The sequence below is a fragment of the Haliotis rubra genome, unplaced genomic scaffold (genome assembly GCF_003918875.1).
Source record: "Haliotis rubra isolate DU_JTF1 unplaced genomic scaffold, ASM391887v1 Scf1450, whole genome shotgun sequence".
NCBI lineage: Eukaryota > Metazoa > Mollusca > Gastropoda > Lepetellida > Haliotidae > Haliotis > Haliotis rubra.
Genome location: NW_025765393.1, coordinates 39654 through 100601, shown reverse-complemented (window position 1 = coordinate 100601; position 60948 = coordinate 39654). Strand labels below are relative to the sequence as shown.

At 41.7% G+C, this 60948-nt stretch overlaps 3 protein-coding genes across 3 annotated transcripts; all 3 read right to left on the bottom strand.

Moving 5' to 3' along the window:
- Positions 1-9155: 9155 nt before the first annotated feature.
- On the bottom strand, positions 9156-9759 carry LOC124269518 (the record flags this gene model as incomplete). The annotated part of the gene is made up of 2 exons (XM_046704546.1): positions 9156-9438; positions 9594-9759. Coding segments are annotated over 2 exons (351 nt in total), but the record flags the coding sequence as incomplete, so codon positions are not given.
- On the bottom strand, positions 9612-14320 carry LOC124269519 (amyloid beta A4 precursor protein-binding family B member 1-interacting protein-like). The gene is made up of 6 exons (XM_046704547.1): positions 14053-14320; positions 11138-11333; positions 10864-10960; positions 10315-10646; positions 9936-10145; positions 9612-9753 (listed from the first exon to the last, which is right to left on the bottom strand). Exons 2-5 carry the CDS (start codon positions 11328-11330, stop codon positions 9973-9975), a joined length of 795 nt encoding a protein of 264 aa, XP_046560503.1. The 5' UTR covers positions 11331-11333; positions 14053-14320; the 3' UTR covers positions 9612-9753; positions 9936-9972.
- Positions 14321-51089: 36769 nt separating this feature from the next.
- Positions 51090-52313, bottom strand: LOC124269517 (S-adenosyl-L-methionine:benzoic acid/salicylic acid carboxyl methyltransferase 3-like). Its single transcript, XM_046704545.1, has one exon. The coding sequence runs from the start codon at positions 52311-52313 to the stop codon at positions 51090-51092; it is 1224 nt and encodes a 407-aa protein (XP_046560501.1).
- Positions 52314-60948: the final 8635 nt, after the last annotated feature.

Genomic DNA, 60948 nt, shown 5'->3' with positions numbered 1-60948 from the left:
TATATTATGTTCGATAAACCGTCGTAGCTAGACCGACTTCGAACTCTACGTCCATATTTATGCGTTATTTGCTCATGCTATCAACCACTAGTTTGTCTGGTCAAGAGTTTAGTTTGTAAAGACACCAGTGATATGACTGGTCAGCGGCGGCATATGCAGAATAATGTGATGATCCAGTCAAAGACGATAGTATCATTATGACACCACAGACAAATTATATACATAACCTATTAAGTACAATTACATTCCAGCAAAGGCTTTGACAGCAAAATTTGATTAAAGGGAGACAACTTTCTACCAATTGTCTCAAAGTCGGACCAGAATAGATCAACATCAATAAGACAACGTCATCACACGGGAGTACTCCGCTAGGTTTCCTTCAGAATCTGGGCCGGTGGTGTAGCCCGGTGGTCAACGCGTTCACTTGTCACGTCGAATACCTGGGTTCGATTCTCGATATGGGTACACTGCGTGAAGCCCTTTTCTCATGTCCCCCGACGCCTTACTGCTGGAATATTTCTAAAAGTGGCGTAAAACCCAGCTCACTTACTCACTGACACCTTCAGAATGTCATCAAACACATCGGACCAGAACTGTAAAGCCTGCAGTATGTGTTCTGGCTTTGCTGGGCATGTACAATGTGGTCTTGAATGGCATTTCTTGCAAACTGATAATGACATATACTACCGACAATAAGTATGGGAACACCCAAATATCAAAGTATAACAAAGTAAATGTAAAGTGGCAGTGTCGGTTTATTACAAGGGTAAATAAAACATTATTTGTTCTTACAATGTAATGGAATTATGGGCAGATATCATTGACTGCAATGGCAGTACAAGCAGCGGAAGAGGATAGGGGTCAAAACTGAAAGTCACAGTATCAATAGGGTGTGTGTCCTCCACGTTGATTGATGCATTCTGTACATCTGCGCCTCATGGACCTGACAAGGGTGCGGAGGGTAGCTTGGGGAATCAACTGCCATTCCATCTGGAGCCACTGTACAAGAACCTGAAGAGTCGGTGTCATTCCATGATTGTCTCTAACACGTCGTGCAAGATTGTCCCATAGATGTTCAATTGGAGCCAGATCCGGTGAATAAGCTGGCCACTGCATCACATTCACATTATTTTGCTGCAAGAAGTCTCTAATGACTCGAGCTCGATGTGGTCTGGCATTGCCATCTTGCAGCTGTGCTCCGGCACCAATGGTGTTCAAAGCTGGAAGAACCAGAGGACGCAGAATCTCATCCCGGTACCTCAATCCAGTCAAATTGCCCTGTACATGGTACAGAGGAGTACGGTGATGTAAGCTGAAGCCTCCCCAAACCATCACAGAGCCACCACCAAATCTGTTCCTCTCCCTCACAGTAGCATCATGGTAACGTTCTCCACGCCTCCTGAAAACCCTAATCCTTCCATCGTTGTGCTCAAGACAGAATCGTGACTCGTCAGTGAAGAGTACCCCGGATCACTGTTGCTGATTCCATCTCAAATGTGCTCTGGCCCAGGCCAGTCTTGCAGCTCTATGATGTGGGAGGTGATGAGGACGTACCGCTGGACGACGTGACCGTATATTAGCAGCTCTGAGACGGTTCCTGATGGTTGAGATGCTGACGTTTGTGTTGGTTGCATGTCTGAGCTGCAGCCGTAGAGCACTGGCAGTTGTGAAGCGGTTCCTAAGGGCGTGGAGTACAACATATCGATCGTCTGCCCTTGTCGTTTTTCGTGGCCTTCCTGATCGAGCTCTGTCCGGTGGTTTGGAACCGTTCCCTCAGCCTATGAATGACGGAAGGGGGGCACCTGAAGACGACGACCAACGCTTCTTAAGGATTCACCATTCTCTAGCCATGCAATGGCCCTGCTTCTGCTGTTGTCGTTTAATGGTCTACGCTGAGGCATGTTGGGGTAATTGTGAGGCTTCAGCACTGTCTTCAGCTTCTTTTAAGAAAAAGTTGCCACACCATGCATGGGAAGTCTGTCTTTCACGTGCACTAAGTTGTTGTGTTTGGGCGTTTGAATCAGACACAGTGCAGGTGTGTTTTGATACCTTCGTTTTTTGCTGTTTGGGACACTTTTTAATTTCATCAAAACTTCACGAATATTGAAGCAATTGCTTCAACTGTTGTTTTAACATGTCTTTTAAAGTGTCCACTAAGCACATGCCACAGATACATTTCACTTTTATGAATTAATGAAACCACCACTGTCAGGTTTGTGCATGGCGATCAAATTTGAGGGTGTTCCCATACTTTTTGCTTGTAGTATATATAACATGATATAACATGTAGAGAAGATCCACTGAACGATCGAGCATACTTTCAACCCTGTATCCCACGACCAGTTTGACCAATCCAGACAGGCTTTGATGAATGACATGAGCACTTGCAACACACAAACAAGGATCTAACTGCTGACATTACAACCATTATGATTCACTAACTAGTCCACCCGGCCTCCCTGGTGAAGTAAATGAGAACTATATACATGTACACACGCCGACATGTGGTTTCCTCTTCCTGGTGTTATTTGACCTTGTCTTTCAGCACATGGACGTACACACCTGACAACAGCAAATATTACTTTAGGTAAGTTACCGTGTGTCATGATCATGTAGGATTTGCAAGTAAATAACAAATGGTTTTTCATATAAAAGTATATTCAAGATTAATGTGTACAATATTCCAAAGTATATTCCTCCGCGGATGTTATTTGCACGTATAAAGGAACTATATTGTGTAAAATTATTTCAAACATGTCTCGAAATACATGTCTCAAATTGACACAGGAAAACGGAACACTTTTCGTTTTATGTTTCATGAAAATAATATATTCAATCAAGGTTATGACTTACTTAATTTATTTTGTTATCTGTGGACAAGGTGTTGATCGAGACAAACTATGTACCTTGTGTCACTGGTTCATTGCACTGTTTTTGGTCATCAGCTGGTGGCGTTTCGGATGACACTGTGTGTAGTATGTCATCCCTCGTGGATGAAACATGAACGTCATTGTGATAATGATTAACTTATTTCGAACATTTATTTTTGTTGTGTAACGCCAAATGCAACAATATTCCAGCTATATTACGGTGATCTGTAAAACAATCAAACTTGAATCACTCCAGTGATTAAAATTATGAGCAATGATCTACGCAACTGCGATACGGGGACATCTTACAATAAGCGAACCTTACCACCCGGATGCAGTTAGTCGCCTTTTACCACAAGCGTGGATTGTTGAAGCACAATTCTAAGACAGATCCTCATGGGTAGCGGTAGTAGCAGCTGCAGTGGATGTAGTCAAACTGTTGGTATTAGTACCAATACCATTTCGTTATCAATACCATTTCGTTACCAATACCATTTCGTAAGCCATATCAATATAAATATGCCATTCGTAAATATTTTCTATCAATACAACTTGTAGATAAATACTGTTTATTTATTGTGTCACATGTGCAGTTGAAACACAATGACCCACTCCATGGCTCTACATTATAATGCATTACCTCCAGATGTGTGACGTCTTCTTCTAACAAATACAACGACGACTACAACGATGATGACTACAACTGCACAGGCGGACCCTGCAGCTATGTAAATAACAGTCCTGCTTCCCGAGCCTGAAACAGAAGCAGAATAATCATTCTTTGAGAAAGTCAGTCATGATTATTTCGGTGTCAATATAGGGTGCACAATGAAGGGGTGGACTCCACCCACGTCAAGGCAGCGTTTCCTCAAAGTGATCAGATACGTTCAGATAATATCACACTTCAGAGCAGCCCAAGCTTGCTGGCTTGTGTCAAATAAACCTCTCCAACAGCGACGTCGCCTATTTCACCTGGATTTGGACCATGCTTGTCCTGAACAATCGTCCAATGAGCAATGAGTGCTATATGGTGTGACCCTGCTGATTGTGTCGTGACTTGGATTGTTGATGGTGCAGGAAACCACTGGCCCAGAGTCCATTATTACTGGTCTCTATGACAGGTAGAATATCGCTGATTGTGACAGCGTTTTGCACATATGGGTACAATTATACAGTGGTTTGCAGCTTACAAAATTCGCCATGTATGACTACATATCTTGCACTTTTTCAAAATAGTTATTTCTTACACATAAGTCGACACACCATGATGCGACACCAATTGTGCTCAACACGAGGCAACATCAAGGCATTCACCTATATCCTATGTTAAATGTAATAAACAACACGATAATGTATTCACTAGTTGATTAGAATTGTTCGTTTATGATCGCCACAAGTCAATCACACATTCCATGCTTTTTTGTATGTTACCGTTGTCTTTAGCATCGCTGTCTGTAAGTCTTGATAGATCAACATGTCGTCCAGACTTCGCAGAAACTGAAACCGATAATAAGGTTAATACGGCTAATTGTGAAAGGGTTAAGCAAACTAGAAGCTACAGGAAATAGTCTGCTTACTTTGCAGACATTACACATTACTAGAATATACGCGTAACACTGATTGTAAGCAGAACATTGAATGTATGTCTGCTGTCAGACAGACAGACAGAGGCGTTTATTTCTCAACCAACCAACGGTGGTACATGAGAATATATAAATACATAGGTAAACAAATATATACATGGCACGTGGCTGGACATGATCATTTGAATATTACTTAGTAAGCGATTTATACAATACATTCAGAAATGACTTTCAGTTCTTAAGATGTTTAGTAGTTTTATTAAACAATAATTTCTTTAACATTGAATGTTTTTGGAGATCACACATATGTCGCGAGATAGGTATTTCACTGTTGGAGAAGGGTTTCACATCTAAAGAGATAGTGAAACTCATCCCCATCAACGTTAGCGTTACACAGCTTACATATTCTTTCCTCTTTTTGAATAGAATGCCATCGGCCGGTTTCAATTGGTTGGTTATTGTTACAAGTTCTTAGTTTTAATATAGGAAAATATATATCCCTGGATAAGTATAAGTAGTTTTCAAAACATAGTTTATCTTTAAAACATTTATAAAATTGACCTTTAGAACTAGTTTCTATAGGGCTGCGCCAATGTTGTAAAAACTGATCTTTTAGAGTAGCTTCAACATTTAGGACCAGACATGACGTGTTGACATTGTGGGGGGGTGAGAAAACCTCTGATAAACCGCAGGTATTAAGTATTGTTGTAACAAAAGATATCCATCGGAGTTGACAACCAAAGTTATAAACAGAGATAAAATTATACATCAGTGAGGAGAGATTACAGTATTGGTTATTTGTTGCTACTTTATGCCAAAAAAAATTAACTCGTTTGTATAATTTGATGTAGAGCGGTTCTCGGCCAAACTCGCCATACACAATAAAGTTTGGAGGCCATTTACTAATGACAACTAACAACTAATCTTCGGAGGGGGGCCACTCCTGTCAGACACAAGCTACTCATACCAATCATTCATTTAGCCCGAACGTTCATTTTGTTCATTGGCATGACACATGCTAGGCTACTACATACGTACGTTCTTATTAACCAAGATAACATCAGACTTATTCAGCAGTATCCGATCTGTCTATGCCCATGTAAAATGAGAACAAGTAACAACAGGTTCATAAGCTGATCAACGTTGTATACGTGTTATGGCATATCCTGTCAAGCAACTACACACACACAGTACTCATAACTCATAAAACCTCATATTAATTTCCGAGATATGTTCCCTTCAAACACAAGGACACAAGGCTCAGTCGTATTGGCATACATATCAAATCTGATTCAACTATGAATCCCTTTAATCCGGGCTAACAATGCTGGAATACTAAAAACTTCTACTTTTGTGTCATACATCGTTGTGTGTTGACCTCCCATTTACAAAACAAACTTCCATCTTATGTGAATGCCATTATCTACAGTCAGCACCCTCTCCATAAGCGTAAGAAATAGCACTAACGTTTATATTGTCCCGCTATGCCAAAGGCAGGTGTTACCGAAACACTATAATTTGTGTCACTAGTGTGTCATATACGTGAATACCGCCCACATGCCTACCATAATTTTATCTGAAAGCTTTACTGAGCCCTTGAATGTTGTACTCCTAAACCAGAAAACTTTGTACAGGAGTCATATAAAGTGCATTGAAATGTTCGTACTAGAAAGGACTAAATTTATGAAACGGTCTACAAAGATAGGAGCTGCTGACATATTGGTCGACTTGAAGGGAAACGGTTCTACTGGAATGTCAAAATCAGCCCTCTTGTCATCAAGTATTGTGGGCATTTCCGTTACACTGATTCTTGCAGCACACATCTAACTCACGTAATGTTATATGGTTGCTTGTCTCGCTCTTCACTGTGTCCTTACACCACCACTCTGTCCCCTTGTCAATAGTAGCGTTGATCCTGAGAGTCACATTGTGTTGGAGGACCCCACAGTTCACACTGACACGCCCTGACAGGTACTTGCCGTAGACGTACGGGTTAGATATGGCTGCTTTACTGAGGGTGGACAGTGACTCGGTTGTACGGAAGATGACGTTTTCATCCCTGAACCAGTATCTGTTGGCCCTGCCCCAGCTGCTGCTGCAGATCAGAGTGATGAGGTGGCTGTCTGTTGTTGCTGCTGCTGCCGGAACAGTCGTCAGTACCAGAGAACCTACAAACGATATCGGAAACACTTGGGAAACACATCTAGCATAACATATCCGGGTTAGAATGTGTCTTCATCAGCTCATGTTTGTCGTAAAAGGCGACACACAGGGTGGGAAGGTCAAGCTCGCTGACTTGATCGACGCATCGTCATCATTGACTTGATTAGTTACAGACATTAGCTACAAAGCTGTAACATTGATAAGTACAGCCACCAAACATAGACAAACTATACCTATATACAAGCCTCCATGAGTTTTAATCCACTGACGAGCGGTTTGGTAACCCAGTGGTTAAAGCCGAAGATCCGGGTTCTAGTGCATGCATTGCAACAATATGTGAAGCTCGGATATTCACGAACTATTGATAAAAAGATTCAAGTATAAATAGTTAAATTGCATGATGAAGACACGTGTTCGAGCGGCATAACATATATGAAGCCTGGTGTCACGATCATATGATGTTATGGCCTCCAATGATCTTGAACGACAACAGGACTAGGATGGGAAATTTCGATTTGCCAAACTTTCATTCGCTCGCTGAGGCATACTGCTGACGAGTCTTTCGATGGTTCATGTAGATGTCGCTTGACACGACAGCGCCTTCCACGAAAGGGAAAATTAAATCGGGGTTGAAACTTGACACGGGAACTGCAAAGATTATCTCGGTTACGATGTTGTGTACACTACTGATGAATGTGACGGTTTGTAGAGGCCGGCACAAGACGAGATCGTCAAGCATTGAGGTGAGCTCGTCTTCCTGGTCTTCAGTAACCCATGCTTGTCGTAAGAGGCGACAAACAGGATCGGGTGGTCAGGCTCGCTGACCTGGTTGACACATGTCATCGTATCCCAAATACTGATATCAATGTTTAAACTATTGATCACTGGATTGTCTGGTCCAGATTATTTACAGACCGCAGCCATATAGCTGGAGTATTGTGGAGTGCGGCGTTAAACAACAACCAGACCTAACCAAACCAAACTTTTGAGACGCTCCACGTGTCTTTTCTCCTTGTGAAACATAGGTCAAAACGACCGCCTGTCTTAACGAAAGCAAGTTTTTAACGTTTACTTTGCAGCAAGTGTTAGTCTTGTGCCTCCCGATAAACTGTATGCATTTGGTAAATGCCAATTAAAAACATATTTACTCGTACCACGATTCAGACAAAGTGATTGCGCAAGGATAGATGCAGGCTAATTGCATAATAGCTCAAAGGGTGTGCTTAGACAACACACTATGTCGAAGTGGTTGAAGCAGTTTGAATCGGCGAGGCGGAGAATCTCGACAAGTTGTCAGCTCATGAGGACACATCGGTATTATATATATGCACACATGGAAAAAATATTGCGACACCGAATAGTTTTCAATATGTTCAATAAGTTAACGTTACCCACAACAAAGGAACTTATCCAAACCTCAACTAACCATACTATGTGTACCCTCCTTTATTGACTCCCATTGTACATAAGAAAACTGCCATTACACTCTTCTTCATTGTATGTGTATTGCGTTTCATTCCTGATGGAGGGCTTGTTCTAATAGATCACCACGAGTTGTACTGGATGATCTCTGTGTTGTATTGTGTGACCACTATTGTCCCAAACATGCTTTATGTCAATGGGGCTTGGACTCCTGGCGGGCCACGACAGAGTCGCTACCACCTCTTGATGCTTAGAAATCTCCACCAGCACATGCATGACTTAGCATTGCCGTCCATAAAAACTGGCCTTCAGTTCAAAGGATGGCCATCGAAATGTGGTACAACAACTCTGTCTAGGATGCCAGTGATGTACTGCTGACAATTTAAGATCTTCCTGATCCTCACAGGGTCAGGTTTACAGTCCACGCCAACAATGAACTAAGCCAAACATAACCTGCTCCTAGATATTTCGTTGTACATATGCACTTTTTCGCCGGCGCCTAACACGAGCTCGCCCAGGTAACATGCCAGAATTGGGCCAGCATTGGGCCACTGCTGTAAAAAAAATTGGGCCAATGCTGATTATCAACGTTGGCCCAGCATTGGCCCAATGATGGCAGGCCAATCCGTAGCCAGTACTGGCTCAGCATTGGCCCAATGATGGCGTGCCAGTCTGTAGCCAATACTGTGCCTTTGTTTTGCCAATCATATCCTCCTGGCTTTTTAATCTATATATGTGGTTCTTCATTTATTAAGGCCAAGAAATTGTATCTTGGTTTTCTCTACCACCCAACTCCTGTGATTGTAACAAACAACACTTTTAAAAATACTGTGAAAACATGATGGCACTTTGAAATGAACGTAGGGCTTTGACACTTTATTGCTAAAGTAATTACCAACTGTAAGTTAAATCCTAAGGTTTTTTGAACAAGAATGAAATAAAAACGTTATAACAAACAGGACATATGTTCACATATCATTATATGTCGTACAAAAATATAGAACTTTAACAAATACCTTAGAATTGTGTTGAGATATGAAATTCAATAATGCTGAAATGTGTATATATCTTAAATAGTTGAATATACGCGGTTGAAAACAGAAAACAAAAAATTAAATGCATTTTAACAACTTTAATTATCTCTCTTATAATAGAATGCAATGAAATAAAAATTTGAATGAATGAATACAATAGGATAGCAGATAAGTACACAGTTTATTCTGTGCTTGTCTCAGCTGCTGCAGTAGCAGCAGCAGCAGCGCTCTTCTTCTGCTTGGCAAGCAGGGTCCTCTCCCTCCTCCCACCGTCCCTGTCCGGAGCATATCGGAACCACAATTTAATGTGGCTTTCCAGCTCGCTGTCGGACGCCTTTAAACGTACCGGGTTCTTCCGTGCTGCCTCTGAAATGGAAACTGAAGCTGATAGAACAAAATAAATAAAGCTGCTGTATCAATAATTCTCCAATTTCATTGAACATATTAATGTATATTGTTATTATGTATTGTCCTATATGAAGTCAAACTTACGTAAATGGATCGTATGACTGAGTACTTACTGATAACAACTTCCTTCAGTCTCATCTGTTGGAAGGGTTCTTTTCCTGAAGTCCCCTTCCAATTCACCTGCTTGGCGACCGAGTTTGTCATTAGCATTGTCAAAACTCTGCGTATTGTGTCTCCTGTTGACACGCCTCCTGCCACTCCGAGTTGCCCAACCTGTTGGATTGTAAATTTTTCAATAATTAACTTCCCTAGCGTTTATAACTATATATTATGGCCATGTAAGAGTAATATTCCGTACAACAATCACTATTAATTGGACTTGGATTGTAACAATTGTTTGAATAACTCAAGTAGTGAAAGGAATGAAATTGATCTAAAACAAAATTAATATTTACCGCTGATCTCAATCTGGAGGAATCCTCCAGAGAAGTATTAGTTTCCCTCAGTTCCTCGATGGTTTTGAGGGGGGAGATGCAACTCCTCAGCTGGTGTCAAGTCCGTGGAGCCAGACTGTAGAATCCTCAGGACCTGGTGAAGCAGCTTCTGATTTTCAAGAGCCACTGCTCGAGTTGACTCCACGATCTTTACAAGTTCAACAACTTCCCCTGGTAGTTTTGAAAATAGAAACAAAATAAACAATTAACAATTGTGCAGGTTGTGGAAATAGTTTTTCATCAGTACTGTTGAGCACAAATGTTTACCATTATCAAGTTGATACATTTTTTAAATAAGTAATATAAAGCATAAATGTTTAACCATTATTATCATACACACCTCTAGTTGCCCCCACTGTTGAACTTGGTGAGTGACTGGGCCTCCATACATCCTGTCGGGACAGCAATGGACATGGTTCGGGTAAGATCCGTCGCCTGGGGGATCGCCGTGGGCTGGTCGGGACCGACAGTGTAGGTAGGGGTGGAGACGGTGCCACAGGTAGAGAGACTGGAAGGCGAGGAGGAGAAGGCGGCTGGGGAGAAACTCTAAGGCGAGGTGGAGAAGGTGGCATGGGCACAGAGGACTTTGACGCTCGTGACTCCTTGGTCTTTGCCACTTGTGTCTCCTCATCACTTGAGCTGGAGCTCGAACTCAAGTACCTGCCAGTTGGTCTGAAATCAAAAATAAGTTCGAATTTATAAAATGTATTTAGAAATGCAAACAATTCAAAGAGCTCAAATTGAAGCCTTTACACTAAATCATTATCAATTATTTAGTTTTGTAACAATCATCTTGTAATTTTGTGATGACAAATCATATCTATTTAAAGAAGTGTTAAATGTTTATATTCACGCTTCTAACCATATTCACTCAAATGTATTTTGGTACCTTCTTTTCCTTGACTCTCTATCATCCTCTGCCTCCGTGTCGAGGTTAGACATATCAGTTGCCAGGGGTAGTTTTCTCCTCACCTTGTCATACGATTCTGTAATTATTATAGAACACATTTAATTAACTCATCATTATGCCAGTATGTCATCTTGTTAACAATGACCTATCATTTAATAATAATTATTTTTTAAATGAATGAATTAGTATGAAACGTGTTCAGAATTAAAGATAAACTAAACTACACTGATTAGCTTTAGTCGTTTATACTTACCACTACTGTACATGACTGTGATGGTATACAGTTTCCATGTATCCTTGTCTGGGAGGCAGCAGGTCTTCACTCCCTTGTCCAGTTGGTTACTGTTTTTGAACTTGGGCCAAAAGCAGTACTCTCTTCCGTGGAGCCAAGTGTGTGGCACAATCCCCACTTCATTAGTCTTTTGGAACTTGACTATGTGGTACATTTCCTGTTATAAAGCACTTGTCGCTTGAATTTACAGATTAGAATAGCATCTTTACTGTTAAAAAGGTTGTGTATAGAATTAGCAGTATCATGTCACTGTTTTCTGTACCAATGAAACAACATACACACTTTACTGAATGTTTAGATGTAGCAAAGGAAGTACAATAAATGATTCTTTTTCAGGTAAGATAACATATTTCTTTTGAATTTGTGATACCCCCCCAACGTACAGATGGTCACTTAAATGTGAAACTTTAAAATTCCAATAGAAGACGATTTAAGTGGATAAGTGAAGAAATCTTTTTTGGATAGGAACTTAGCATATATGATTAAAATATCTTTGTTTGCATTCTGTACAATATTTTTTATTATCACAACTTCATTGTTAATACTAACACAGCTATTTCCAATTGATTTTGACAAAAAGAATCGGTCCATGTGGATTTCTTTATATTGTGTCACGTATCCTAAATTAGATAAAATAGGTCCATCTGAATGTTCAAACTTTACACCTTGATTCTCAGAAACATGTTTACCTTTGTGAAGAGGTACCTGACTTTCACCTAAACGTCTTATTATCTGCTGAAGGGGCACTTTGGTGTTCGAAGTAGCTTTTAATTTGCCTAAGAAGCTTTCAAAAGGAAAAGATGAAAAATTGTCCAAGGGACCAAACCTTTTACATCCTGTGATAGATGTACCAAACCATGCAGGTTATAAACAACCATATCATTGCCATAAAGACGCGAAAAATGTTCAACAAAAGACACAAATTGTCTTTGGCATAATCGCAATAATTTGGAACTAGTAGCGGGGTTGCTAAACAGGTAATACCGACAAAAGAAGCAGAAAATTTAAGTACACGGCATTGCACAAAATATCATTTAGGGCAACCGGCCCAGTATATAATAAGAATAATCTATATTCTGTTGCTTTCCATCTGTCTATTTCCCTGAGAGATCTCCCTTTTCTACAGAACTCCCTTGGGATGTATTTTGAATACAGAGTTAGCTTATCTGACAGTTTGTTTATTGCAGTTGCTCCAATTCTACATCCTACAGAAACGGGACCCTTCATCCATAAAAACAACAGTTTTTTCATGACACCTAGGCAGACCAAATGCATATAATCAAGTGGAAACTGGGTAACCATACCTATTGATAATTGATTCAGTGGTGATCTGAATAAATGATGCTCTTCATCAGCCATTTCATCAAATTGAAGATCAGTTCTTAGAGGTGCTTTTGTTTCTGGGAATGTCATCTTGTTCAACCATTTACCATTTTGAAGACACTTATCACAACCAGAGTAACCGTTGTGGCCTTTCACTCCTTTAACAAACGCCCTGGCTGGTGTATCGCATATAAAACATGAAATGGAAACTTCAATTTTGAGGCCATTGTGGTCTAGCCCATCACGCTCAAGACCCTTCATTTCTTCTACAAATTCGTTTAAATATTCACCAAGTTTTGGTGGTTTGGAAGCCCCATAGAAGAGGCCTATGATAAATGGTTGACCAAGAAAGGGATGGATGACTCTACCAAGTATTGGCCAGAACTGCATTGAGGTGCTTTTAAAAACAGGTAAACCATCAATATTCACTTGAAATTTCACTTGCTTACCAGGAATATTGAATTCCATTCTATCAGAAAGCTGATATGATAAAGAACTTGAAATTCCAAAATGAAAGTACTGCCCCCCTGTAATGTTTTTCACAGCGTAACTCTGAGGAGTAAGAAGCAATGTACGTGGATCCTTAGGGAGAGAAGGGTAGTCATTACGTAGAATTTCTAATAGTGACGAAATTGTTCTATGAGGAACCTGGTATTTGACTGCCCATTCGCTAAGTTTTGACATCATTATTTCATCTTTGTCTCTATAATCATTTTCAGAGCTGTCATTTTCAGAACTACTTGTTGCATGGCTAGTTTTTTGATAATCATGACTTGCATTTTGTTCAAATTCATAAATTGTGTCATATTCATCTTCATCATTAACGACATCTTCATCACTACATGAGCCTTCATCAGAAAATGTTGTTGTAGATGCTAAAAATTGACTTGCTTGTGATACAGACGTTGATGTTAGAGTTTCCTCAGCATTATATTGGTTTTCAAATAAATCATATTTGCTGGCTGATGCCAAAGCTTCTAAATGATTTGAAACCCTTTTTCTAACTTTACGACGAGATGTCCAATACGAGTCATTCATTTTGATAAAGTCAATATACCGGTAAATACAACGTACAATTCTATCTAAAAAATCAAATAATATTCTAGTTAGTCTGTCGTCCAGACCCTGGAGCAAGAATTTAAAGGAGCCTTCTTAAGTCTAGAAATTCTGACAATTCTAGATTGCCTTACCTCTGGGGTTCTTTTCAATTTTGATTAATATGTGATGTTAAAATGAAAATTTCACTCTATCAATTTTGTATATTTCAAATACTTTCTTTTCAAAATATAATTTGAGAATTTAACAATCCCAGTCAGTCAGATATGCAATTGTTACCTAATGTGGTACTGAAAAGTATATACATGTATTTCTGATTACAGAAAACAGTGACAAGTATAATACTGAAACAAAATGTTGCAGTAAATGGAGAGGATGGCCACGTTTAACTCAATGGTGCTTACGTATCAAATTACAACCATTTCCAAATAACCCATTTATCTTTTAGTAACATGTTTACATATATTTTAAAACAGTGACTATATGGTGGACTATACCTTTCTTTAAAAGATCCTAGAATATCACGTGGAAAATGGACTTGAAATCTGTAAAACCTCGGACAAGAGCAAGAGTGAACAATGGTGGAAGATACCGCTCAAAGGAGAAATTCCTCAGTTGATAGTCTGCAGCAAATGTATATGTTTCAAAAGTTTCCATTGTTTGTAGTTTCTTATAAATTATAATTAGATTATAATAGCCTAAATAAATGTGCACTGATTGTATGAAACTGGACAAGGGCTTTTGAGATATATTTGTAAGTTAATCTTCAAGTTTCACTACTAAAAGTAGCTTCGGGCAGATGAACTGATAAAGTGTTTAAATTTAGAACACATGGGTCAATGCTGCTACTCTGCTGGGAATCTACTGGTACCAGCTGGCCGCTGAGAGACAGTGGCTCGCCCGCTGTGGCCTACTGCTGTGCCAATGCTGTAAGCCGGTTGCCGGCACAAGCGTAACTCGCGGCACCAGTACCAGCATTGGGCCAATGCTACCATGCTACCTGCCCTTAATGATAGCATTCCGGCTACCAGTAACTTGAGCAGTTGTCACACATTTGCTTATCAACAACGAAATCAATTGATTTTCCAAGTCGATCTGTAACTTTTACTGAAACTAGATATTTGCTTAATGATGGGGACACTATAGCACGTGATACCTGCCATTGGTCATTACAGATGTTTATCTGAAATCAGTGTATGCTTCGCCCGACTGGTCATCATCATCATACAGATCAACATAATGATGATTGTGAATATAAATGTCTGAATGGAGGTAGAAAATCAGATGTGTTGCGATACATTTGTTCATGTGTATATGAAAGAAAAGGGAAATCAATTTCGCTGTTCCATGTTTTACATTTCTCCGCACGAGATCAAAAGGATCCAATATTGCTGTACGTTAGACATTAGGGGTAGCACGTAAATATGGAGATAAAATATTATGATTTGAATGTACATGTGCTGTTTAAGTACTTTGGAACAGCAGATGCTTCTAAGTACTAGTGCATGCTTAACCGTGGTGGGGTTCGACTAAATACGCACAGCGAATAAATTTCAGGGACAGTTAGATAAAATAATTATGTTTTTAGATCAACTTCAAAATTAAAATTGTGTATCATATCAGCGGATACTACTACTGCCCTGCAAACAGTTTATACATTCGTTACAAGTGAATATTAGATGTTGATTTCCTTTCTTTTAAAAGCATAACATGATGTCATTGATACGGAATTTCTTGAATGCAGTTAAGTAGAGAAGCACGTTACGCTGTGTGTCCCTTCCTGATGACGTGTGGCTGTTATGATATGATATGATATGATACGATATGACGCAAATAAGCACGAAGGAAGTATCAATGAAAGAGAAAACAACTTACCCTCAGATTGTATGAATTGAATGATTAACACAAACACCCACAGCGCACACATCAACAGTCTCATCTCCCTCGAATTTACAACCACCATTTGAATGTGTTAAAAATCGTTGGTTCTAAAACATCAATCCTCGTGTCCACATTACGTGTGAAATTCATCTAGCTATCCAGACACAATGAATTCAAACATAATGACAACACGCGTCTCCCACTAGCGTCTCATCACCCAATGAACTGCCAGATGTCTGTACACGTAACAGGGAGATGCGCATATTTTCTTCAAATTCCCGTGTCCCGACATCCAACCAGGACTGTGTAGATCCTGCCTGTGTACACATCTCAGTATTGCTATATATTGACGGGGCACAGCAACTGGCTTGATGAGATTGTTTGTACAGAAAGAAGGTTTTGTGTTTTAATCTAGTCATTTCTTTTTACACTAAAGCAGCTACTCTTATTTTGTAATCTATCAGCTCATTTCAAGCAACGACGTATAACGCTACACTCGTTATACTTTTACAAAGCAGTTCGAATAAAAAAACAATCTACATGTCAAATAACAAAATGAATTCGCACATCACAATGTCATGCCATATCTTTGCACAGGATTAATAAGATCTTATAATTAAGACAAAGCTTACGTTTTCTTGCTCATCTAAATATCGTTCCGTCAAAAAAGTCGTTAATTGAAACTAATTGTAAGCATAATTTTTATTAAATGTAATTGTGATACTATTCTATTCTAAATATTTCAAATGTATTCTGTGAATAATCTGGGCCATCACACATTGCACCCATATAGTGAATCGAACTCGAGTCTTCAGCGTGGAGAGCGAACGCTTTAACCACAAGGCTACCCCACCCCACTTATACAGATGGAACACAAAGAGTCGCTTTCACAACGGCCATAGACTGATTAAATCCCGACATCTATTGCTACAGGTGACCAATATAAAATGTTCATTTCAAGACAAGGCACAATTCCAGCCGTCTATCAGAAGGGTTTACACCTGAAACAACAGCGGGAACGTATTAATTATTAACATATTTCAAGGCTCTTCATTCCTTCCTGTTCTATTTTGTGAACTGAAATTCACTCGAAATGTCCGCATAACCACGTGAAACGTGAAACAAACATTGGCCATAGTTTTTAAGTCTCTGCCTAACCTGACCCAATACGCTCCCCAGCGATTGAAAGACAAAGTATAGTGAAAATATATCCCGCGATATATACGGATTTTCAAATTTTAAATCGAGTCAATAAAGCACAACGGTAATTTATTTAGGGTCTATTGACTCGACACAATAACTACGCTAGCTATTCTTGAACACTTAAAATTATGTTAAACGTTAAGCCATCCAAAGAAAGTCTGTACATTCAAATATTCTAGACGAAAGCAGTTTCACAACGTTTCAGGAATACTGAACACGAACAGCAGTAGATTATAGTACAGAAAATATTCCACGTCACACAGTTATTCAAAGTATATAATGCAATGAGACTTGTATTTTGAAATCCATAATTCATCAGGATGATATTGTGAGCTTTATTGTAACTGGGCAATGTTATGCGTTTAGCTCTCTGGACCACAGAAAAAAAATGTAATTCATCAAAGGTCAACTAATGATTGAACACCAACCAACACTGTTTTCCAAAAGCTTACACCAATGTTGAAGTTGTTCATGACCAAGATTTTTTTATGGATTTTTTAAATTTATCCTGGACAAAGAACATTTGCTGAAAAAAGAGAAAGAAAAAATAAGAAATGCATATAAAAATGATACATACATATATGCATATAGTGTAGCATATTACCAAAGGTTTTCATAAGAAGCCCATTTCCAATAAAATTCAGCATGTTTGGATTTGTTAAAGTGTCTAGTTTTGTATCTATCGGGTAGTAGTATTTAACCTCGTTTTGGAAATGTTTTATGTTTGGTAGGTAGTTTTGCGTTTTGCACCTGTAAATGTGAAATTTGGCTAACAAGAGTATTAAATAAAAAATATCATCAGTTTGGAAATTTTGAGAAGAGCAGAAAAGGATTAAATGTATCATGACCAAAATGTCATCATATAGAATATTTCATGAACAGGGCGACTATAATTGCCAATGGGTGATGAGTAGTATATATAACCACGGTAAATGGGTACGTGTCCTTTAAACGTTAATGTTGTCACTATGGTGACAGTATCGGAGAAGTCAGCCACACTACACAGGACAATGTCATGAGCAATGGTAATGTATTTATCTGCCCCGACAAGGCCATGATCCCTGGTCTCTATTACAGCAACTGATGCCGTGAACCCCGGAACGCATCCCGTTACTATGGGAAATACATTGGTTGCTACCTGAACCAAGTGCTATGTAAGTGTTACTAATGTTGATGTGATCTGGCAATACTCGAACGTCCGTGCATCAGGTATGTTATTGCCAGTGAGTGACGTCGTGTATCTGTCGATGAAACAGTTTACTATCGCTGCAAGTAATTGTGTCGGGGTAACGTAAACTAGTGGTTGATGTCATGAGCGAGGGTAGTGATCGTGAACAGATGGCACTCAATCAACCGGCCACACATAAATACCGGCCTAACCTATGTACGTGTGTCTGTGAATGTTTGTATGATATACCAGGCCGTGGTATAACTGGACCAAGCTCGAGTGATAAGATAAAGTAACTGCTTTGTACCATGCCCACACCCTGCATTCAGATTTCAAAATCTGCGCGGGATTTTTAATTTAAAGTCATTCTGTTTCAGACTGCCGCCATGGGTAGACGCGAGTGGGATAATGCTATAGACGACATTAACTTTGGGATGATACAATCAATGACATCACTCCCCAACAAGCTGCCGTATGATACAAACTAATCCTACAGTGTTAGAGGGACTGGCCCAGTTATAAGTGTCCAAGTCTGGCGAATGTGCAGCATTTACCTGAACTGTATTTTCAATAATCAAGGCTAAACAACACAGTCATCTGCCTTAGGCCACAAGGTTAAACAACCCAGTCATCTGCCTTAGGCCACAAGGTTAAACAACACAGTCATCTGCCTTAGGCCACAAGGTTAAACAACCCAGTCATCTGCCTTAGGCCACAAGGTTAAACAACACAGTCATCTACCTTAGGCCATAAGGCTAAACAACACAGTCATCTACCTTAGGATGTAGCTTTTTGTAACTACGCTGGTTGATTAATTACTTTTATCTTGCACAGATGGCTGTGTTGTTTAACCTTGTGGCCTAAGGCAGATGACTGTGTTGTTTAACCTTGTGGCCTTAGGCAGAAGACTGCGTTGTTTATCCCTATCCAAAATTTTGTTTTCGTTCGTATTCTCCTTTAAACTTATGGCCTAAAGCAGATGACTGTGTCGTTTAGGCTTGTGGCCTAAGGCAGATGACTGTGTTGTTGAACCTTGTCGCCTAAGGCAGATGACTATGCTGTTTAACCTTGTGGCCTAAGGCAGATGACTGTGTCGTTTAACCTTGTTGCCTAAGGCATAAGGCTGTGTTGTTTAACCTTGTTGCCTAAGGCAGATGGATATGTTGATTAACATTATTGCCCGAGGCCGATGAATGTGTTGTTTAATCCTATGGCCTAAGGCAAATGACTGTGTTGTTTAACCTTTTGGCCTAAGGCAGATGACTGTGTTGTTTAGCGTTATGGCCTAAGGCAGGTGACTGTGTTGTTTAACCTTGTAGCTTAATGCAGATGACTGTGTTGTTTAACCTTGCGGCCAAAGGCAGATGACTGTGTTGTTTAGCCTTGTGGCCAAAGGCAGATGACTATGTCGTTTAACCTTGTGGCCTAAGATAGAAGGCTTTGTTATTTGACCTTGTGGCCTAAAGTAGATGACAGTGTTGTTTAACCTTATGGCCTATGGCAGATGACTGTGTCGTTTTGAACTTTTCTTTGTTATAGTATTTATTACTCAAAGACTGTAAATATCTCTTCCAGAAGTAATACATACTGTCATTTATTCAGATCAACGCATTTCATGAGTTTTTTGTTTTCGGAAATTGGTTCATTTCGCGAGAACTGAACACGCTAAGGGTGGACGGAAATTACCTCGATTGTTGTGAAACATTAAACTCCCCAAATGCAGCATTGCACCTCAGTAGACCAGTTATCCAACCAATATCCAACCAAAATGCATCATTGTTTTCGGATCTTGATTCAGTTGCGATATTTCAAATTTAATTTTTTTTAAAACAACAGTGTCTTTTTAATTCTTAGATTTATACAGCTTTCAAATCCAACCACAGTTTTCATTTCAACGTTTAAATTCAATAATCTTCCCTTACAAACTGGTTCGCAGGTTGTTAATAGTCAACAGATCAATGTTTGTATCTTTGTATTCTTGTTAGAATGAATCTTTAGCGCACCATGTTTATTGTAACATATATTGCTGAGTGCGGCGTAAAACTAAACTCACTCACTCACTTATTATACGAGTCGTCTTGTGTTGGTCGTCATTCACGCTGATGTCATCGCAGTAGTTACGTAGATACATGTTCATGGTATTAAGACCCGTGAAGATCTGGGTTAGAATTGATCTTCAGTAACCCGGCTTGTCGTAAGAGGTGACTAACGGGATTGTTTGGTCAGCCTTCTGACATACTTGACACATGTCATCGTATCCCAATTGCGCAGATCGATGCTCATGATCTTGATCACTGGATTGTGTGGTCTAGACTCGATTATTTACAGACCGCTGCCATACAGCTGAAATATGGCTGAATGCGACATCTAAACCACATTGTTTACAATTACTCAGATGTCAAAGTTATTGATACATATCTCTCTCCTTTACGTCATATATGATGGGAACAGTAACCTTCACCTTTAGTTGTGTGGTAGCCTAGTGGTTAAAGTATTCGCTCGTCATGCCAGACGCCCTGGTTCGATTCTCAACAATGTGTAAAGTCGAGAAGCGCCCATTGTAATGGAATAATGCTAAAAGAGGCGTAAAATTGTAAAGGCTCACAGTCAAGGATGGAATTAAAGGCCGGAGTGCCAACTTTAAAACATCCCATGGGTTTCCACGAAAATACATGAACTTTTGTGATTATCTCTATGGTTTCAGTTAAAACCCACACATGCTTTCAGTCGCACTGAAATTTTCCACTGTACTTGACAAAATAACGTATACTCTCCCAAAAAAGAAACGCATATAAGAATTTCAACTGTATTTTTATGTTTATTTTGAAACATCTTGTAGGCTTTATGAGTCAATGAAATATAGCGAAATTGCACTCTGGGAATGCAGACTTATCCGTCTTTGGCACCAACTCGAGGAAAGTCAGTTTGAGTGTCACATGGAGACGTGTGGTGGCGCTGAAGTCAATACCTCGTGTGACCACCGTGGGCATCCAGAACTACACGGCATCGCCTCGGCATCGAACGAATAAGTCTCAGAATCTCGTGTTGCCCAATCGCAGCCCACTCTGCCTGTAGTGCCTGTGCGAGTTGTTGAAGTGTCTGGGGCTGAGGGTTACGGCGTCGCACCCGTCTGTCCAGGGCATCCCACAGATGTTCGATCGGGTTTAAGTCCGGTGATCTTGAGGGCCAGGGGAGCACATTGATGTTGTGGTTCTGGAGGAAGTCTCTAGTGTGACGTGCTGTGTGGGGCCTGGCATTGTCCTGTTGAAACAACTCCCTCTGACGATCAATGAATGGAAGGAGGCGTGGGCGTAGGATTTCGTCACAGTACCGTTGAGCTGTCAGGTTGCCCTGGATCATCACCAAATCACTTCTCCTATGGCAGGTGATCGCTCCCCACATCATAACACTGTCCCGTCCGAATCTGTCCACCTGGGGAACGCAAGCGTCGGCGAAACGTTCACGCCGACGCCTGTACATCCGTATTCTTCCATCGCGTCGTTCTAATAGAAATCGTGATTCATCACTGAACCAGATTCTGCGCCAATTCGGTAGGTTCCAGGCCTGAACGTTGGTGCACCATTGAACTTGATGTCAACAATGTTGTTGTCGAAGCACAGGACCAAAATAAGGTCTTCTGGCACGTAAACCAGCCTCTCTCAACCTGTTCCTGACGGTCTGTGCAGAAAGCCTCCTCAATCCGGGTATCTGTCGAGCGGTACTGGTCGCCGTAGCTGTTCGATGATGCAGGTGATGTACCCGGATGTAGCGATCCTGCGCCGCAGTGGTCGCTCGAGGTCGCCCACTACGAGGGGGCATCTGCTACCGCATTCTGCCAGCGATATCTCTCCCAGAGCCGTGAAATGGTGCTTTCGTGAACATTCATGCGTCGGGCAACTGCACGTTGAGACTGGCCAGCTTCAAGCAAACCAATGGCGATATGACGGTTGGCTTCCCTTAGACGTGACATTTTGCGTACGTCAACAATATTCCAAATACAGTGAATAATCGACAGACAGCGATCAACCTTTTATACCCATCATTGAGACTATCTGATCCCCAACTTTCACGTGCATTGCATGTGAATTGTGTATTCTTTGACACTACACGCCGAAATTGAAAATCATGTCGTTAAATACGGGTATTTTACGGATAGGACTCATAAACAGAGCAAAACCTTTTGTAAAATGAATCACGTTTGAATTCATTGCTACATGAAATTGCTATTTCCATGATGCGTTGGAGAGTATACTTTACTAACAATACATTTTGTAATAGAGAAATACACAATCCCTCAAAATCAAATTGAAATCGAACATTTGTTTTTAGGGCTTTAGTATGTAGAAAGTAGACTCTGAATGTACAATCAGTGTCACTCACTGTCAGACATTGAAGCTCCCAATATATCGCAATATGTATCGGAACGTGGATACCAGAATTGTTATGCATCAGAGAGCATGCATCAGTGGGTGTACACTGGCGCTTTGCAAATATCCACTATTATATCATTAATTGCAATATAGTGCAATACTATTTATTTGCCAAAACACAGCCCAAGTCACATGGCATCATTACTCCTGTGTGACATCCACTGTGCTACCTGATATTCACTGGCCCATTTCATACAGTTTCCAAAGCCTAGTGTCCCTTCCCACCAAATCTCTTGATTTCATTGTTAATATTGAAGTAGTGCTTGGTTTATCAACAAAATACTTCGCACCTAGAATTGAGGAATTTCTTTTTTTTAATTTGGTTTATTCCCAGGAGATACATGTTACATACAACAGGCACTTATCGAATACATACATGTATATATACAACCGGCTTTCAGGTCGCCGTCATCATGAAAGTGTTCAGTAGTCATAATATGTGATTAATAATGGTACATCATCATATAATTATTCCATGTGGGACCACAGTAAGTCTAGGTAGACTTATATATAACTAGTAACTTGTATCATATACATACCTATATACATACAAACAGGTCTCAAGTCACGGTCATCATGGAAGTGTATAGTAATCATTATCTGAGTAGTAATAATATCTGATTATTAATAGTACGTCATCCTATAATTAATCCTTGTGGGACCACATTAGGTCAAGGTCGACTGGCATATAACAGGTACTTTGTATTGAATACATACAGACATACATACAAACAGGTTCAAGTCACAGTCATCATGAAAGTGTACAATAATCATTATCTGAGTAGTAATAATATCTGATTATTAATAGTACGTGGACTTGCATATAACAGGCACTTTGTATTGAATACATACAGGCATACAAGCAAACCAGCTTTCAAGTCACAGTCATCATGGAAGTGTGCAATAATCATTATCTGAGTAGTAATAATATCTGATTAGTAGTAGTACATTTTCATATAATCATTCCATGTGAACCACCGTAGGTCTAAGTAAGCTTACATGTAAACAGTCAGTTTGTGTCGAATGCATAGATACGTACATACATAAGAACCAGCTTTCGAGTCACAGTCATTCTAGAAGTGTACAGTTACCACTATCTGAGTAATGATACTATCCGATTACTGATAATACAACGTCATATAATTATTCCATGTGAAACCACACTGAATCTGGGTAAACTTTGCATATTGCGTATTATTGTGCTTGGAGAATGTGAAGAGATGACCAACATGTAAAAGAAATTAGCTTGGTCAGCGTGTGTAAAGGCAATACGTTTACATGATTTGTAGTATCTTTTGATCTCACTTTTGATCTGGTGAAAGTTTGGTTTAACATATTTCTGCTCATAGTGAACCAAATATTTTGATTTCATTGTAAACATCGAAGCCGTGTTTGGTCTATCACCAAAATACTTCGCACCTAGAATTGGGTTATAAAGAAGTACAATAAATGATAGACATAACTGTATGTTTACATTCTCGAGCATAACACTTTTACAACTGTTATCGATGAGAAATTGTTCTAAAGCATTTATGAATAAACAAAATAAAAGAGGTGAAAGATTTTCCCCTTGGCGGACGCCCGAATAACATTGAAAATAATCTGAGAACTTATCATTTGAACATACACAAGATTTGATATTTGCATACATGTTTTGTATAAGCGTAAAAAAATTACCTGTAATTCCATTGTTAACTATTTTTTCCCAAAGTCCAATCCTCCATACATTATAGAAAGCTCTAGAAAAATCAATGAACGCACAATAAAACTTTCTCTTACAGGTCTTTAAAATCTGAGTAAGCATGTTCAAAACAAATATGTTGTCGTTTGGGGAATGTTCTTTCCTAAAACCTGCCTGCGCTGGGGTTAAAATATTGTTTGTTTCCAAGAAAATAGTTTGATTTTATTGTTAACATTGAAGCCGTGCTTGGTCTATCACCAAAAAACTTCGCACCTAGAATTGGGGAATTAACCGGGGGGATCTCCACACCTTAACACAAACAGAAGGATTCCAGGATCAGACTGATGTATGACTCAGACCCTGGTGCTTATATAGCTGAACCCTCTGCTTGTATGATGTCATCAACTTCCATAAAATGGAGACGACGCTTTACCTATATTTTGAAGAGTTGTGCCTTCGAAATATTATTTCAATTAAGGCAGACAGCTTTAGAGATTATAATTGTTTTGGCCGTGTGTTATCGGAAAAGTTGAGTAATAACCAGTAATGTACGTGGTTAAGCATCCACATCTACGTCTGTCTAATATTACAGCGTGTACAGGCGTGAATATTTGACCATTAAGTTGTGGCCGGAGCGGTCACTGCAAACACTGGAGTGTATACTCAATTAGGCTTTTAGCGGCATGGGGCGATAACGGCAGCATAGACAGCTGTCAGTTATGCAAGTTGCCGGTAACAAGTATGTTACAACATGAATACTTTAACAAAATGTGAGAGATATAAAATCGACTTTGTTGAGAAATATCTGAATAATTTTAGGTAAAAATATATACTTTTCGCAACTGATAATATTCCTGTTTGTATGCTGAGGGAGCTTCTCTTCTTAAATAACTTCTTGGATGATTATTCTTTTCTGATCACGAGATATATAAATCTCAAATCGTCCTTGAATATTTCAGGGTTCATCCTTGAAATACGTTTCTTCATGTCGTCGTACAACCCATCAACTATCTGCTCCTTCTCCTCCAGTGATCGGGAATCTGAGAGACCATTCATTAAAGTACTGTTGCTCCAGTTCCTATGAGCATATGTGTACATCCTGGCAAACTCCTCCCTTTCATCAATTCCTTCTTTGTCCTTCTTCTCTCTCCAAGTGTTGTAAAATACATCAGGGTTCACTACAGCTTCAGCTGACAAGAGGGTTAATCCAGACCTTGAAACGGGTGACGTTTTGTCATCGAATGGTTTTCTGACCTGCTCCATGTTAGGAAAACAGATGGACAAATTTGTATTATGAACTCATCTTTGGTGATTTTACCAGTTATAAAGTACTTTTTCCATACCTCGTTCAATAGACCTATAAACGATTGCACCATGTATCTATTTTCTCTAGTGTTTCTGTCCTCAAACTCAGCGCAGGTACCTACGACAAGTAAGCCTCCCCGTTTCAGTTCTCTACTTCTTCTCAGTAAAAAGGTCTCACTGTCAAACTCGGCTTGCTTGTGTAGTGCACCCGTCTCCTCAGTACTACTCTTGGCGTCTTTGTAAATCGAGTCTTTGAAGGTGGTTGCAGTCCTTGACAGCCAGTGAACAGACGTCACTGACATCATGAAATGGATAGAGTTTAAAGGTACACACTGCTGGTAGAAGTTTGTCCCTGAGGCAAGAACATAGACATTGTCCATTTCCTGGAGGTAGGACGGTGGATCAGGGATGATTCCTGACATACGTTTGAAGAGGGAATTGAAATCGTTCATTTCCAAGTCTTCATAGATCACCTGGAAGTGGGTGTTGGGGCCATGATGATCTTTCAGAGTTGCCAGCAACTCACGGAAAATGGCCATGGCAGTAGAACCATCAGCTGCACCATAGTCGGCAATGTTGAAGACCGAGTCCTTGTCAGAGAAAAGAATGGTTTTGGCCAAACTGAGAATCTGTTCTCATACTGGTTCGACATATCCAACATTTTGTTTTCCGAGTGTTGATCCATAGTTTCCGTAACCTGTTTTTCCATACAGGCGATATATTTTTGAAATATATCCATAGTATCACACTGGTACAGCTGCAAATCCCTTGTTCAACCAGTGACATCTTCTTATCCGTGAAAAGAGTATCCTGGTGGACATTGTTGATGCAGTGCTTTTCTATTTATACAGATTCGCTGCAATCCTGTTGTAGACTTATTGCCTGTAGAAAAAACCCATAACAAATTATATGTTCGCCAACAGGTTTTACTATCATCCCCTTGTCCAGCTCCTGTTATCAACACATTCTGATTATTGATGACAAAATTGAGATTAATCTGAGCAAGAATGATTACATCAATCGATAAGATTTCGGAATGAAATTGCGTTGTGGTGCACTGTGTGATTAAAACATTAATTATCGAAATATTAAGCTGATAAACAGCATCACAGCCAGAATTGTATTTCTATGAGTGCCAGACAGTTTGAACAACAGAGGCATTTGCAACACACGGCTAAGATTTGGTTAACTGTTTACACTTTCTGTCGACTCCAGCAAATATGTATTGTAATCTGATAACACCTAAACAGGGAGCACTCTAAGTCACTTCACCACAGTGCTAACTCCCTTCGTAAGGGACACAACTCATGCTTCTCCCTTGGTGTTCCCAAGTCAACTTCTAAACGGGTGTCAGAGAGGTTGCAATTAAACGGACGAAACTATGCATTTATCTAAACAACATTGTATAAATAGACTGCGCGTGTTTTCGTCTGCGTGTGTGTGTTCGTGTGTGTGTGTGTGTGTGTGTGTGTGTGTGTTCGTGTGTGTGTGTGTGTGTGTGTGTGTGTGTGTGTGTGTGTGTGTGTGTGTGTGTGTGTGTGTGTGTTCGTGTGTGTGTGTGTTCGTGTGTGTGTTCGACTAACCTCAGAAATATAGTGACGTGATTGTCGGCAATGTTTCTATGTCAAAGAAAGTTTCAGATATGCATTCCAATATACAACAAAAATTCAGCTCAAACCTTCGCATGCCGTTACCATTAAACTTTCCATCACCCTTAAGACTGTCGTTTAGAGACATATTCAATAATATACATATAATAAAGCGTACTTACATAAAGTTACATTCACCAGACGATATATCCGTGCAAGTCACCAGGCCAAGGAGTACCAGTTAGGTGATTTGCACGGTTGCAGTCATGTGACATACGTCATGTCATGGATCTAGTTGCAAGTGTAACAGTGAAAATAGGCCAGTGTCTAATCTAATAAGGCCATTTTAGGCCATACTGGGCGTCATCTTCTTTTCATTCTCAGCCACCTTAGCATGGTTAAATATTGATGCAAATTACTAAACATGGAACGGTATCCTTATGAATGCTGTGAAGTTTATTAAAACTCTTGGTGATAATGGCAAGACCAGTTGTACATTGTGTTTCAAATGTTAGATCTTTGCTTTGTGCTTGTTGGTATTCTTTTGTTTGGATTGCACAAGACTTTGGTGATGTAAAGTTATTTCTATTTTCATTAAAACAACGATTACAAGATATGTATTATCAAAACTGGCACAATAGTATTTCATCTTAATCCTTTTTTATGTCATTAAGTCAGCTATAGAAGTGCAGACATATTTAACATCATTAGATAATAATGATTGGATAATGGCCATTGTAAATTTAGACTTTCCCGACACAATTTCCCTGTCAATTTTACTAGAAGATATAAACAAGCGGATACTGATCTGATTAGATGTACAAACTGTAAATTTTGCTTTGCACTTTATTGAAGGTGTCAGCTGATGTCTGAGGCTACTTTCCCAGGATTGGTGACACTAAATAAGACTCACAGACTAATTGTCTTTGTGGAAGGTCTATATGGGTTCTGACCTGATCAACTGTAACGATAAAGTCCCATACTGACAAAGAATTTAAGTTAAGACTCACAGAAAGCGTTTGAGAAATAGGTCAGACAAAGCTTTAAGATACCGAAGAAATGTAATACACATGTTTTTAAGTTTCTAAGAGAGCGTTATAGGATTGTGAGTTGTGGGCTCAGAAGACATACGGTTTTTCAACCAGTCCAGCCACTGTTAAGTCATTGTCTAGTCACTGTCAAGTTACTGTTATTCTTTTATTTTTTGGATTGAATTTAGAAGAAGTGCCATAAGAAAGGCTTGGAACTTAAGATTAAAGAACATTTGGAAACCACTGGATCGAGTTAAAACTTTTAAATCCTCTACCAGCAATAGCTGATTATTGTAAGAACTCACAATGAATTTCATGTATTTTTAGTTTGTGATAAATATAAAGATCTGAGGGAAAAATATCTTCCCCATATTAAACATGTCCATGAAACAATATGTAAATGGTAAATTTATTGAACTCCCAAAATCCCTTGTTATACAGGCAGTTGTAGCATTGTTAAAACAAATATTTGTTGCTAGATAATTACTGCAATTTGTACTCACGTGACATTATATGTACAGTATATATTAACTGTAAAATAGGCCATAAGTCCGTATATTACTGAATAATGTGTCTGTCTCTCTGTGTGCCTTTATCTCAGCAGTATTGTATGAATAAATTGTAAGTCCATAAACATAGCAATTCGACCAACCTCAGAACATTGGAAACATCTGTGTTTGAATTTTAATAAGTGAACTGATTTTAGGCTATGTAACATGAGAAAAGAAAGAAAGTCACGGAATGTTTCAGGTATGCGTTCCTATACAACAGCAGATAAAGCTCAAACCTTCACATACTGTTTCAATGCATTTTCCTATCAGCTGCAATAGTGTATGTTTTGAAACATGACCAATAATATACATTAAAATTGTACTTACATTCACGAGGCGATATTTCTGTAGCAGTTCGTCACCAACTCAAGTCTTAGTTTAGCAACATGATAAAGAAAATATACATTAAAATCGTCCTTACATTCACCGGATGATATTTCTGTAGCAGTTCGTCACCAACTCAAGTCTTGGTTTAGCAACAAGATAAAGAAAATATACATTAAAATCGTACTTACATTCACCAGGCGATATTTCTGTAGCAGTTCGTCACCAGCTCAGGTCATACCAGGCATGTGATATATATTTTTCTTTCGGTTGAATGAAATGAACTAGATAGAAACTATTTTCTCCTTGGTGGTATGCGAATCTACCAAGGGAGGTAATTTTGTCCGACAGGTGGCGCTGTTTAAGGTATAAATGAAGAGGAAATTTCAAATATCGCCTCTCTCGCTCTAGACACGGCAGTGTTCACATCATTTAACTGTTATTTCCTTTAATTTCATGTATATATGTATATATCTATATTTCATATGCATAATATCTCATATTTTGTTCTATTGTTGCAGGTGGTGGTTGTATTTGACCGTGATGGTTGTGAATTAAGCACAGTGTGGTGCTTGTGAGCATTGTTTGCTGTCTGGAGTCATGTGCACTCGGTGAATTTTGTAAACAGGTTTAATTCCTGTTATCTTCATGGATAGTAAACCAAGTTTGGTATGTAGATCTGATTTGCTCATATATTCTACCGTGTATGGTTAGGTTGCAGAGCCTTTATAACACTGATGTGTTGTGACTTTGTTTGATTCACATGCCAGGCTGCGAAGCCTTTATAATATCCTGTTATACATTGAATGTATTATGATTGTTAGTATATTATGAGCAGCAATGTTTTGCAAACTAGGCTGCAGAGCCTTGAGAATACTGTTATGACATAGTTGTCCTGTGGTGAGACAATGTTTGTTTCATTTTGCATCATGTTGTAAATACTATAAACGTCCTAGTAAGAGCTTTAGCATTCTTCGGGAGGGCACAGTTCCAGAGATTTTTCTCATGTATGAGTTGTCATCTCTGGTTTATGTGGCGGGCTAGTTCCACTGAACATGATGTCGTATTGCATGTTGCGTGGTGTACTTATCTTGTTGTAAGTGCTGAATTTTGCTGGAATGTGGTTATATGAGGATTTTGTAAAACGGAAAAAATCTGCCATGTGTCTCCGAGCGGCCGTTCCAATGTTCTGAGTGTGTTGTGTTTCTATTTGGAGTGAGCTCTGTTGGGAAGGAAAAGCGGCAGACGCTATCAGTAGTTACTTGTGCAATGTTGGTTACGTGACACGAATTACTAGCTTTATAGTTGCTGGGTCAGTCTCCGTCCCAGTTGGCTCTTCTCGAATGTATTATCGGTGATTCACCTTCGCTGTTGTGTCCTTGATTCAATCTTACAGCTCGTGAGGAAGCATAATCACGTGGCTATCTTTTAGAGGAGTGCTCAAAGAAAATATTATATTTCGGTGTCACGTGCTCATACGACTACATAGCCGAAATGGCCTGATAAAAAACATATTACAATATACATACACATATAAAACATTGGGTAAAAGGGGTGGACTAAATTAAACCAGATTAAAGTTGAGTTGATTGAGGCGTAACTTCCGTCTATACATGTTATATACTAGGGTGAGTGAGTTTAGTTTTACGCCGCACTCAGCAATATTCTAGCTATATGGCGGCGGTCTGAAAGTGATGGAGTCTGAACCAGACAATCCAGTGATCAACACCATGAGCATTGATGTACGCAATTAGGATACGATGACATGTGTCAACCAATTCAGCGAGCCTGACCACCCGTTAGTCGCCTCTTCCGACAAGCATGGGTTGCTGAAGACCAATTCTAACCTTGATCTTCACGGGTGTTATATATTAGGGCAGCAAGAGGCAATCAATCAATATGCAGATTGGTCAGCCGGACTGAGGTGTAACCAAGAAGGATCAGCAGATGTAACACAGATGTAACACAGATGCAACACAGATGTAACACAGAAGCAACAGAGATGTAACACAGATGCAACACAGATGTAACACAGATGTAACAAATAGACGTAACACAGATGTAACTCAGATGCAACACAGATATAACACAGATGTAACACATAGACGTAACACAGATGTAACACAGATGCAAAACAGATGTAACACAGATGCAACACATAGACGTAACACAGATGTAACACAGATGTAACACATATAGACGTAACACAGATGTAACACATAGACGTAACACAGACGTAACACAGACGTAACACAGATGTAACACATATGTAACACAGATGTAACACATAGACGTAACACAGATATAACACAGATGTAACACAGATGTAACACATATGAACACATAGACGTAACACAGATGTAACACAGATGTAACACAGATGCAACACAGATGTAACACAGATGTAACACAGATGCAACTCAGATGTAACACATAGACGTAACACAGATGTAACACATTTCCCCAAAACTCATACCTCATACTCATACATCATATATTTGTTAAAGTGAGTGAGTGAGTTGGGTTTTACGCCGTTTTTAGCAATATTCCAGCAATATCACGGCGGGGGACACCAGAAATGAGCTTCACATATTGTACCCAATATATTTGTTAAAAATCACATAACACGTTGGCCCTGGTCCAGATAGGTCTTAACCCACTTTCTTAAATCAGCTGGCCAAGTGGCCTCGTTTTGTGGTTGTATAAATCTCTGCCCTTTAATTAACCATGAGTGTCAACTGTGGAAATGTTTATCTTCCAATCAGTTTATGAGTACATGCATGCATGGCAACGTGTCTGATATTTTGGTGATTTGTTACTTCGATCAAAGTCCGAGAGTTCGCTGAGAGAATGTTCTTATTAACTGAAATCATGCTGGGTAAAATTAACATCCGTTCAATTAAGGAAAGGAGAAATAAACAAGCCTTTGACAAAGTTAATGCATGCATAGTGCACCCAGTTTCTGTCTACCCCAACAGATGTGTGTCATGCAGTCCCCTAACCTCAGAAACAAGGAGCTCTCTTAATCGCTTCACGCCCTTGACACTATTTGTGTTCCACCTCTGAGGCACACATTCAGCGTACACTGAACCCTGGCTTATATCAAAGCACATTCGTCACCACTCGCCCCTTTCCGTAACCTCTTGGGCTTGTCCCGGAATAACACGAGTGGGTCACGAATGATCAAACCTCTCTCCACCTCGGCGTGTTCGTTTGCGACAACCCAGCGGCCCCAAGCTACCTTCTAAACGATTTCAACTATATAGACGAAACATAATCTAATGACTTATAAACATTCGTTGATGTAATAGTAATAGTAATAGATCATGAACATGTACGCCTGATCCTTGACATAATATTATGTTACCAAACGCAAAGTTGTTACACATGGGTTAACAACACTTAATTTTGTAACAACACATGACGCAAATAACTTGCTTAGCCCACGATCATTTGAAACCCAAACAGGAATTCCTTCCAATTTAACATGTGAACAATTTGCAAAGGCATAAAGCAATTTTCAATCTTGTGTTTAGAATACCCCTGTGTGTATATTTATAGACGAAGAATAAATTTGTTTATTAAAGTGTAACAAGTTGTACATCATAAAAGGCATCATAAAATATAGACATAAAATTGAGTACAACATCCGGGCAAGTAGTATATACAATGATAGTCCTGGACCAAGTCCAACAAAAGCCTCTGCAAAGCCTTATTTCACAAATAAAGCTTTTGTCGGGCCCTTAGATCTTGCTACCATTGCATCTACTACTTTGGAGCCCCCGTTGATTTCCCGCCCTATGCCACGTTGACATCGATGAAACAGTTTAATGTGAATCGACTATGATCTCTTTGGTGTTCGTAATAAAGGCTTGCTGGGCTTTTCGTACTCCCTGTTCTATGTACTTTTTTTTCTCGTCCTCGCTGATAGCAGACTTACGAGACTTGGATCGAATCTCTTGTTTCATTTTGTTATATTTTGTGAGTTCAGAGAGGATTGAACGAAACTCCTCCTCTGAGATCTTACTGTCAGTGAGTGCTGTGGAAATATGCTCACTTACCGTGTTCAGCTTTCCTTCGGCCAGAACCCTGATCTCGTCGTGTTTCAATGCCTTACTATTCAGTCTGCGTGATGCGAACGTAAGTACCAACCCTAACACCCCTGCCACCCCAGCTGTTATTTCGATACCTAGCACTATGGGTGTAGCCACGATGGTAGTTAACAACCCAACACCTGCCGCCCCTAGCCCCATGCTGGTTGTCATAAGGGCAGTATCAGCCCCATCCACGATATTGAAAGCTCTATGGTACTTCTTACATAGTGCTTTCCGCGTGTCGCGGTCTTGTTCTAGTTGGCGTTTTACATCACATAACTGTCTCAAGCGGAACCCGTCTACGGTTTCCAGGGTCTTCACGACTTCCTCTACGACTGGGTATAGCCCCATCCTATAATATATATTACAAAAGATATTTTAATTGGGCTTCATTTAACCTTCGATTAATGTACTTAAAACTGATAATACTTAGATTAACTTGCACGTAAAAAAGCGGGGTCTTAGCTCTACTTCCATTAAGGAGATGAACCCCATCAAGGCTTGCTAAAGGATCGTTTCCCGATACCTTAGTAATACGACAACGTTGGTTATTACACCTGTCTTCCCAACCTATCACCATATCATCTATAATGTACATATAACCATCAACGATAAAACTCATATCTCCGAGATAGACGTCTATGATAATTGTGTAGTTTTCCGCGACATTTCTAAAGACCTCTTGGTCTTCGAGTAATTTGATCTCTGTCTTCACCTTCCCACTGGAAGCTAACATGTTGCCCGAGTGGTCTGGTATTGGTATGACTTGTACACTAGATTCCGGAACGGACAATCCTAGAATCATGCCATTGTTCCTAATCTCGGAGATAGTATTATTTTGTTTCAAGGAGATATAAGGTGAGGTGAGGGTTAAGTTGATCAACCATTCAGGCTCTTTAAAATCTGATAACGACACCCACCTATACACGTTGTCTTTCAAGTGCAGGATGTATAAGGTGTCTTCCTCACCAGGCTGATCAAACCCCTCAGTGTCCCCTAGGTCGTTTAGCGTAGCATTGGGTCGATGTCGATTGGCCATTGTTATAATACTATTACGATGTAGTTTCCAACTGGTTTTCTGATAATTTCTCAGGGGCGCACTTCAACCCCATGAAGTGTATGTTGTCGGGTAGGAAGATCTTGGTTAGTGATATCGTGTCTTCCACGGTCACGGTGACCCCCTGCAGACTGGTGTTGGAGTCGACATCCACCCGCACGTAAATAGTGCAAACGTGATACTGATGTCGTTTCCCCCCACCGGAGTTTGATCCCCTTCACGATTTCTACTTCATCCCGCGATGGTTCCCCTAGGTAGACTTCGATGACCAGCGTTGAGTTCGCCGGTAGACTCTCCAGGATGTTGACAACGCCTTCGAATTCAGACACCAACTGCAATACCACGTTTTGCATCCCGGGCTTGCTAGATAGCATGTGCGCTGCCATACTGGCGAGTGGACTGATGATTACGCTACGTCTCTGCGTCGGGATGTAAGCCACGAGCAGGGTTCCGTTGTTCACGACTTTGTTTAGGTAGTTGTCTTTGTTCTCCGTGAACACGTAGGGGGAGCTGAGCCTAATGTTGAGAAACCAGTCGACTTTAGCGTGCACCAACACCCACTTGTCTTCGTCGGTTAAGAGGAGGGAATGCTGCTTATTTTTGGTGATGGCCGTCACGTTGCTCTCAACATCGTCTAAGTCGAACAGTTTGCCCCCGAACGATGGGTATATTATCCATTTATCATCACCGGTGTTGACTAGGGTGTGCCGAGTGTTGACGACCGCTCTTGAGGTATCTACTATATCACTTAGATTGCTAGTACCTCCTATGGAGGGGACTTCAACGCGTTTGTAAATGTTGTTTTTCAGTTGCAAGGCGTACAATTTACCATCTACTCCAGGGTCGTCGAATCCGCGTGTGTCCCCGAGGTCGGAGATCCCCACATTGATGCATTTTTTCAACTTCATTCCAGGGCCTTGTGCGCTGGTCATTTTATGTGCAGCATTATGCTGAGGTATCCTATATTCACGGGATTATGATTTATATCTAACACCGATATTATCAGCTCAGGTATGTTGTCCTGGGTTAACCTCTTATACTGCCGCAGTGAAAACGACTCGGATCTACCGTCGTTGTATTTCTCCGTTTTCACCGGTACTGCTCTCAGTATCATGGAAGGGTGCCCACCTTGAATGTTGTCCGTTGTGCTCACCTGACCGAGATGAATGCACAGCTCTCGGTATGGTACTAGGTCGGGTAACTTCGTGCCTGTGACGGTAGTTGTTGGTTTTATCTCGTCAGGCTGCATACCGAGTGTCCTCGCCAATGGTCGACCGAGCCTCAAGGAGTTTCTTCCATTGTTGATTAACACCACTGTGCCGTTTGAGTCGTTCATCTTGAGTTTGGCTCCCAGGGGTTTGAAGACCTAGTCGCTTAGAGAGCACACGCTGTAGTAGCCGTCAGTTATCTGGCCGCGAGCCCCACTGACGAACAGCTTATTGTTGCTGGCGTTGATGTTAGTCCATCGCGGTAGGTAGGTGATATCGCACATTGCGACTTTGAGTTGACCCGACCTATTATCGATCGCGTGCGTCAGCTGAACGGCCTCACCGCTCGTTATTCCTGGAAGTGTTATGTACATGTTAGAGTATATATGCTCATTATATAATTGTTTTAAAATGTACTCCCAAGGAGTGTCTTACTCCCCTGGAGTGTTTTACCCTAAACTGAACATAGATTTCCACCACATGAAGATCGTGGTCGCTGATGGGATGTATTTCGACGCCCAGTTCATAGATGTGTACGACCGGTATAAGTTTTCGGTGACTAACGCCAAGGTAGTTCATGCTTGGTTAAACAACCCGATGCAGTTCTGGCAGAATCAACTCAACTTCGCCGTGTGGTGCGCTACAACGGGGTGTGGTGTGACATTAACCGACACTCGGCGTGGACCGCTGAGTCAGTCTGTGTTCACGTTCCACGTGTACTACAAGAACAGACGTATCCTTAAAGAGATCAGCGCCCCGCTCCCACAGGAAAAGGCGTGGAACCCAGTAAACAACCAGTACGATAGATGGGCCTACGAACGTATTTGCAACGAATTCGAACTAAACCCGAAGACGGATTAGTGTCTGCCGGGACCGAACCATGGGTTGGGTATCCCCATCGCTCACAATATGCCTATCGCGGAAGCCAGCAAACAGCTGGTGAAAGATTGGGGTTACAAGTCGTATCATATCACAACAAACGAGTGGGATGACCGTTACATGGTTTTCGACAACAGCAAGGATTACCGAGTCTGGAGGTTCGAGCAGGGGGTAGCGGATGACTGGAGAAAGTATATGTTGGACACGTCGAGAGGGTTCACTCGTGCCGGTGTAATCAGGTTGAACGACTCGATTCGAACGTACGTGTGGGCGCTGTTGGGTGCGCAGACGCAAACGCGTTCCAACATCCTCGGTAAGGGGACTGCTTACGACGCTCAGAAACAGTTCGTTGTTAACGTTGAGGATGCTATCAATGCTCCAGTTGATCTCCCGAGTGCTATCAAACGCTACCAAGACGTGTTGGAATACGCCAGGTCGAAAGTCGACTACGTATTCGACGTGGGACTGTACATGGCTCCGAGCGATAAGCAACTGAGAGTAAAAAAAAGTGGTGGGCTACAACAACGAAATAGTCATAGCCACGGCGGAACAAAAGTTGAGAGTCAATTTTGATGTCAACGTCCCCCACGTCCCACCATCCACGACCGGGGAAACGGGTATAGTGGCGCCACCCCCGGAGCCTAGGGTTCAACCAACACCCCCTGTGGGGTCACCCCCACAATCCAACCAGCAGCACATCGATCGTAAAACAGCTCTGGTGGTTGGCGGGGTCGCGGTCGGGGTGGGGCTCATTTGGTTAAAAATTCCTTAGCTGCTACGTACACCAAACCCGCCAAACCCGCTACCCAGGGTGCCGGGCAGGGCTTCAGCGGCCTTACCAGCCAGTTTAGCCAGGGCTTCCCCTAGGGATTTCAGGTGTTTTTTTATCCAGTCTTTGACGCCACCTGTGGGTGTGCCGGCAGGCGTGGGGGTACCCCCACTCAGTGACAGCACCAGGGTTGATATGATGAAGCCCAATGCAGTCAGAATGCTGGCGATGGTTATGCCTTGCTCTCGGAAGAGGATTCGGATCCTGTCAGCTAGCGTGGTGTCCTCATTTAGGACTCGATCGATGGTTTCCCGTACACGACTGATCTGGGATCGGAGGGTTTCCCGGTTCGAGGAAGCGGATTCCAACCGAGTCCGTCTCTCATCTTCCAAGTTTTTTTATTCTCTCCTCGATACGACGTTTCATATCATCGTCCTCAGTTTCAGTGAGTTGTATTTTCTCGCGAGCGATGTGCTCGTCGACTTCGTTCAGTTTCCCCATGTTGTTAAGGAGTTCTCCGCGCACATGTTTCAAGGCTTCGTCTAGGCCTCGCAGTTCCCTCAGGGGAAATTCGAGCCCCGGCAAGGGTTTGTCATGGTACGTGGCTAATATTTTTTCGATTACTGTCTGATGTTTCTTTAGCATCCCCAGTATTGGCCCTGGATTCTTGCAGATCTTGGACGACCTTCGGGGGAAACTTAGGTCGTGTGCCACCAGAATCTTTGAAGCCTAGTTCATCACAGATCAGTTGACTCCCACCAGGGCGACTGGTGATTGTTGACAAAGCATATTGCCCTTTCCCGTCTTTTTTCATGATATCGACCCCCGGGTGAGCCTTCAATCGCAGCGTACCCTTCTTATCTACGGTAAACTTGGCATAGTCTCGTACCAACGGCTTGATGTTGTCTCTATTTTCAACTGCGTCGTAATAATCGTCGACGGCCGGCTGTACAAGTTCAGTACTTAAGGGGTTGTTCGTGAATGTGGTGTCATCCTCCCCGAATGCCTGGGCACTATCACCCCACATACCATCCATAGGGATGTACTCAGCCATTATTTAGTATTAAAACTTATATATTTCATTTATATAACAATGTATGGTAGAAAATTAGATCCTTTTCGAAGATCAAGAGAGCCTCTAGGCGTCAGAGCCGTGCGCCAGTTGGTGACCATCACCAACAATCCCAGCAAGATAGACCAGAACCAAACGCTGCTGGTTAGATTCCCAAACCTTGGCGAGAATGACCTCATTGCACCAGGCACGGTTAGACTGGCGTTTAACCTCACGCTGACCTCCAACAATGACAAACGCGAGTTAGTGCGGAATGTAGGTCGAGCCATCATCAAGAAAACCACCATCTGAGCATCTGAGCATCGACTACAGCGACATATTTTATTGCTACGGGGACCTCTGGAAAAGCGAGGGAGAACACGTCAATGACGTGTACCAGAGCATCAACAAATCGACCCGGTTGCGTATGGGGTATGGCTTCACGCAAGACGAGTTAGACAAGATCACGGACGGTGAAAAGGCCATCGCCCAAGCGTACGGGAACAGGTTCTGCGTGCCGCTCGACTTCGAGTTGCTCACGGGACACGCGCCGTTTTACCAGGCCGCGCTGGATGATAGGCTTGAATACGAGCTCACGTTTAATGACTACAGCAAAGTAGTGCGTACACCGAACGGTGATGAGGCCAGTTACACCATAGACAACATCTCTCTGGAGTTCGACATGGTCACTAGCCCGGAGCTGGCCAGGCAGGTTCGAAGCCAGTACTCGGGGAAGGTGGCCATTCTGTACGATAGGGTCCTGAGGCATAGAGTGATCAATGGGGATAAGAGCGACACGCTGTGGAACATAAACCTAAACGTGCCGGCGCGATCGATGAAAGGCATCCTGGTCGTCCCCGTGGAGGATTACGAGCCGTTCCGAAGGGACAGCGAGAAGTTTATCAACCCCGAGATTGAAAAGGTGGAAGTGACCATCGAGGGCATGCCCAATCAGTTGTTCAGCGCCGGTATGAGGGCGCACCAGCAGTGGGATGAGATAATGAAACTACCAACCCGGCACCAACACGTTATCAAGGACCTGGACCTCTCCACCGTGCAGATCGGTGAGTACCTGACCACCAAGTACGCGCTGTGGTTGGACATGCGATCCACGGATGACGATAAACTGCACGGTAGCAGTCGTCGCATCGACAACAGCAGCGAGGGGGATAACAATCCAGATTACTAAGAAGGCTCAATCCACTGGCAAGTTGAAATTATATCTGTACGTGATTATGGACGCGCAACTTAATATAGACAATGGGAGATTCGTGCAAGCCATCTACTGATGCTGGCAGGCCACTGCCTACTGATTTGCCCCGCGACCCACACTGCGCCATAGTGTGCGGGCAGACTGGTTGTGGGAAGACTGTTTTCGTGTTGGATATGTTGGAGGGGTACTACAGGGATGTGTTCGACAACATCGTTATCATGTGCCCTACTCTGAGCATGAATAAAACGTACACGGAAAGACCTTGGGTGATGATGGACCCGGACGTACACAGAGTCGACCTGGGGACACGTCTGCAGGACTGGTTGAAGGCTTACCATATGAAATTTAAAGGGGAGTCGACGCTGTTCATACTGGACGACTGCAGCGCTAATCGTGAGATAACAAAAAAGAGAGACATGCTATCGTACCTGGCCTTCTCCGGCCGACATGCAAATCACAGCGTCTGGGTCCTAACGCAGAAGTTCAACTCGGTGTTGAAAGACCTCAGGGAGCAGACGCGATGGGTGGCCTTATTTCGCTGCAAGGACAGGGATTCGTTCGAGGAGTGTTTGAGAGAGAACGATGTGATGAGCAAATTAGAACAGAAACGGGTGAAGAAACAGCTCGCTGAAACTAATCAAGCTAAGCTAGTGCTCAAGACCGACCAACACGTGGTCTATAGGGTGTTTTAGCTTAGCAATGCTAAGTAAAAGCTAAGCAAAGCTTAGCAAAGCTTAGCAATGCTTAGCAATTAATTGTTACAGTTCTATACGATGGTTGTTTTTGAAGTTCTCGTCGTGTGCAACTTAACCTTTATTTCGCTGTGTTTTGCCTGCATCGGGTATTATATTGTTAAAACTAAAACTTACTTGTTACATTATAAGATGGAGTGTGATGAATTGCTAGAGCAACTGTTGGTGCCACAATCACCACAGGTGAGTGACGACAAGCGAGAGAAACTGGTTGCGTTGGCTGTTGGGGGCAAAGCCAAACATTACTTTGGAGAATACACTCCCGATAAAATTCACAAAATGTCAGCCGAAGAAATCGATAAGCTGTACGCTAGATACGAGGTTAGACTCGGGGCAGAGATGACGAAAACTATAGGATCGGCTATGACCCAGATATACACTGGTATAGCGTCGTACTTTCTTCCAATTCCCCAGGAACGCCGACTTTATTGAACACGCCTTGGGCTCTATCAGCTGCGTGCTGTACCACAAATACGGTATGTTGTTAGCCCCGGTGACGGCGGCGATTATCACGGCAGAGCATTGCCAATTTAAGGAGGGGAAAAATAATAATAATAGTATAGATGGATACTGCACAGGAGGAGCCCCAAACCCCAAGGGAGGAGACCCCAACGTTGGGGGAAACCCCCAGGGAGGAGACCCCACCCCAACTGGAGCTGAAGCCTCCTACAGTCACCAGGCAGAATAACCCTAAGAGAGGCGCCGGTAAAAAAAGGTGGTGTCACCAACATAAAAGTATCACGTTGAACCAGACTCGACTCTTGTTGGTTGCAGGCGTAACTGCTGCCGTGGCTATCTCATGGTTATATACACGACACAGGGATCCCGGGGAGAAACCCCCGCAATTAGAGGTCAACCCAAATATCATGCAATAAAATATGTATTTTTATATCATATACATAATGTCTGAGGGGAAAACGTTCGTCAACGACGCATACCACGCCACCGTGGTCGCCAGTCTAGCCGTAGGGTACGCTCGGTTGACCAAAATGAGAAAGCAAATAATCAATACGTGAAGGGCTACGACCCGAGCAAGCCAACCAATCATATTCTCTACCTCGATGCCAACAACCTGTACGGCTGGGCCATGAGCCAGTATCTACCCACAGGGGGATTCGAATGGGCATCGCACGAGGTCGATGTTATGAGCATCGCACCAGATTCGAACAAAGGTTATATCCTCGAGGTCGACTTGGAATACCCGAAGGCATTACACACATCACACAACAGCTACCCCCTGGCCCCCGAACGTATGAGGGTTAACCCAGACTGGATGTCTGAGTACCAACATAACTTGTTAGGTGGGCGGGTGGCAGACGTTGAAAAACTCGTGCCCAACTTAATGAATAGGACCAAGAACATCGTTCACTATCGCAACCTACAGCTGTACCTGTCGTTGGGTATGAGGCTGACCAAAATAGACAGGGTGCTCGTGTTCAACCAGAGCCCCTGGATGGAGCCTTACATCAGAATGAACACAGACCTCCGAAAGCTTGCCACCAGTGCCTTTGAGAAAAACCTCTACAAGCTCATGAACAACTCGGTGTTCGGTAAGACTATGGAGAACCTGAGGAAAAGCGTGACTGTGAAGCTGGTACGGTCGAATGAGGAAGACAAGCTCAGGAGACTGATAGCCAGCCCGGCATTCAACCGTAGCAAGATATTCACCGACGACCTGGTTGCCCTACACATGAAGAAAAGCCACATAAAATTCAACCGGCCTGTTTACGTGGGGATGAGCATCCTCGATTTATCCAAACACCTGATGTACGACTTTTACTACAATGAGCTGAAGAAACAGTATGACGACAGGTGTGAAGTGATGTACACTGACACGGATTCCCTGCTGATGGAGATTCGAACCGAGGACGTGTACGAGGACATGAAAAAACGCCTCGATTTGTATGACACCAGCGACTACCCCAAGGACCATGCCATACACAGCACGGTAAATAGAAAGGTCCTAGGCAAGATGAAGGACGAGTGTGCTCGCACGCCCATAGCCGAGTACATAGGCTTGAGGCCTAAGATGTACTCCATCCTGAAGGCCGACAATGGTGAGATTCGGAAGGCGAAGGGTGTTAAGAAGTACGTGGTGAAACAACACATCAAACACGCCAGATTCAAGGAAGCCCTGTTCAAGACCCGTACCTTTAGACATAAAATGAACACACTTAGAAGTGATGGGCATAGGATATACAGACTGACTATAAACAAGACGTCCCTGTCGCCGATGGACACTAAACGTTGGATAGCTATTGATGGGATAAACACGTACGAGTACGGGCATGAGAAAATTGAACCAAGAACATAGGTGTATATAGGTGACATGTCACGGAACCAGAGGCTATTTACTACAGCCCGCGTGGGTACTGGAAAAGAGCTAGTGCTGTACATAAGCTGGCTAAAATGGCGCGAGTACCCCCGGAGGAGGCCAAAGCGTGGCTGGAAAAACAAGCCCTGTGGCAGATCTATTTACCGGCACCACGCTACGTGCCTAGAAGGAAATTCGGCATAAACATACCCAATAGCGTTCACCAGGGTAGGTTTGGGTGTGGGTAGGTGTGGGCGTAGGGTAGGTGTAGGTGTGGGGGTAGGGTAGGGTAGGTGTGGGTGTAGGGTAGGGTAGGTGTGGGTGTAGGTGGGGGTAGGGTAGGTGTGGGTGTAGGTGTAGGTGGTGTGTTGTGGTGGGTAGGTGTGGTGGGGTGTGGGGTAGGTGTAGGTGTGTGGTGGGGGTGTGGGGGGGGTAGGGTAGGTGGGGTGGGGTAGGGTAGGGTAGGTGTGGGGGGGTAGGGTAGGAGTTTTGTAGGAGTTTTGTGTTCACACGAAATCCCACCACGTTGTTACATCATCATAAGTATTTTTTATATTTCTTTGTATTTTTAAAAATTGGGGGTTCTTAGGATTGATTGTATTCACAGAAAACTCCACTGCGTGTTTTTCATTATCATACGTGTTATTTGTTTGTTTTGTGTTTTATTTGGGGGTCGTGGAATTGATTTTATTCACATGAAATGTAACGACGGATGGTATCACCTTTGTTGTTTGCTAGTTTCTTTATTTTATTCTTTGTTTGTGTTTTTTCGATTTGTCCTATGTACATAAAACAAGCTTAATACATGTCCAAATAATCACGATCAAACGATTTTAAGCTTAATGTACCTGTGTTTTCCTGACATTTATTTTCAATCATGAATTGTAAAGGTAAACAGATTTGAATGTTTGGTTATCACGAATGATTGCGTAAAATCAGTGCGAGCTTTTGTCAAACACAGCTTTTCATTTGTACATTTATATTATTTTCTTGGCCCAGTTGTCCTGTTCTGTAACAGTTATGAATGATACCTACAAGTTATAGCATATAAGTGATAGATATGGAGTGAGTGAAGAAATGTAACAATATCACAGCAGAGGAAGGTAGGACAGGTAAATGGTCTGTTGACTGCATGAGCAACTAAACTGTACCAAAAAGATACACGCCTGGTGTTTTGGGAATATGAAAAACCTATGTATAAACTTTTGTCCTTACGCCCAAGGTGTGGAATTTCAACATTACTTACTGGTGTTTCCCTATTATGGAAGCAAAACTGTGTCATCTAACCCAATACAAGTAAATGGATAGGTTAAATCTGGTGGTGTGTGATCCTGTGCATAGAGCCCTAATCACAAATCAGTTGAAGTTAAGCAGCGTTGATCGCGGAGAGTCCTTGGATGGGTGGCCGGGTTTCGCAGCTATATATAGACTTATGATAGTTTCTTGGACTGCTGTCCTGCCCCACAACGAAGCACATGTGACACATATGGTCTCGCCCTAGGCAAGTGAATTTGTTAAAAAATTGCCTCTGTTCATCCAATATTTAGTGAGTGCCTCACAGGCAGGTTGGGTTGTAACGAGTTAGCGCACTGAGCGCGCACAAGTGATTCGATATTATCATATTAACAGCCTAATTTTGGAGACTGTCAGATGTAAAGAGAGATGAGGTTCTGCTGTTACTTAAAGTACAAATCTAAATAGAATGTTCGTCCCTTTTCTTGGGTTTACACTTTTAAGTTTTCAGTATAAAGGCAGAGCAACTGTCACGGGGTAAGTTCAGGTGTTTATAACAGTTAAATTACAAACATTTCCTTTCCAGGTATTTCTTATGTGTATGGACTAACACTGACAACAAAAGATGAGACGGGGACTATAGGACCCCACCCTGTGACTGTCAAGTGTGACTATGTCGTGCCAACAGGAGAAACACTTTTTTCAATAACCATGAGTAGGCAGAGAGCTGCAGACCCAGGTTTCACAGACATTGCAACTTACAGACCATCTGCAAGCTCATCACTCTATGATGAAAGTGTTACACAGGATTTTAGAGATCGGACAACTCTCATCTTATCTTGTGATTTATCCAGTGATTCCACAACTGTGCGATTTGATCGTGTTGAATGTGAGGATGAGGCAGCTTACAAGTGTACTGCTGCTTACCAAACAATTGCTGACACGGCTGCTTCAGAAGAAGCAGAGATGGATCTTCTCTTGCTGGGTAAAAGGTGTTGATTTCCGTATAACGCCACAGAAGCGTTTACATGACACGCATGTCATCTAGATTCGTTGAACAATCCATCCGTGAAGATCCGGGGTAGAATTGGTCTTCAGCAACCCATGCTTGTCGTAAGAGACGACTAACGCGATCGGGTGGTCGAGCTCGCTGACTTGGTTGACACATGTCATAGTATCCCAAATGCGTAGGACGATGCTCATGATGTTGATCACTGGATTGTCTGTTCCAGATTCGATTATTTACAGACCGCCGCCATATAGCTGGAATATTTCTGAGTGCGGCGTAAAACTAAACGCACTCACTCACTCGTTAAACAATACAAAGATTTATCTTACACATTTTGAGATATTTTAAAAGGATGTATATTTGTAGTTGTCGTCGATCTAACTTATGACTCGAATGAAAAACATATATGCAGTCTCTGCATCCATTCCAACTGTAATGTATTCAACCCTGTTGCGAATAATTACTGCACCCGTCCATTTCAGATGCCGTTTGTACTAAAACTCGTATATATATCGCATTTAACTAGCTCTTGCCAATTATATGCGATAATGGGATTCGTCAGTGGTTTTGAACTGCGACACACTTTTGATAGTCAGGACGAATATGTTTCTGACATCACTGTGCCCTGGGCTTATTAATGAGCACTACAAAAATACTGTAATTTCGCGCAGCACCAACATCGTGAAAGAGGAAATGAGATGTAGTGATGTGGGTTGATCCAGCGTTGAAAATTCAAATTCGAACCGTGTATTTGGCAGTCGTGTTGACTTCTATACTGAAATACACGTGTTGGTATCCTTAAAAACAAAATGACGTCCGAATAGGAGCGCAACAGACGCCACATCTACCATTGGTCTGTATAACGGCAGGAAAACGCTCATTCAATCTACGCTACACTCTGTTGCGCCTCTTAAGGAAGTCCAGAGTAAACCTGGATTCGATGGAAAACATAAGAGTTGCAAACCACGATTGGCCCAGTGCTACTGCTCTTGACATCAACGATGTCTTGCAGTAATGGCAACACGTGGACGTCGGGTGTACAGGTTCCATCTATGCTGCCGATTACGAATCGCCTGTTCACTCACTCTAATCCTCGTAGCTCTGTCAAGGACATCACCAATTTGAAGGGACCTTTGGCACAGTTCCGTAACGTAAGATGAAAGAGTCTTGTGCGCCAATTGTCGTTCTTGGTCGACTAGATCGACCTCTGTCATCAACGTTTTACGTCAAGAGGTCGTTCCACAATGCACTGTGTTGTTCCGACATCCAACATGCTGATTGTACGTTCCTAACGTGACAGAAGCCTCATGTGAAACGAGCTGCACAAAGGCCGAAAATGTTTAATTAAGTTTAAAGCAATAGCAGAACAACTTTCAATCTGGTTTGCATGAGTGAAATGTACAGCAACACACCAACATGTTTCACAGTGTGTTTCCCTTTTTAGCCCAACCTTGTTCTGTGCAGATCATTTAGAACGAAACTGACATGTTTACACGAAATTCGTAACCCGTTGTGAATGGAATAATCATTTTTAAACCCATCAATCACACAACTTGGTTCCAAAATTGTATCAACCCGAAATAAAACATGTTTTACAATTTACAATTTACAATTTACCAATTTACCAACATCCATGCTAGTTTACTAATATCAAACTTTCAGTAAATAAATACCTCTTACTTTCTTTGTACTCCCACTGTCCATTGATGTAATCAACATCTGATCTCCAATCCAAGGAGGAAATGAATATGATGATGATGATGATGATGATGATGATGATGATGATGATGATGATGATGCACCTACTTGGCCCAGGTGATCATTTAACTTGCCTTGGTGTGTGTGTCATCCAGGAAGCGCTATCTTTTTTTCTGATCCAGACTTAATTATTTACAGCCCGCCGCCATATACCTGGAATATTGTTCAGTGCAGCGCTAAACAATATAGGCCAGGAGATTTAGATCCCCCAAAGGGGGAACCCAAAACTAACTGCAACAGAAACAAATTGTTTTGTTTCTAATCCAGGAATACCTTATACATCACATACTAAAAGCCTTAAGAAATCTAAGGTCGGGAACATTATCAAAATTAAGGATAATTATTAACTTTGTTATATTTATTTTCAATCAAAGCGAACAAGTATTTCATTTTTTTGAAAAGTACATTAAAACTATATATTTTAAACATTATATCTTGTGAAAGGTCATAATTTGGATTTATTTCTGTTGCAATTTGTTTAAGGTCACACTCTAATTCTCCTAGTCTAATACACAAACACAAATTAAACATTAAAATTACATTGTGTCTCATTGTGTGGGTCAATTCACATTCGTTCATGTGGCTGCTGAAGACCAGAGCGTCCTTTCACAAGGTGATCGTAAGTCACAAAGGTAACCTTAGTGCAATGTTAAAGAATGGGAGTTAAGGTTAACCTTAGTAAAGGTTGCTTCGTGAAAGGAGACCCAGCCTTTACAATATTACAAACGTACAATATTTATTCCGAGGTTCAAAAGTGATCTCTGTACAATGAATCTTCACTCACAAATATGAACATGTTGATGTTGGGTTTTAATTATGTGGTGAATATGTTCAGCCCTTCTTAAGTAGTTGGGTGTAAGAAATTCTCCAAGCCTTCAAATCAGTTCAATTACTGTGAAAATGAGGACATTGTAAACGAAACATACCTTTGTGATAAATATGCAATGTTACCCTTATGTAAACGTTGACAGACACCCTTAGTATTAACCACTAGATGAAAAGATTAATACGGCGACCACACCCATGGAGTTTTATGAACCAGGGTGTGTTTAACAGCATTTTCATTTGAAGCAGATTATCAGTTACAATCACACAACCTTGTGTTTAGTGTTACAGATTATCAGTTACAATCACACAACCTTGTGTTTACAGTGTTACAGATTATCAGTTACAATCACACAACCTTGTGTTAACAGTGTTACAGATTATCAGTTACAATCACACAACCTGTATGCATCCTTATAGGTGCGTGTATAAAAAAATACTTTTATATAAGAGTTTGGAGTAAACTATACAAATGTATCTGCAAGGAAAGCCTTTGATATTCTTGTTATGTATAGTCTGTGTTAGAATGTAGTTTCTTTTCTGATGAGGTGATAACGGGCCACATATAATCCCGTTTGTTAGTGCTTGTGTTACTTTGGTGTAAATGCTTCAACGAAGGGGCAATGTGAAAACAGTCAGAGAAAATTATTCGAGGAAGATCATGAAATTTTGTTGAAACTGTGCAAATTTCAACAGCTTTGGTTTGATGCATGTGGTTCCTCAAACAATATTATGGATCATATTTTACTGAAGGACATTAATGTTGAGTTTAAGGGGGAATGTACGCACAAAACTCAATGTTTATTTTACATGAATCACAGCAAAACTGTGATGAGTAATTATTTAGTTTAATCGACAATTTCTATTTTACCTTTTCGAAAGTTAGAAACCTAAACACCTGTGAAAATGACAATCTATTGTGTTTTCAAAGTAAACAGCTTTGGTATAAAGCATTTGTTGCTAACGATATTGTGATTAATATTTTACTGAAAGACATTAATGCTGTTTTGCGAAGTATTAACACGTCTTAAAATGACAATCTGCTGTGTTCTCAAAATTGAACGGGTCAGGTTTATTCCCCTTAGATTATGATTAACACAGGCTACCTGATCCTATGTGTTGTCACAACGGAAAAAAATGTCTAGTGACCTTTTATGGTGAGAAGCTATGGCCTCCGATGAAACGTCTGATTCCATGGAAGTACTCTTTGAGACATGGCCAAACCATACACTTGTGAACCCAGTCGAAGGTTTCCTGAACATGGAAGTCACGGTATGGAAGCAATGACAATGACGAAGATGAGGGTCCTTTAACAAGTCGGTCGCATCATCCAACCTTGTCGATCTTCGAGGCAACCGACTATTACTATATTTATGACTATTACTATATTTCCATGAGCGAAAACGTAACATTCTTCGATATATTTGTCACACCTGGTAACTTGCATATTTCGTCAGCCAACAACTACGCATTGTGCATCGACAGTATAGCAGATGGCAGTGACATTATAGTCGAGTCCAAACTTGTTAAAATACCTCTTCTCCCACACCCACACATCAGGTGTACTTGTCTTAAGTGTATTAATAAACAAGCCCTTCGATAATTTTCGAGAAAAGACGTTACCAGAGTTTCACGTTCGTTCATAAAAATATATGAAATAAAACGTAAAATCACAAAACACAACCTGAATGTGCACAACTCTTTCAGTTCTCTGGTCGCATTTTGGAGGTGTAAGCGTTATGATCTGGGCTAAGATAACAAGAGACGTGAGTCATTGTGATTGAGGGGAAATTGAATGCTCTGGGTTACCGAGACCAAATTTTTAACGCTTTACCGTTTTTGTGGCAGAAGGGTCCTGGATTGACGTTTCAAAACGATAACGCCAGACCACAGGTAAGATCGCCTAATTAATAAAATGGAGAGACGTTTACGACGCAAACCGAATCCTTTAACAATGCTTCGGGAACTACACAAAATCCTCTCATCGATGTTTTGTGGCATCACTGAAGCGAAGGTGCCAGGACGTAGGTACATTTCATGACATCCCGAAGGGCAACCCGGGAACTGCAATCCAAATCATACATTGCAGCATTTCTATCGAGGGCATAGTGAAAGGGGGTAAGTTGATCCGTTTTACTGTCTTGGCCCAAACAGTTTCTGCTTTGAACATTTAATATTTTTTATGTAAAATGCTATCAAGTTAGTGAGTGAGTGAATTTAGCAAGGACAATTCAGTCCTAGTTAAACTCTGCACGGTTTCACGGTTTTGTCACAAACGGAGCACAAAAATAATGGTATATCTGAATTTCTCTCAAATAGCATACTGTTGAACAGCCGACACATTGGTGTTTTGTTTTTCAAATTGCACAATGGATTAAAAAGTTACAAATAATATAAAAATACGTATGTGTAGATATTTAAAAATGAACTTTCAATATTGCATTGTCAAAGTCTATATGTTCTAAGAGAGTTCCATGGTCCTGAAAAATGACCTTCAATTGTTACATGGGCAGGGTGCGGTGGTTTTCACCACTCGTTGTCTCACGGGATATTTCCCGCCATGGGTGACGCACCGGTGATAACTATCCTTGATTTAGACTTGCAGTAGACACATGTAAATATGTCATCGTAGACATCATTCCACCAAGCATACTCAGGGACGTGAGTGAATGAGTGAGTGAGTTAAAATTTCAAGCCATATCGTGACTAAATCAAGTTATAGATTAATATTAATCAAGGTAAATTATCAAAAACAAACTGTCAACGAGGGACACAGATAGAAATTTAAAACTAATGACTAAATCTAAAACATTTTAACAATACACGACAATACAATATAAAAACCGGCCAGCTATAGATCCCCAACAAACTGAAGGTAGATCACCATACTAAGGACCATGGGGACTTACAGTACATTTGCTACCTGCATGGGCCCCAGCTGGATTCATCCCTTCAGCTGTTAGCAATTTATAATAGTCTAGCCTTACATTAAAAATACACATATTCTACGATTAAAAATGTGGCGATTTTTAATTTACTTTGATTGTGTTTGGACGTAGGTACCCTCTCAGGAGGGCATACACAGGGACGTATCCCAGGCACTTCTTGCATGTTCAAGCTTTAGTCTTAGTGCTGTCCATTTTGATGATATGTCCAACTGTACCCACATAATCGTTTAATGTATATTCTAACCATCTGTGACCATATTCTGAAAAATAGACTCATTTATTCATCAGAGTGAGGAGAGACGGCCCAGCAGTAGGACATTGCCGGTATTTAATTACAGCAACCGAAGTATTCTACTACTCCACTGACAGCTGTGTCAATGTAACAGTAACTCAAATATTTAATTTTAAACTCAAGTTTATTTTAGCGAGGTCAGGACGGCCAGTCCAACAACAAACAGGGGCATTACACATATACCCGGAGATAAATTTGAAGACGCCTAAACATAAAGGATGTACCGGAGACGGTTGGACTATACATTGATAACGTTCTTAGCAATGAGAGTATGGGTCAGGTGAGTTAACACTGTATTAATTGAATTTCAAGGTTAGCGAGCTATGAGAACAGTCATCATACAAATCATATAATTATGATTCCAGTTTTAAAAGGTTCTGTGTGGGTTTGAAAACACAGGTGCTGCGATATTTTCCCCATGTGTATAGTTCCATCATCACACCTGACAAGGCAGGAAGAGACAATGCCCCTCATCCTGGCTTTACATCTGTGACCCGTGAAGATCCGGACTAGAATTGGTCTTCAGCAGCCGATGCTTGTCGTGAGAGGCGTCAACGGGATGGGGTTGTCAAGCTCTTTTGTTTGGTTGCGTGCCATCGTATCCCAATTATGTTGATTGATGCTCATAAAATGATGCAAAGAAAAGTGTCAGTTAAAAATTAATAACTGGATACTCCCGTCAATTAATAAAAACACTGTCTGATTTTCTTTCGAGCTGCCGTCAGATGGCACCATTACTCCAGGGCGGCGTCCGCTGTAAATGCTTACTTTTTAAGCCAACTGTGGGAATGGCGGGTGCTACCGATAAAGCAGGACATGCTTATCCTTTCAGTGAAAAAACAATGTCAACACTGATATTCAGGGATCTATTTCATAAAGTTCCCTTAGTCAATTAGTTGATGTTTCATTGCTATCAGAAAGGTATGTCTGCCCGTTAAGATTTCCCCCACGTCATTTCTTCTCGTCTGACTATTCTTTTCTGATCACGAGATATATAAACTTCACATCGTCCTTGAATATTTCGGGGTTCATCCTTGAAATACGTTTGTTCAGGTCGTCGTACAGCCCATCAACTATCTGCTCCTTCCTCTCCAGTGATCGGGAGTCTGAGAGACCATTCATGAAGGTGCTGTTGCTCCAGTTCCTGTGAGCGGAAACGTACATCCTGGCAAACTCCTCCCTATCATCAATTCCTTCTTTGTCCTTCTTCTCTTTCCAATTGTTGTAAAATACATCAGGGTTCACTACAGCTTCAGCTGACAAGAGGGTTAATCCTGACCTTGAAACTGGTGACGTTTTGTTATCGAATGGTTTTCTCATCTCCTTCATGGTGCGATAACAAGCGGATATGTTTGTATTGACGAACTCTTCTTTGGAGATTTTACCAGATTGACGGTATACCTTCCATACTTCATTCAGTAGTCCCACAAGGGAATACATAGTGTATTTATTTTCTCCAGTGTTTCTGTCCTCAAACTCAGCAACGGTACCTACGACAAGTAAGCCTCCCCGTTTCAGTTCTCTACTTCTTCTCAGTAAAAAGGTCTCCCAGTCCAACTCGGCTTGCTTGTGTAGTGCAGCCGTCTCCTCAGTACTACTCTTGGCATCTTTGTAAATCGAGTTCTTGAAGGTGGTTGGTGTCCTTGACAACCAGTGGATAGACGTCATTGACATCATGAAATGGATAGAGTTTGAAGGTATAGACTGCTTGTAGAAGTTTGTCCCTGAAGCAAGAACATAGACATTGTCCATTTCCAGGAGGTAGGACGGCGGATCAGGGATGATTCCTGACATACGTTTGAAGAGGGAATTGAAATCATTCATTTCCAAGTCTTCATAAATAACCTGGAACTGGGTGTTGGGACCATGATGATCTTTCAGAGTTGCCAACAACTCACCGAAAATGGCCATGGCAGTAGAACCATCAGCTGCACCATACTCGGCAATGTTGAAGACCGAGTCCTTGTCAGTGAAGGGAATGGTTTTGGCCAATCTGAGAATCGTTTCTCGCACTGGTTCGACATGTAGAAGATTTTGTTTTCCGAGTGTTGATCCATAATTTCCGTCACCTGTTTTCCCATATGGGCGATATGCTTTAGGAATATCTTCATAGTATCTCACTGGTACAGCTGTAAATCCCTTGTGAATGCGTAGATGTCTTCTGATTTCTGAATAGAGTATCCTGATGGACATTGTTGATGCAGTTTTTGTTTTCTAATTATAGAGGGTCGCATGCAATCCCGTTGTGGAATGGTGGCCTGAAGAAAAGACAAATCATATATTCACTCACTGGTTTTACTATCACCACCTGTCTAGCTCCCCGTATCCACACATGTATACCATTCTGATTATTGATGAGAATATTAAGGTGAGGTGAGGTTTACCGTCGTGCTTGAGAATATTTCGCTCATATGACGACGTGCATGCGTGTGTATGGGTATGTGAGGCTGCTTGTACTAGCCCAGACTGAAGCTGGTTTTAAGCACTAGCCCATGGAGATACCATGCCGCAGTGAAGCATGAATACCCACTCAAACACATTATACTTCCTTGTACCCATTAATGCCGGAGCGCCAGGCAGCCCGTCTTTTGGTACTGGATCGAACCCGTGACCTTCCGCTCTAACCGGACTGAAGCTGGCTGGCTCTAACCACTACACCATGGAGGCGGTTGATGAGAATATTATGATTAATAACAACAAGACTGACTGATTGACTGAATTTGATTTACGCTGCTTTTAGCAATATTCCAGCAACATCACGGCGGGGGACACTAGAAATGGGCTTCACACATTGTACCCATGTGGGGATTCGAACCCGGGTCTTCGCGTGACGAGCGAACGCTTTAACCACTAGGCTACCCCACCGCCCAAATAACAACAAGAACAATTATATGAAATAATACGATGTCTTTATAAAATTGCGTTTTGGGGCACTGGTTGATGAAAACATTCATTTTAAATATTAAACTGATTAACAGCATCACAGTCAGAGTTGAATTTTTATGATTGAGGCATTTGCAACACACGGTTAAGATTTGGTCAACTGTTTACACTTTCTGTCGACTCAAGCAAATAAGTATTGCAATCTGATAACACCTGAACAGGGAGCACTCTATGTCACAGTGCTAACTCCCTTACGCAAGGGACACAACTCATGTTTCTGCTGTGTGCACACAAGAAACATGTACATGTACCATGCACCTTGGCGTGTGTTGGGCAACTGCCAATCTCAGCAGGTTCGTGTGAAGTCACCTGGTGTTCCCGAGTCAAGTTCTAAACAAGTGTAACCGCCTCCGTGTTGTAGTGGTTAGAGCGTCCGCCCGGAGCGAGAAGGTCGCGGGTTCGCTCCCCGACCGCGTCATACCAAGACGTTAAAATATGGTACTTGTTGGTCCCTGTCTGGCGCTTGGCATTAATGGGTACAACAAGTAGTGGTCGGCTCGGAGTCAGTATAATGTGTCTGAGTGGGGTATTCATGCTTCACTGCTTCGTGGTATCTCCGTGGGCTAGCACTATAAAACCAGCTTAAGTCTGGGCTAGCACTATAAAACCAGCTTAAGTCTGGGCTAGTACAAGCAGCCGCACATACACATACACTCGCATGCACGTCGTCATATGAGCGAAATATTCTCAAGCACGACGCTGAACCCAATTTCACCTCACCTCACCTCTAAACGAGTGTCAGAAAGATTTCAACTGTAATTCAATACCTGTAATCATATGTCCGTATGTAAACACACGCGGAGCTCTTTGTTTGTTAGAAGGCAGATATACAGCTGTACTTATGGCCTTTCTTTGTCAGTAGTGGTTATTCTCAATAATGAAATTCTGAATTGATGAACTATGCCTTCATCTAAACAACATTGTATGGATAGACTGTGCGTGTGTTCATAAACGTAGCTCCCCAGTTAGACCAAATATTGTGGAAACATCTGTTTTTGATGTTCCATAACTGAACTCACTGTCGGCAATGTAACTATGAGTGAGTGAGTGAGCGAGTTAAGATTTTAAGTCACATCGGCAATATTCCAGTCATATTGTGACTATTGAAGTTATAATGTCATAATAATCATTCTAAAAACATGTCGGCGAAGGACAGAAAAGATTACTAGAGTATCACAGATATAATTGTAAAACTGGTATGAACATCTAAAATATCTTACATATGAAAGACAATAGAATACCAAAAAGTTGCTATAGATCGCCAACAACTTAAGGTAGATCACCATACTAGGGACGATCGGGACATACAATACCTTTGCAACCTGCATGGACCCTAGCTGGGTTTACACCATCCCTTCAGCCATTGGTGTTTATAGTCCAAATTAGCCATACTTTAAAATAACTTATATTCTACGATTAAAACACGTGGTATGAAAACTCCAGTGTAACTATGCGAAAAGAAAGAAAGTCACGGAATGTTTCAGGTATGCTTTAATATACAACAGCAAATAAAGCTCAAACCTTCACATACCGTTCCCATGCAAATTCACACCAGCTGCAATTGTTGTTGTTTTAGAAACATAATCAATAATATACATTAAAAGAGTACTTACATTCACCAGGCGATATTTCCAAGCATGTAGCAGTTCGTCACCAGCTCAAGTCTACTCAAGTTACGCCATATGCAGCAGGTGCTATTAGTAATGGATACCTGCGCAGTTTCAGTCACGTGACATACATGACAATATGCCCGTGTCGAATGTACACGCATGCATTAAACGTGTCAAACTGTCTGTCGATTTCCCGCAAAGAAACTCCATCTTGTGCGTCTAGTTTCTCCTTTAATCAGTGTATGAACAGCTGCGTGTACAACGAAGTCTGTGACCTATTGGTGAGAACACTGACATCCGTTAATATGTGTTTTCCCGAATCGAAATTGATGGAAAAAGGGAAATTCACAAGCAAATGACAAAGTTTCGTTATGTATCACAAAAAGAGTCGGGTTTACATACCAAGGACACTGATAATCTAAGCCGCAAACAGTCTGCCAAATGTCAAGCAAATACATTTGAGATGGCGCACTGTGTTAACATATCTCGAGATAAAATGGTTGGGTTTTTTTGGTTTGTTTGTTTGTTGGTTGACGCAACGCTCAGCAATGTTCCAGCTGTATGGCGGCGGTCTGTAAATAATCGAGTCTAGGCCAGACAATCCAGTGATCAACATCGTGAGCATCGATCTATGCAGTTGGGATACGATGACCTGCGTCAACCAAGTCAGAAAGCCTGTCCACCCGATCCTAATAGTCGACACTTGTCGACCCCTTTTGCCACAAGCATGTGTTACTGAAGACCAATTCTTACCCGGATCTTCGCGGGTGTTGTGGTGGCTATGTAAAGGTGTAAGCTGGGGATGGCTTTGAAGGTGTTTGCTTAGGATTGGGTATTCTCGGGACGTGGCACCATGTGTCGTGTAAAAACAAAGTCTAGAAAAAAAGTGTTGACTTCGTGCGAATGGGTTACTGAGCTAATTAACGCTAGAAAATAGATTGTGATTACAAGACTTCGGGCAATACTAAAATGTGAAATTGTAAGGAAGCAAAACAAGTAATTTTGATAAATAAGACAAACACAATGGCGCTGGTGTCCCCACGGTTCAATCTGTTCCTGGTGGCCTTGTATCTTTCTTGCAGGTTGGCGTATTTTATTATTATTTTATTATCGACAAACCTCAATTTCATTCGGAATAGCTGGGTGGTTGTGTGCACTGGGAGGCTTGGTGAGGATGTCGTTGACGTTATATACAGTTGATTTACAATCCTTGATGGTACATTGCCAAGAACACCAGTCACTTCATCTTCTCTTCAGGATTCTGTAAGTGTGCCCATACACGCAGATGTATCTTCCACCTCGAGATGTCGGAAGAAATTTGTAATCTAACTGTACGTTTGCCATCGCGAAAGTGATGCATGATTTACCTCATCTTGCCAGAATTATATAGTACAATTTCTGGCCACTGATTAAACGTTTCAGTGAATTTACTCACCTATCGGTGTATACATATCGGAGTGAACATATTTTATGAAATCAATCAACACTGAAAACAATAATCATATGCATACCAGAGTTCACGAAACCTTAACAATTCCGGATAACACAGTTCACATTTTAACACTTCCCGACCAGTTAATCCCTTACAAAATCAACACATGACATCTAAGGTACACCGTCTGTCCACGTCCTGCGAATGCAAAATTTCAGGTTGTCCACGTCCTGAGAATGAACCCTTAGGGTGGCTACGTGAAGGTATAAGTTTGTGATGACTTTATGAAGCTTGGAATGGCTTTGTGAAGGCATACGCTTGGGGTAGCCTTGTGAAGGTGTAAGCTAGGACTTTCTATGTTAAGGTGTGAGTTTATAATGGCTGTCTGAAGTTTAATGCTTCTGATGTACATGTATATGTAAAGGTTGAAGCTTGAAATGGAGGTCAAGGACAGTTGCCACCCGGATAATTATCATCGGACAATTGCCACCAAAAACATAAAAAAAGAAATGTTTCTTCAACAAACTTTATTGAGTTTGACATGGTATTTCATAACAAATAACTACATATTCTGTTATATAACATGACACATTTTAAAGATCAGACACTGTTACAATAGAATTGTATTAAATAGAGCACTAGCAAATAAATGCCCATTACATTTTTCATGTACACATGTATAAAACACATTTCTTAAAGTGAGTTCATTACATCCGGATGTTGCCGTCCACACTGCACAGGTAGTTCACACACATTTTATTTAGGTAGTCATTCTCGATTGCTTGTAGTCTTTGTTGGCAGTCTCTGTATTGCTTCAGGGGTCGAGCAACAGTCATCCCTGGCAGCATCTGTATGATTGCCTGGTCAATGAAGGCGTGTTCTGGCCTCAAGACGTCCAGGAACCTCCAGATGGATGGGTGACAGCCTGACATGTTGCTTAAGGGGCGCCGGTGCCACCCTTCGTGGGGATTGTTGGTTCGGGGTAGGCAATCCAGTTTTTCTCTGGTGCTGGTTCCGGTATGGGATTGGGAAGAGTGGAAGGTGGCAACCTCTGCGTTGTGGCATCAGGGTTATCTCGACAGATTTCTTGCCGTAGAGTAGATCAATATGCGCTTCGAGTTGTCTTCTCCACCGTCAAATTGAAGGAAGGTCATTTCATAACACACCATCTCACACGGACAACCGTCTTACTTTACATATCCGCACAACCAATTACTTTATATGCCCATGCTTCTATGTGTATACAAACACACACAAGATACTTGATATAAGAAACTAAACCAACATATCTACACTTCTCATTACATATAATTATTATTATTATTCAATTCAATGACAACAGATCATACAGGAATTATATGATTCGTATAACCATATTCACAGTATCTATCTGTGCCAATGCACGAATATCAAACTGATTACAATGTTCAGTTAAAGGATGATACTATTAAATGTCCGTTCATGTCATACACACGACGGTTACACAGGAGTCAGAGATGCGTCGTCATCTGTGCCTCTGTCGCTGGATCCTCTCCAGGTGTGGTACACACTCAAGTGTAAGAAGGGTATTTGATTCAGGCGGCAACCGGTTAAATCTGTGTCCCTGTACAGCACTTCGTACTTGTCGCCGTGCTGTTTCTTCAGCTCGTTGTAGTAGAAATCGTACATCAAGTGTTTGGATAAGTCGAGGATGCTCATCCCCATGTTAACAGGCCGGTTGAATTTGATGTGACTTTTGTTCATGTGCAGCGCTGCCAAGTCGTCGTCGAATATCTTGCTTCGGTTGAACGCCGGCCTGGCTATAAGTTTCCTGAGTTTTTCTTCCTCGCTGGATCTGACTAGCTTCACGTTCACGCGTTTTCTCAAATTCTCCATCGTTTTGCCGAGTTGTTCATGAGCTTGTACATGTTTTTCTCGAAATCGCTGGTGGCTAGCTTTCGTAAATCCGTGTTCATTCTGATGTAGGGCTCGATTCACGGACTTTGATCGAACTCGAGCACCCTGTGTATTTTCATGAGCTTCATTCCCAGCGACAAGTACAACTGCAGACTGCGATAGTGAACGATGTATTTTGAGTTGTTCATCAAGTTTGGCATGAGTTTTTCGACGTTAGCCGGTTTATTGTTTCCAGCAAGTTTCGTTGATATTCAGACATCCAGTCCGGGTTCACCGTCAATCGTTCGGGAGCTAGCGGATAGCTGTTGTGCGATTCATGTGGTTCTGCGGGATAGTCCAAGTCCACTTCGGGCACATAGCCTTGTTTGAATCCAGCGCGATGCTTACACGTCAATCATCTCGGGCGAGGAAACCCATTCGAATCCCCCGGTAGGGAGATACTGACTCATGGCCCAGCCGTACAGGTTGTTGGCGTCGAGATAGAGTATGTGTTTGGTCGGTTTGCCAGGTCGTGACCGGGAACGTACTTGTTGTTGGCTTTGGCGTATCGTTTGGAGGCCATGGAAATCCTGCCTCACAAACCTTTTTTCCATGAACAGGTGCATGTCGTAATCCGTCAGTAGTTTCAGCTCCACGCCAGTGTTTCTCAACAAGGCGTCCAAAGAGAGACCGGGGGATGAGAAATACCACGCGGTCCAGGCCGTACTGTTTCGAGCACGTTTTTCTGAATATCTCAAACACGTCAGCCAGCAGCAGCACGTCGGTTTTCAAGTACAGGTAATTGCCCAGATTCTTGCAGCCCAGTTTGTCCCACACGTTAGTCGCATGCGTGTAATCGTCCTGAGAGATATTGGAATCAGTCAAGTTGCTGTAAAAGCAGTTGATGGGAGGTAATCACGTCTCGTCGAACTTGGAACAATCGTCCATGTACTCGTGGGGTAGACGCCCTTCCTCAGCAGCAGGGGTCGAGTCTCTGTGTCGGTGTATCGATTAGTGATGTCGAAGTCGTCCGGGTCGTTGGCGTTCACCAGACTGTCTAGAGACGACAGCAGGAACTGAATGCTATCGATAAATCTCAGACCATCTAACGAGAATGAGACGTATTTTTCCATGTTGTTGGGGATGCACGTTATGTTGCCGTCGACCTTTGTGATGGCCTGCATGATCAGGTGAGAATAGTAAGCGTGAAGATTGTGAAACACGACGGGGATTTTGATGGTTTTTGGATATTGATTTTGAGCTTCAAGCTGCACGCACTGTGAGCGGCACCTCTGTACTTGCCGGTGATGTGGCAGTGATCTCTCATGACATCCCCGTTAAGGGCTTCATCGCACACGTGGCAATTTTTAGCTTTCTAATGAGTTCACCAGTCGTCTTGGGTCATACACATGGGGACGATGGTGTACAACTGTTTCCTGATGATTTTCTATTCGTTTTGCAAACACGTGAGAAATCGTTCTGTCGCGTCGGGACCTCGGTAGACAACGGGAGCGTTCGTTTCCCCCGTCAAATCGAACGACCACGTAACCAAACCTGCAGGCTTTGTGTTCTTGTGTTTTATGTATGAAACTTTTTTCTGGGGACGGAGCAACGGTGTCAACAGTTTTGACAAGGTCTTCGAAGTCGGCGTAGATGGCGTAAGGCAGGGACAGTTGATGATTGTGGTTGATGAATTTCAAGACGTTGTCGTTTTCGTTAGGCATGTCTCGACAATCCTCCGGTGGGATTCCAGCAGGTCGGCTCACGTGAAGCCGTGCAGACACCTTTTGCAGAAGTGTTTCTTTTCCTTATGCTTTGATTGATCGTACAACAGTCTTTCTCGACTAGAAATAAATTGATCCTTCACACGGTTTTATCTAGGACGGGGCTTATCCTGTGCACAGTAGTTGTGTTCCCTTTGTGTCCGAAGACGTTAATAGCCTGATGGTTTTGTTTTTCCACTCGAGCAATTTGTGCGATGTGAGTAGGACTGTCTATCCTCGTAAAGTCGAAGCCGGCGTTCAATTCCTCGCCGACTTTGTCGTTGATCAGGGGTATGATGTCGTCGACGTCCATGTTTTTGTTGACGTCCAGCCTCCCGCCTTGCAGATACTTACCTATGGCGTGCATTGTCCGCACGAACCGTAGTTCGATGGGTTTGTGTTCCTCCAACAGTTCGACGAGCTCGGGTTTACTCATGCGCGAATAACCTCTGAGCCCACGATCCTTCGCTTGGAGTTTGAGCTGTTTCACCGTGGGTTGAGGAGGTTCGTCGATGATACCGAGCAATTTCAACAGCTGAGGTTTCCTCAAACGGGAGTAACCGATCACTCCGCGCTTTTTGGCAATCCTTTTCAGTTCTCGAACGGTAATCATCGTTGCTATATCAATGTGTGAAAAACTTTTTCTAAATGAAAAATAATTATATTCAGATGCGAAGTCAAATCTCTAATAGGTTGTTCGCTATAGTCAGGTGTGAAGTCAAATCTCTAATAGGATTTTTTATCGCTATGTTCGGCTGCGAATAAAAATCTCCAGTCGTTTGTTTGTGTGCGAAGTATTTCTCGCTGTTAAATGTTAGCAACACCGTCAATACGTTAGTTGTTAAACTTTCAACATGCATGTTAGATTTTTATTCTGAGCAGTCATTTGTGTTCGTTGAGATAGTCTCTTTTCATCAAGTAGATGAGATGGCCTCGTACCACATCCTCTCCGTGGGCTTTGCAACGACAATAATGGCATTTCACGCCCACGCCGCACACTTCGCACCTGTAATTCACGAAACCCTTTCGTATGGACATAATGTGTATGCCGCAATATTCGGTGGTGCATTTCCTGCCGCAGGTTTCGGTTTTTCCTAGCAGCACGTACTTGCGGTTATACGATCCATGCCTTCCCATCTTTATGTATATACACACATAAATATATTTTAGTCTAATTGTTTGGCGATCAACACGGTCGCCGCTAG

Excerpts from the sequence above, each read along its gene's own strand:
- LOC124269519 (XM_046704547.1), bottom strand. The coding sequence starts at position 11,330 with ATGTACCACATAGTCAAGTTCCAAAAGACTAATGAAGTGGGGATTGTG. Across the intron at positions 10,961-11,137 it reads CACAGTCATGTACAGTAGTG|AATCGTATGACAAGGTGAGG; the intron begins GTAAGTATAAAC and ends TAATAATTACAG. Across the intron at positions 10,647-10,863 it reads AGAGAGTCAAGGAAAAGAAG|ACCAACTGGCAGGTACTTGA; the intron begins GTACCAAAATAC and ends TTTTGATTTCAG.
- LOC124269517 (XM_046704545.1), bottom strand. The coding sequence starts at position 52,313 with ATGTCCATCAGGATACTCTATTCAGAAATCAGAAGACATCTACGCATT.